Source organism: Oncorhynchus keta, chromosome 25 (assembly GCF_023373465.1).
Source record: "Oncorhynchus keta strain PuntledgeMale-10-30-2019 chromosome 25, Oket_V2, whole genome shotgun sequence".
In the NCBI taxonomy this organism is placed as follows: Eukaryota; Metazoa; Chordata; class Actinopteri; order Salmoniformes; family Salmonidae; genus Oncorhynchus; species Oncorhynchus keta.
The window spans coordinates 11,961,178-12,033,266 of record NC_068445.1 but is presented as its reverse complement, the minus strand read 5'-3'; the positions used below and the strand labels follow the sequence as shown (position 1 = coordinate 12,033,266).

The following is a 72,089-nucleotide window of genomic DNA, read 5'->3' as shown; positions in this document are numbered from 1 at the left end:
TCTGAGTACCCTGACCCCTACACAAGCTCCCCAGAGTCTCTGGTGGGGTACCCCTTACCGGACGGATACCCCTCCGGTGGCTCCCCGCAGCTTCCCAGCCAGCCCCCGCTCGTGCTGGAGCTGCTGCGCTGCGACCCAGATGAGATGCAGGTGCAGAGTAAGATCATGGCCTTCTTGCAGCAGGAGCAGAGTGGCCGGGGCCGGCAGGAAAAGCTCAGCACCTTCAGCCTCATGTGTCGCATGGCCGACCAGACTCTGTTCTCCATAGTGGAGTGGGCCAGGAGCTGCATCTTCTTCAAGGACCTCAAGGTAAGCTCCCAGGCTCCAGTCCACAGGGAAACAATAGGCGAGAGATGCACATTGAGAAATTATCCTTATAATCATGATCGCATTATCATATCTTATCATTGTAATGATCGTACTTCATAGATAAGCAATATCAAGAATATTCAACAAAAAATGATAGAGGTAGAGCTTTATCTTTTGATTACCTGATGTTCTTTCTAAAATGTTGCACCCGTACACAGATATTGGCAGTAAAGAATGAAGGCCTGTGTAAAATGATCTATTTATTATGACAGATAGCTGTCATTGTTTCTGTGTCTCCTTGTTCCTGGTGGAGGCACTCAAACAGCAGCAGTTAAAGAGGTGACGCCATAACCCATTCTGTTTCCCTTTGGGTAATGATTTGAGATGCATCACTGTCCAAGCCAGATAGGCCTTGTACTTTAATTCCCTTTGTCAACTGAATGGTGCATTTGAGTTGTGCCATACGGTACAGCACAAGTTATGGCCCCAGTCAAATGTTACTCCCGGCCCCAAAGGAGAAAGACATCAATACTGTTGTTGGACACTGTGGTGGCTGACCTGGATATGTTACAAAATACTTTTCTATTTACATTTTTTTTTAGAGCGGTTCACCTGCATTGGTATCAGAAGTCTGATGGCACTACGTTGTGATAAGAGCATCTGCTAAATTAAGTAAATATAAATTAAAAAATGACAATTGCAAAGCATGCTGAGAATTATTCTAACGAGCTCCGCCCGACACAAGGCCATTAATAATACCCAGTGTGCTTTGCAGTTAATTTTGGGATGTGTATTTTCATGTATACATTTACATTTTGATCATTTGGTAGACACTCTTATCCAGAGTGACTTACAGTGCGTTCAACTAAGGTAGATAAACAACAACATATCTTGCTATCAGTTATAGCAAGTAAAACGTTTCGGTATCAGTTACTGAGAATATTGTTGTTGTTTTGGGCCAGGTACTTGCAAATTCAATTCTGTACTTTAAAATAGAAAATACATGTATTTTAATTAAATGCATTTGAAAATATAAGTATTTTGTAGTCTATGTTGATACATTGATCTTAATGGTATTTTGTAATTGTATTTTGTACTTTTTGCCCATCCATAATGAATGCTGACCAGTGCTATTGCTCAATGGTCACTGTGCTAATTGTTCATGATGTCTTCAGCCAGAGAATGGTTTGCGACGGGAACTTACTAATGGATTGTTTGTTCTTGTAGCACCAGATCTGAATTGAAGCGTACATTTAGAAGCAACTTTTTGCCACGTTATTGTTATTTCTCTCTCAGTCTTGTCTTCGTGACAGTGAGTCCATTGTGTGGATTATCTGATGGGCCACACTCCCTGAATGAGAAAGGAACATGGTACAGTGCTTTCAGAAAGCATTCATATCCCTTAACATATTTCACACATTGTTGTGTTACAGCCTGAAATCAAAATGGATTAAATATTTTTTTAAATCCTCACCCATTTACACACAAAACCCCATAATGACAAAAACATTTTTTAATAAAAAAATTTTTGCAAATGTATTGAAAATGTAATACAGAAATGTCTATTTTACATAAGTATTCACACCCCTGAGCCAATACTTTTTACAAACACCTTTGCCGGCGATTATAGCTTTGAGTCATAGGTATGTCTGTATCAGCTTTGGATTTTCTCCCATTTCTCCCATTCTTCCGTTCTCAAGCTCTGTTAAGTTAGATGGGGAGCGTCAGTGAACAGCAATCTTCAAGTCTTTCCACAGATTGTCATTGGGATTCAAGCCTGGGCTTGGGTTTGGCCACTCAAGGGCTTTCACATTCTTGTTCTGAAGCCAGTCCAGCGTTACTTTGGCTGTATGCTTGGGGTCATTGTCCTGTTGGAACATAAATCTTCTCCCCAGTCTAAGGTCGTTTTCACTCTGAAGCAGGTTCTCATCAAGGATTGGCCTGTATTTGGCTCCATTCATTATTCCCTCGATCCTTACCAGTTTCCCAGTCCCTGCCGCTGAAAAGCATCTCCACAGCATGATGCTACCATCACCATGTTTCACGGAAGGGATGATGTTAAATGGGTGATGAGCTGTGCCTGGTTTTCTCCAGACATAGCGCTTTGCATTCAGGCCAAATATCTATTTTTATCTCATCAAACCACAGAATCTATTGCTTCAAGCTCTGAGTCTTTCACGTGCCTTTTTTTTATTAAACTCCAGGTGTGCTGTCATGTGACTTTTTCTCGGGAGTGGCTTCAAGGAACTATGTAGTTCTTTCAGAGTGGTCATTGGGATCTTGGTCACCTCCCTGACCACGGTCCATCTTGCCCGGTTGCTCAGTTTGGTCGGACGGCCAGCTCTAGGCAGTCTGGGTAGTTCCATACTTTTTCAATTTCCCAATGATGGAGATGACTGTGCTCTTGGAAACTTTTGACACTCTAGAAATGGTTTGATACCCTTCATCAGATATATGCCGCATCACAATTCAATGGTATAGTTTCTGCTCTGACACACTGTCAACTGTGGGACCTTATATATACAGGTGTGTTTCTTTTTAAATAATGTCCAAACAATTGAAAAGGCCACAGGTGAACTCCAGTCAAGTTGTAGTGACATCTCAAGGATGATCAAAGGAAATTGGATGCACCTGAGGTCAATTTAGAGTGTCATAGCAAAGTGGTTTGAATACTTACGTAAATGATACCCCATTAGACTCAAAAATACCCAAGACAACTCAAAGCTATAATCACCACCAAAGGTGCTTCTACAAATGAGCAAAAATGTCTAAAAACACGTTTTCACTTTGTCATTATGGGGTATTGTGTGTAGATGGGTGAGAACAAAATCTATTTAATCCATTTTGAATTCAGGCTGTAGCACTACATTATGTGAAATGAGTCAAGGGGTATGAATACTTTCTGAAGGCACTGTATCTTTGTATAGGCTGTGTCAGAGGGATACACACATGGGCCCGTGACCCATCACTTGAGGCTTTCAACTGGGTTATTTTAAGGCTGGTAGGCCTATATGCCTCTGAGGACCCATGTTCTGATGTAGTGATCAGTGGTCAGGAGTTACTGCAGTATCATCAGTACTATGGTGTAAGACCTGACTGGGGAGGAGAATTCTGCCCCCGGACTCACAATGGTCTGAGACATAACATCAATGATAGTAATGGGGCTTTTGTTTTGAAATAATATCAGATTAAATGGTCATCATATCTGATTTTATAAAATGTTATGTAATCTCATCTAGCTATGGGATTATGCTTATGGAAAATGTGAGAGCCTGTGTGTATCTGTGTGTATGTGAGTGTGTGTGTGTGAAATGTTGTATCTGTTTCCTCCTTGAGAGAAAGTACAGTAGGTTGCTGTGCCCTTCAGCTTCCTCCCCATGACCCCCCTGATGAATCAAGACGTTTTGTGTTGGTCCTGTAGCTCCAACCGGGAGCAAGATTGGACTTCTCCTCTGGACAGATATATAGTTTCATTCAAGTGGTAGTAATTCTGTCATCCCCGTGCCAGATGAATGTGTGTCCGGGTGCGGGACAACGCTATTAGGGGGCTACAGCAACACTCTGTGTGTCACCAGCTGCAGAGCTGCAGAATTACTGACTGAGGCGTCCTTCGGCTCCCAGAGTCATATGTACTAGCAGTGAGGAGTGTCCAATCACCTCCCCCTGGCCAGCCCCTCACACACCGCACACTACCGTCAGCTTTAATGGGCTAGCTAGGGGGGTGACGGAGGACACGGAGAGGTGAGGAGGTTGGAGAGGTCATCTCTGTGTCTCGTAAATGCAGCGTGATGAGTTGCGAGACACTGACACCAGACCCAGACGCTGGAAATATGGCACAAGGACCCTCATCTTCCTCCCTGGGTTTTATAGTCACCCCATTTATCTGTCCATGTAGCTATGTGTGTTTCAGGTGGAACCACACATTCCCATGTGGATGCTAGCTTTTAAGGGGGTTGATGTTAGATTGATGCCCGCTTGAGTTTGTAATATCAGTGTAGGCTGTTTTATTTGACATTGGGTTTGACATTAGATTGGTTCTCCACTACCACCAAGTTTTGCCGTCTGTGTGGAATGAGTTTAAGCTTTGAGGTGACCTGCTGTTTTCTGTCTCTTCTTTGAGGTGGGGGATCAGATGAAGCTTCTTCACAACTGCTGGTCTGAGCTGCTGGTTCTGGACCATGTCTTCAGACAAGTGCAACACGGGAAGGAGAGCAGCCTGCTGCTGGTTACTGGCCAGGAGGTAAGCAGCCTCACAGTTCCAATATAAAACTAATACAATGCTCATGTATTCATGAATACCAGAAATACATACACAGTCATACACACATGCACATTCATCATGTAGTCATGACAAATATACAACCTCTATGGATAGCAATACATATTTGTGTAGCTAGATATATTTTGCAATAACTTGAATCTATACCGTAATCACTGTCATTACACTGTTCCAATGTAATTACCACACATTATTTCAGTGACACAATATAAAGTGGGACTATATCCACAAGTAGATAGATAGCCTGCTACTGTATGTGGAGACCCTGTGAGTGTAAGGAGTGCCTATCCCTGACCAAATGATGACCCACACAGATGCCTGCTCTTGTTTTTCCACATTTGGTCATGTTTTGGAGATGCGGAACAGAACAGGAAAAAACAACCATCAGCTGACAGGCTTCAGCTTGTATCTGCAGCTTGTAACTGACGCCTGGGTTTGGGGAAGAGAGGGGAAATATTTGTTTTTATATTTCTCTTGTTAAAATGGCATTATTTATTTCTCATAAGACAGCAATGGAAAATGTTTATTATTTCTAGAAGCTACTATGGGAATTGGGAGGATTTGACGTCCAATATGTTACATAACAGATAAATGTCATTAATTTAGAAAGTGGTGAGAAACTACAGCTACGGCCATGATTGGGAATCCCATAGGGCTGCGCACAATTGGCCCAGCGTCATCCGGGTTAGGGTTTGGCCGGGGTAGGCCGTCATTGAAAATAAGAATTTGTTCTTAACTGACTTGCTTAGTTAAATAAAAGCTAAATATTTGTGATTTTTAAATACAGCTGACTCACTGTATGGCATCTATGTATCTGTACTGAAGCTGTACTGTAATTCAGTAAATTTGTATTGTATGTGGTGTGTTTCCGGCACAATTTAAAGCCTGTATACAGCAAAACATCATGTTGTCCTCCGGTGTTGTGTTGCAGATGGATCTGTCATCCATGGGGTCCCAGGCAGGGGTGACTCTTTCAGGACTGGTCCAGAGAGGACAGGTGCTGGCTGGGAGGCTGCTGACCCTGCAGGTGGACAGGAGAGAGGTTGCCTGCCTTAAGTTCCTCCTTCTCTTCAATCCCAGTGAGTAGACCACATGGATACATATATATATATATATACACAGTTCCAGTTAAAAGTTTGGACACCCCTAATCATTCCAAGGTTTATTTATTTTGACTAGTTTCTACATTGTAGAATAATAGTGCAGACATCAACAGTATGAAATAACACATATGGAATCATGTAGTAACCTAAAAAGTGTTAAACAAATAAAAATGTATTTTATATTTGAGATTCTTAAAAGTAGCCACCCTTTGCCTTGATGACAGCTTTACACACTCTTGGCATTCTCTCAACCAGCTTCATGAGGTAGTCACCTGGAATGCATTTCAATTAACAAGTGTTTCTTGTTAAAAGCTCATTTGTGGAATTTATTTCCTGGTATACAGAACATAGCACTATTTGGTAAAATACCAAGTCCATATTATGTCAGGAAACAGCTCAAATAAGCAAAGAGAAATGACAGTCCATCATTACTTTAAGCCATTATGGACAGTCAATCAAAATTTCAAGAGTTTTGAAAGTTTCTTCAAGTGCAGTCGCAAAAACCATCAAGCTCTTTGAATAAACTGGCTTTCATGAGGGCCGTCACAGGAAAGGAAGACCCAGAGTCACCTCTGCTGCAGAAGACAAGTTCATTAGAGTTACCAGCCTCAGAAATTGCAACCCAAATAAATGCTTCACAGAATTCAAGTAACAGACACATCCAAACAGGAACTGTTCAGAGGAGACTGCGTGAGTCAGGCCTTCATGATCTAATTGCTGCAAAGAAACCACTACTAAAGGACACCAATAACAAGAAGAAACTTGCTTGGGTCAAGAAACACGAGCAATAGACAATAGACCGGTGGAAATCTGTCCTTTGGTCTGATGACTCCAAATGTAAGATTTTTGGTTCCAACCGCTGTGTCTTTGTGAGGCGCATAGTAGGTGAACAGATGATCTCCGCATTTGTGTGGTTCCCACTGTGAAACATGGAGGAGGAGGTGTGATGGTGTGGGGTGCTTTGCTGGTGACACTGTCAGTGATTCATTTAGAATTCAAGGCACACTTAACCAGCATGGCTACTACAGCATTCTGCAGCAATACAACATCCCATCTGGTTTGAGCTTAGTGGGACGATCATTTGTTTTTCAACAGGACAATGACCCAACATACCTGGCTGTGTAAGGGCTATTTGAGATGGTTTGGGATGAGTTGGACCACAGAGTGAAGGAAAAGCAGCCAAGAAGTACTCAGCATGTGTGGGAACTCCTTCAAGACTGTTGGAAAAGCATTCCAGGTGAAGCTGGTTGAGAGAATGCCAAGATTGTGCAAAGCTGTCCTCAAAGCAAAGGATGGCTACTTGAAGAATCTGTAATATGAAATATATTTTGAATTGTTTTGAAGTCTTCACTATTATTCTACAATGTAGAAAATAGTAAAAAAGAATGAAAACCCTTGAATGATTTGGTGTATCCAAACTTCTGACTGCTACTGTATATTCACGGTGTACTCTACCAATACTACCAATACTACCATATTAGATTATGATTATTAGTCTTATAAAATATATATTATTAATATACCATTTAGAAGATGCTTTTATCTAATGCGACTTACAGTCATGCATGCATACCAGTGCCGTGCAGTGAGGTTGGTGGCTTGGTAAGCATGGGCTATTATCAAAGCCAGATTTACTCACGAATAAACCTTGAAGCCCAAGTTCACCGTGCAACAGATTACTCCGACAACCAGAGTGACATAGGCTATTAACTGAGATTGACAAACAATTCTCACCAAATGTAAATACCAATGTAGACAAAATACAGAAGCGATAGCCTACGATGGCGACATGTTTGATATGATCTGACAAAATGACACTGAGCTCTGCCATAGACCGATGTAGCATCCACAGTTACAACGAATAGGTGGCACTGAAAGACCAATATATGGACACATTTCATCCGCAAACTCCATAGCCTTTCACAATGGATTTACAAATATTTTTTACACATACATATATACACTCAGGGCCAGTTTATTAGCCACAACCTCATTCCCAAAAATAGTTAGCTCCTACAGACAGTGAGTCATGTGGCGGTGGCTTGCTATATAGAACAGGCAGACAGGTATTGAGACATTCATTTACTGTCCGACTGAACGTTAAATTGGGCAACACAAGTGACCTAATTGACTTTGAGTGTATAATCGACCGTACCAGGCACAGCAGTTCCAGTATCGGCCTGGCTTTTTCACAAATGACAGTGTGCAGGGCTTCTCGAAGATGGTGCGGCAAAAAACAACAACATCCAGTCAGCGGCTGTCCTGTGGGCGAAAACAGCTTGTTGACGAGAGCAGTCGAAGGAGAATGGCAAGAACCGTACAAGCTAATAGGTGGGCCACAAACAGGCAAATAACGGCGCAGTACAACAGTGGTGTGCAGAACGGCATCTTGGAATGCCCAACCTGACGGTCCTTGTCAAGGATGGGCTATTGCAGCAGACAATCACACCGGTTTCCACTACTATCAGCTAAAAACAAGAAGAAGTGGCTCCAGCGGATACGCGATCACCAACCCTGGACAATTGAGGAGTGGAAAAACATTGCCTGGTCCGACAAATCCCGGTTCCTGTTGTGTCATGCTGATGGCAGAGTCAGGATTTGGCTTAAGCAGCATGAGTCCATGGCGAAATCCGGACTGGTGTCAACAGTACAGGCTGGGGGCGGTGGAGTGATGGTGTGGCGAATGCCCCGAAGAATTCCGGCTGTTCTGTATGCAGAAGGGGGGGGATCTGACCCAGTACTAGATGGGTGTAGCTAATAAACTGTAATTAAACAAGTGTAATTAAGTATAATTAATAAGGTTCTAACTAAATTATCATGTCAAGAATCGAAATGACTGAAAAATGCCATGCAGAACGTCAAAAAAGTGTCTCATCGAAACAAAAATGTTGCTTGATAAATCAAATGCATTAAAGGGATGTTGTCCGTAAATCCAAACCATAAACAACTCGTCTACTTTAGGACATGAAATACAAATACAGCACGTGATGCTGAATGGACAGCAGCACTATTCTGATGTTCATTCAACAGTAGCCTAACTCACAAAAAAAAATATTGCATTGAAGTCTACCTTTACTTGTAAATGAAGTACAACAGGGTGAAACTCTTGGTAACAGCGTTGTATAAGTCTTATTTAATCCTTTGGAGTTTGAAAAGTCTCTCAGTCTCAATTGACATGAGGACCAAGGATGCTGCAGTTGTACTTACCCAACACTCCCAATACATGTGGTCCTTTCTTTTTGAGCTCAGTTGGTAGAGCATGGCGCTTGTAACGCCAGGGTAGTGGGTTCGATTCCCGGGACCACCCATACGTAGAATGTATGCACACATGACTGTAAGTCGCTTTGGATAAAAGCGTCTGCTAAATGGCATATATTATCATCAGCTGTAGCTCGTTTGTCATGCTTACATCATCAAATCCCCAAAGTCACATAATGCAACATCACAGAGATCTGGGCTTTGTTTGTAACATCTTTGGTCTCATCTACTTCTACCACATCAAATGGGCCTGTATTAGAAGGATGTCCTTTCGAATCACATCACTGACTGCTTCAATCAAATCATTCTGTATTCTGTTTGATGTACCCAAAAACACTGTGGAAGTCTCCAGGTGTCTAGCTAACCTTTCATCTTTTTCAGGAAAGGTATACAATCACGCCACATAGTTGCTACGATTACATGAGCTTGTACTCTAATCATTACCGTGAAATTCAAACTCTTGTTTCCCTCGGTAGCATGTTGCTCTAATAAGGTCCTTCAAAACGTTTTCCCGCTAATTGATTTCATTTTTGAACATTTGTGCTTATTGCCTTCTGCCATGTGCTAATTGCTGCGCTGATGTGAAAAAATTGCCTAATAGGTTATGAACAGTTTAAGCTAAACGATCAGCCTTGTTGCTTTTAATTTTTTTTATGCTAGTGGTTGTATTAATTTAGGATCTATCGCATCCCACAACTGGCCCAGAGTATGTTTGGAATATTTATTTATTGCACAGAAGGACAAGTTAGCCAACAGAATAGGTCAACTTTTGTACTATGGGGGATAGTAGATTGACATAGGCTAGTGCCTTTGCTGTTCATCAGGCCTACTAGTCTTGTTGGCTGACTAACAGTAGGCTAAATGTGAACAGTTCTAACATCTTCAATATGCGCCTCGGAATTCGATAAGAGGGACCCGCGCAGTTCCATCCCGAATGTGTCTGTCTTCATCCACTTGTAGCCTACTTCTTTGCTAAAATGCCTGTGAGAAAGGACCCGATTACTTGACGGCATTGGCTACATCTGAGGGAGCAATGTGCGTGAGAGGTGCTTCGGAGCACCGCAGCCGGGAGAAGGGGATTATGGGCGGGCCTTAAGGGGCCTGGCCCGCCGTACAGCACCTTCTTGCCCGTCCAAATACAATACTGAAATATACACTACCGTTCAAAAGTTTGGGCTCACTTAGAAATGTCCTTGCTTATTTAAAGAAAAAACAATTTTTTGTTCATTAAAATAACATCAAAGTGATCAGAAATACAGTGTAGACATTGTTAATGTTGTAAATGCTATTGTTGCTGGAAACTGAAGAGTTTTTATGGAATATCTACATAGGTGAACAGAAGCCCATTAAACAGCAACCACCACTTCTGTGTTCCAATGGCATGTTCTGTTAGCTAACCAAAGTTTATCATTTTAAAAGGCTAATTGATCATTAGAAAACCCTTTTATAATTATGTCAGCACAGCTGAAAAATGTTGTCCTGATTAAAGAAGCAATAACACTGGCCTGCTGGAGCATCAGCATTTGTGGGTTCGATTAGAGCCTCAAAAAATGGCAAGAAACAAATACATTTCTCCTGAAACTCGTCAGTCTATTCTTGTTCTGAGAAATGAAGGCTATTCCATGCGAGAAATTGCCAAATAACTGAAGATCTCGTACAATGCTGTGTACTACTCCCTTCACAGAACAGCGCAAACTGGCGCTAACCAGAATAGAAAGAGGAATGGGAGGCCCCAGTGCCCAATTGAGCAAGAAGACAAGTACATTAGAGTGTCTAGTATGAGAAACAGACACCTCACAAGTCCTCAACTGGCAGCTTTATTAAATAGTACCCGCAAAAGAGTTGCAAAGAAAAAGCCATATCTCAGACTGGCCAATAAAAATAAAAGATTAAGATGGGCAAAGAACACAGACACCAGACAGAGGAAGATTGGAAAAAAGTGTTATGGACAGACGAATCTAAGTTTGAGGTGTTCAGATCACAAAGAAGAACATTTGTGAGACGCAGAAAAAAACAAAGATGCTGGAGGAGTGGTTGATGCCATCTGTCAAGCATGGTGGAGTGATTGTCTGGGGGTGCTTTGGTGGTGGTAAAGTGGGAGATTTAAACAGGGTAAAAGGGATATTGAAGAGGAAGGCTATCACTCCATTTTGCAACATCATGCCATACTCTGTGGATGGAGCTTAATTGGAGCCCGTTTCCTCCTACAACAGGACAATGACCCAAAGCACAGCTCCACACTATGCAATAACTATTTAGGGAAGAAGCAGTCAGCTGGTATACTGCCTATAATGGAGTGGCCATCAACCCATTGAGCTGTTGTGGGAGCAGCTTGACCATTTTGTACGTGAGAAGTGCCCATCAAGCTAATCCAATTTGTGGGAGGTGCTTCAGGAAGCATGGGGTGAAATATCTTCAGATTATCTCAACAAATTGACAACTAGAATGCGAAAGGTGTGCAAGGCTGTAATTGCTGTAAATGGAAGATTCTTTGACGAATGCAAAGTTTGAAGGACACAATTATTATTTCAATTAAAAATAATTATTTAAAAACCTTGGCAATATCTTGACTATATTTCCTATTCCATTTCCTAAACATAATTCCATGTATGTTTTCATGGAAAACAAAGACATTTCTAAGTGATCCCAAACTTTTGAATGGCAGTGTATATAATTTATTTCACTGAGACGCGCACCGACAAAAAGGCGCATCAATCTCAGATAAAGTGTCCGTGCGAGCAAAACAGCCACCCCCTGTTTTGCCAGGTGTATAGTCTATGGACAAAAATAGTATTGCAAGCCACATTATTTCTGGCCAGACAGCGTCAGATACATGTGCTACAGATAGCAAGACAGAGGGGCATGTAAAATATGTGTGAAGATAATGTGTCTTGAGTATAATTTAAAATGTTGATACAAGAAGAAGGGGAGGGGTGTGTGGCGAAGATATGCCACGTCTCTCTCCAAAATACATGCACTCAGCACTCCGGAATGTGCTTAGCTGTCCCCCGCCAATTCTTGCGCATAAATGTTTCATTGTGTGAATTGTTGCATATACTGTATTACATATGTCATTACATATGTCACCGGTAGGCCTAGTAAATGTACCGTTAAACCCTGTAATTTGGGTACATTCATTTATGTTAATGAATGTATCAGTTACAGTAATTGACTGTTCTTTAGAGTCCATTAAAAAGGGTTCTTTAGAGTGCTACACTATAAAGAGAAAAGGTTCCTTGAGTATGCTTTAGGGGTTCTTCAAATTGAAACTGTGAGGGTACCCCTCTAAATTCTTCAAAAATCCTTTTGAGCTACCCCCCTATTATTATTCATAATAATAATATGCATAACAATTACACAATATTTTAGTTCTCAGTGTTAATTATGACTTTAGTGGCAAAGCAGAATAAAATATCAAAATATGACGTAAACTCCGAGCAGAGCCCCCAGTTCAATGGGCATATCCTCTGGAGTGTTGATGTTAATGTGTTGATGTTCTCTGTATCTATTGCCAGACTGATTTTACAGTGAATGGTGATCGAACAGGTTTCCTGTTATATTCATCACAGGTGTAGGGAGAGTGAAGTCTGTGAATCCAAAATGTTTTAATTATACAGATGATTAACAAAACGTGTACAGGACAGAATTCATACCTTGGTTTTTGTGGTTAATGTGAATGGAAAAAAAACAGTTTTGATAATGGTTTTAAAACACATACCTTGTCCATAATGTAGAGGCCAATGGATTTTCATTGAAGAGGTAAGGAAGGAGGATGGTAAATGTGATCTGCATAACATACCAATACCAATTGAAATATGGCTCCTCCTCTGTATACCTGCAGACACAGACACAAAAGTGAGCAGTTCAGTCATCTGTACCCAATACAGCGAGCCTTCAACATTCATATCGCCAAGCATCACACAGAACACATCCACAGCCAAACTCATTCCATAAACCAGTCTAAATAACAGGTTGCGCCGACAACGAAACAAAACACAAGTGAGCAACCTAACAGCTAGACTTGTTTACAATGTATCACATCTCTGGTGAGCACAAGAGACTAATGTAATGTTGTTTAGAAAATAAATGCGTGTCAGATAAGCTAACAGCAACTAAATTCTTTATGATGGCAGACATGTTTGTTTATATTTGACTTGGCGAAAACTCCCTAATCCCAGAATGCCATTCACTATAAGATGCAAAGTCACAGATGGCTGCACTCATTGCCTGAAAAAAAAAAAAAATTAGTTGAGCCACTTTTCAGCATATTACAAATCGTCAATGTATTTGTTACAGTGTACAGTATACAAGAACCGGAGCACATTACTTGACAAGTCGTTTACTGTTTTTGACAAATCAAAAAACAAATCAAGTGTTTTCACCTCACAGATCATCGCACCAAATACAAGCCTACTGCCTGACCTAACCGTAGCGAGAACGCTAAACAGGGATAAAAACATTTCAGGGGGATTTGTGGGGGGGTTCGTTTAATTTGTGGGGGTTTTTCAGGTCCTTGGGGTGTAGAAATAGGATAAGGTATCATGGGGGGATATGATGCAGGAAATATTACTTTGATGGGGGATTTATCAATAAATGGGGGACAACCACAAGAGAAGTTTATACGCTAAATAAAATTAAAACCCTTGGAAAGGAGGGTCTGAGCTGACAACCCTGAGGTACCAAAGTTACAATCTGATGCAGTTCAAAACAACTGGGAACTGGGAAATCTCATACTTCTGACTTTAGTGCGTTCAAGACAACTAGGAACTCAGGAAAAAATTAGCGCTGACTGGGAAAAATCCCTTTGACCGGTCATCCAACTCGGAATTCCAACTTGGGAAGTCTTTCTAGAGCTCCGACTTTCTGACCTGAAGGTCATTGATGTTATGATTTTACCTATTATTCACAGTTGTCTTGAAAGCCCCATAAGTCAGTTGAGTGGTCGATCCCTTGTTATAACATCTTTGGTCTGACAGACGCTTACATGACAACCAGAATGGAATGCATTGTATGATGTCAACAAACATGGCACCACACATAGCTGGCAAATAGCTTAGCAGTAGCTCATCATCATCAGTACAACATTCAAAGAAGTATTTTACACACATCATGTGTGTCCATTACAATCGATGCAAGAATCGTAATGCATGATTTGTCACCAGTACTTGAAAACATGTGAATAAAACAGTAAATACATTATGATCCATACATACATATGGTGTGCTACAGCAGAAACAACAACATGATATACAGAAAATAAACAACTTACTATGATAGGATCGCACACATGTCCATAGCCCCATTGTAAGGAAAACAACTACGAAGGCAATGCGGGCGCCAGACAGAAAATGTGCTGGGGGAAAACGTTTGTGCAAGGCCTGTTCTGACTAGAGATGCGTAATGTACTTGATCTTGGGAAACACTAGGGAAGTGATTGGGCTCTTGTTGAAGAGAGAAGTTTGTCCGCTCAGTAAAGCCTCAAACATAAATGGTGCGCAACAGTGAAATTAGTGACTTTTTATGCGAATTAACGAGGAGGCGGGTCACACCTCAAATCAAACTATTGTTAGAAAAATAAACTTGTTTGAAAATAATTTGAAATTTACAAGTTGAAACAGCCTATATATAATTAGCAGGCAGCGTGCCTTGGTTTGAGGGCAGAATGGGTAACTGTCCTGTTGTGTAACAATCACATTTTGGAACAGTGACAGCATTCTGACATCACCTGCATGAAAAAACTCAGGCAGGGGCGACAGTTAGAGATATTTGGAACTCGTGTAATAAGGTTAAATTGAAGAGATCTTTACATTTTTCAGGTAAGTGCCTGCACCCGTTGTCCTTTCAAATTCAAAACTAAATGTTTCAGTTGGGCAACTAATGAAGCTCCTCTGTGAACCCCACCTCCTATGGGGTTCTTGGAACCATTTTCAGTGTCAAGAACCCTAAGGTTCTTTGAAGAACTTTGAGGATCTTAGAATAACCCTTCTTGAACCCCTAATTTTTAGAGTGCTACGTCATACGAGCCGGATTTCTGCTTGCTTGAACGCCAATAACTCAGATACACATGAAAACATGAAATTACCCAAGGAATCGATGGAACATCACTCATAGATGCACAAAAACAATATTACATCCAAAATGGGTGAACCTGTCCTTTAACTCATCACTTCCACCAAGAATAAAGTGAGCTTCTCCTTCATTTTTTCTTCACCTCACACAGTACGTCAACGAAGTCTGTTTTTTAAACATCCATTGAGAATGATAATAGTTCCTCACAGTATTTGAAAAATCTTTCCAACACTCTCCTGGCCTCGATAATCACCAACCCTCGATGTGAAAGAGCAAAATATTGTGGTCTGATGATCCCGTATCCAGTGGAAATTTCACAAAAAACAGCTGTCTGTCCCGAGCTCACTGGTGCAGGAAAGTTTGAGGGCCCAAAATAGGCTAGTTGATACAATGTTGCAATTTTGCTAGTGACAGCGTTGGGTTTGACCCAGTTGAATGATTTGATACATCGCACTTCACCAGCATAGCGAAAGTCAAGACAGATAGAAAGGGAGGCAGACAGGCAGAGAGTAGATAGAGTAACGCCATTGGATCAACAGTGTTTCAATGTGTCAATATAGCAGAGGCTGGTGCTCTCGCATTAGTTACATTTCTGTCATTTTAATTCAGATGTTTATGATTAATCACGTGACAACGATTTTGAGAAATGAGAACATTATTATTGAAATGAAACTGTTCCACGAAAAATCATCGTAACTGGCATGCAGACCGGTAGAAATGGTAGGATAAATTGTAAACTTAAAAACCAACAGGCCGCCGATGGTCTTTACTATAACACCCATTTAAAAAAACGGACTACGGAAATCTGCCTGCCCTGGCACACCCTGACGCCTTTCCTGAGGTTTTAAGGCAGTTTTAGCATTATATTGTTTTTGCACATAAAAAAAAACAACAGAATAGTTTTGAAAAAACATTAAATAACAGAACATAATTACAGTTTTATATAATTTTATTTTCTATTTGTCTTTTCATAACAGCTTTTTAAATTAGATTATCACAGTGTAAGCACTGACTGCACAACATACAGCTCATGTATAGCTCATTACAGCTAGTCTAAGAATGGAATAGATTTGTGATAGACCACATAACAGGACTTTTTTTTCTCATCCTTGAAAATGATCATGGCCTTTCAAGTTCTGAATTTGATTAGGTTTGAAGTACTTCAACACACTTTTTTGTAATGTTGCTGTGGTTTGGGCAAATAACTTTTTCAAAAGCTTTGTTGGAAATAGGTTTTAGTTGACAAGATGGTTCGGATCTATTCAACCCACGCTGTCCCATTTATTTTGAAAGGCAGTAGTGACATTTTAAATGGAAATGTCACAGCCATTGATATATTTTTCCAGAAGGATCCAACTGTTGTCTGAACCAAGCCTTTATTCTCAGGTAAATTCAATTAATTAAATGCAGGGCCTTATCAAAAGGCAACATTAACAAAGAAGACAACTCTACCCATTATTCCTTAATAGCACTCAATGGAACAACAATGGATGGGCCTATCATTGGATAGTCTGACTGACATTCATGCAGTGCCTTCTGCATATGCTGTGTGTGTATAGACAGCAGTTGCCCAGATTCCCTTAAGCGATTGCTATTTAGAGCCAGCGAGCTGGGAACAAAAGGATTTAGAATAATGAGAGCACTCGTCACAGCCAGAAAATATTACCATCTCCGTTGAATGTTTCATTCTCTCGCTCCCTCTCCCTCATCTTTCAATCAATGAGTCAGGTTTATCAGGGAAATGTAGTTGCCCTTAAGCGTTTTGAAAAGATTATTCAAAATATTGAATTACTATATGAATACCTCTCCTGGCAAGACTCATCTGATGCTGAATAGAAGTCCAACAAGATGCTGATGCTAAGACTTAACACTGGGATTTGAGGAGCAGTTTAAAATATATGTATCAATATTCTCCCATTTATGTGATCATCTAGAGCAGTGGTTCGCAAACCTTTTATAGTCCGGTACCCCTTCAAATTTTCAGAAATCTGGCAGTGGCTACCGATTAAATAACATTTTCACAGAACCACTTGTTGCAATTTCGATGAGGCTCTCTTGTTCAGATATCAGTAAGTGGACTGGAGGCAGGGCATGAACGGGATAATGAATCCAGTTATTTGTGTAGTCCATTTCGGGAAAGTACCTGCGTAATTGCGCACCTAGCTCACTCAGGTGGTTTGCTATATAACATTTGACATTGTCCGTAAGCTTGAGTTCATTTGCACACAAAAAAAATCATACAATGATGGAAAGACCTGTGTGTTGTCCTTGTTAATGCAGAGAGAGAAGAGCTCCAACTTCTTAATCATAGCCTCAATTTTGTTCCTCACATTGTATATAGTTACGGAGAGTCCCTGTAATCCTAGATTCAGATCATTCAGGCGAGAAAAAACATCAACCAGATAGGTCAGTCGTGTGAGAAACTCGTCATGCAAGTGGTCAGACAAGTGAAAACGATGGTCAGTAAAGAAAACTTTAAGCTCGTCTCTCAATTAAAAACAACGTGTCAATACTTTGCCCCTTGATAACCAGCGTACTTCTGTATGTTGTAAAAGCGTTACATGGTCGCTGCCAATACCATTGCATAATACAGAAAATACATGAGAGTTCAGGGGCCTTGCTTTAGCAAAGTTAACCATTTTCACTGTAGTGTCCAAAACGTTTTTTTTTCTAGCTGTCAGGCATTCCCCTGGCAGCAAGAGCCTCTCGGTGGATGCTGCAGTGTACCCAAGTGGCGTCGGGAGCAACTGCTTGCACGCGCGTTTTCACTCCACTATGTCTCCCTGTCATGGCTTTTGCGCCATCAGTACAGACACCAACACATATTGACCACCAAAGACCATTTGATGTCACAAAGCTGTCCAGTACTTTAAAAATATCCTCTCCTGTTATCTTGGTTTCCAGTGGTTTGCAGAAGAGGATGTCTTTCTTAATTGACACCCATAAATGTAACGGACATATACCAGGAGCTGTGCCAGGCCCGCCACATCTGACTCATCCACCTGTAACATACAATTCACTGGCTTGTATGCGAAGCAGTCATTGTTTCAAAACATCTCCTGCCATGTCACTGATGCGTCGTGAAACAGTGTTGTTTGATGAAGATATTGTCTGTATAGTTTTTTGGGCCTTTTCCCCCAGCATTGTCCCAGCCATATCCACGGCAGCAGGAAGAATTAAGTCCTCCACAATAGTATGGGACTTGCCTGTCCTAGCCATTCGGTAGCTCATCATATAAGACACATCTAGCCCCTTCTTATTAATAGTATTTGTTGCTTTTACACATTTCTTACGACTTCAAAGTTGTCTTTATTCTCGCTCAAAAAACTCACATGGCTTTTTTTTCAAATGGTCATGTTTAGTTTCTAAATATCTGCACAAGAGTGAAGGTTTCCCGCGAGTGAGTAACGATTAATGTGATTGGATGTTAATTATTTGACGAGGCTACTTGTATTTGAAATTTCGCTGAACACGAGATGGTTTCATTTTATTTTTGGCAGTGAAACGAGGCTACTCAGGCGAGAAAATAACCTCACCCAAATGTATAGCCTCATCGGAAAATCTAAATGTACTGTTTGAAAACGTGAAGAAAAAATCTAGATATTTTAAATGCGAATCACATATTTTTGCCGTACCCCCGATGGTATTGCACGTACCCCAGTTTGAGAATACCTGATCTAGAGAGTAATTAAATCCCCCCTAAAGCTCTTTCCTGTGTCCCTGTCCAGATGTAAAGCTGTTGGAGAATCAAGCATTTGTGGAGAGTGTTCAGGAGCAGGTGAATGGGGCTCTGCTGGAATACACTCTGTGCACCTACCCCCTGTACCTGGACAAGTTCAGCCAGGTGGTGATGCGTCTGCCAGAGCTGCGAGCCCTCAGCACCCAGGCAGAGGACTACCTGTGCTACAAACACCTGAGTGGGGAGGTGCCCTGCAACAACCTGCTCATCGAGATGCTGCATGCCAAGAGGGCCTGTGTATGAGCACCACGCTACCATCACTATATACTAGCAGACTGTCTGTGGGACTGACGCTGTGGAAGCCAGACAGGGTTTACGATTACAGCCCAGAGACAATGATGTGTGTGTTTCTGTGCGTGCGTGTGTGTGTGCATGCGTGTGTGCGTGAGCAGCCCCTCTGTCCTAGGTGTCTGTAAACAGAATATGGACTTGTGTTTTTGGCAGTTCTTTAAATGTACATAGATAACATTTACAAAAGAAGCTTTGTTATGATACTGTACGCAAATGTAACTTTGCCCTTTTCTTGAATTCAGCAGAGTGAGGTGTTATGTGAGAGCTAGTGGAGAAATTTCAGATTCTTCAGATGAAAGAGGCACTATAACACACGTCATTCAGACTTGTCCTAGCCTTTCAAATATAGTGTAAACACTACATTTATTTGAGCACTTGTTCCTTTGTAAATTGTCACCAACTTTACCACAAAGAAATTGTTGTGTGAAAAATAAGTTATGTTCAATATATATTTTTTTCTATTAGATATTGATATTCTAATATATTAACTACACGTGTTTACATGAATCACATAAGCACACTCATATTCAGTTTAACCTTAGAGTCGATGTCTTTGCCCCCGTGGAAATCTAATTAGCATAATACAAAAATCGACATAAATACCTGTCAGTTTAAGCTAGAGATATATTTTTGATGTTGCATTGGATGCGTCTCAATCCACCACATCCCCGATGTCGCAGTTCCGCAACTGCGGTGAAAGGTGACAGAGCTAGAGCGCTGTTTGTCAGACCATGAGACATCCCGAAAATCAGTCTTCTCACAAAATCACCTCCATGGAAAGATGAGACTATCACAAACACAAACATGTCGGTCTGCTCTAGGACACCCACAGGCCTCACATGACATGTCTGAAGGTCCCCCGGTACCAGTTGAAAAAATGTATGGAAGTACACTATCTGTTGTTCCATGTAGTAAATCTGTTATTCAATGCTTTTAAGGCCAAAAATAGCAGTAAAGGCCAAAAATTATTTTTCATCAAATAATTTCTACATATTTTTTTGTGGATACTTCAAGGGGTCTTAAACTTCAAAAATCAAATAGCAAAATTATCCTTGGTATGACCTTCTTAAAACAATTCCATATAGCTTAGAACCCCCCGGGTGGGTTAATGACAGTCTGTTACTCCAATGAGATATTTGCTTAAAGTGATAGAAAGAGAGAGAGTGGAGATGGAAAATGTGGCAGTGATGTGTGGGACAGAATGAAAGGAAGCCATCTTTGTCTGCAGCCATTTCTTATTAACAGATGACTGGAGGTCAAGGATATGGGGTCGTGCACTGTGGATGTTCTCCAGTCCTTTTGTAGTCACATAATGAATGAAAACATGCAATTGGCGATGTATGCAATGTATGCGATGTATGCAATGTCCAAGCTAAACGTGAAGGAGATATAGGGAAATCCAATTGTATTGAAGTGTAAAGAGAATACAGACCAATCGTACTTGAGAAATGGCATATGAAGTGGAAAACAACAAGTATCAGAATTGCAAAGGTATGAGGAACAACATGTAACACGCACATATCTGTCATTTCAGCACATATCTGTCATTTCAGCACATATCTGTCATTTTAGCACATATCTGTCATTTCAGCACATATCTGTCATTTCAGCACATATCTGTCATTTCAGCACATATCTGTCATTTCAGGACATATCTGTCATTTTAGCACATATCTGTCATTTCAGCACATATCTGTCATTTTAGCACATATCTGTCATTTCAGCACATATCTGTCATTTTAGCACATATCTGTCATTTTAGCACATATCTGTCATTTCAGCACATATCTGTCATTTTAGCACATATCTGTCATTTCAGCACATATCTGTCATTTCAGCACATATCTGTCATTTCAGCACATATCTGTCATTTCAGCACATATCTGTCATTTCAGCACATATCTGTCATTTCAGCACATATCTGTCATTTTAGCACATATCTGTCATTTTAGCACATATCTGTCATTTCAGCACATATCTGTCATTTCAGCACATATCTGTCATTTCAGCACATATCTGTCATTTCAGCACATATCTGTCATTTCAGCACATATCTGTCATTTCAGCACATATCTGTCTTTTCAGCACATATCTGTCATTTCAGCACATATCTGTCATTTCAGCACATATCTGTCATTTCAGCACATATCTGTCATTTCAGCACATATCTGTCATTTCAGCACATATTGAAGCAACATGTTTGAATTGGTCACACAGACATGGCAGGGTTGGCTCTACTAACTTCTTCTAGACAATCATAACACTTGCCTTAAGATAACCCTGGCTTGTCTGTCTATGGACCATGGTTTAGTAACCGATGTGAGAGTCATCTGTACCTCTCCGCTGTAGTACATTTCAATTGGGAAACATGAGAAGATTAACACAGTGAGCTGTACCAAGCTCAGATGTTTCAACAAACAGATGTCTCCGTTTGTAATTGGTTCTCTTGATGTTGCTTTTGCTTCTATTGTGTTTTTACCTTATTCCGTGAGGTCCCAGTCTTAGTCGTTTTTGGTGATGAGATCTGTTTATAGTCCTCATTCTCAAGCTGTCTGTGCTGGTCCACATTGTTTCCTCTCTCAGCAATTTGAATGCTTTTCAAACACAAACAATCAAAATGTTTTTTTTCTTTCTTTAAATATATTTTATTGTAATAGCATCAAACCAATAAATGCAATTAAGTAAAGCTCTACTTATGTGTCGTCCATTTCTATTGAACCATCCTGCAATTTATCAATGATATTGGGGTCATATATACCCAATATATTATTTTAAAATACTCTGGAGGCTATCCAGGATAGTGGCAGCAATTTATGAGTCATGATAATGTAATTCCTAGTAACTTGAAAGTCTGTGATTTTTGGCTGATAAGCCAGGGCTACTTCACAAATACATGTGTAAATGTACATTTCAGCCAATGATTACAAAGGGCACAACGATTGGAGGCCATTAACAGTAATTAAACAATACTTTTGAGGAACAAAGTATAAGGGCTTTGGAAAAAATTGTTTTCATACAAATCTTAAAATGTATTGTCACGAAACAGATGAACTAGCATGCTAATACTGTTGCACTCGCTAAGTATAGGGGTCTTAGGTCTAGTCAACTGGTCTCTAACCTAATTTAAGATGTGTATATATGTGAGAAATCAGTGCATGAGGACAGTGTTGTATGTACATGTACCCAGGAGACAGCAACCTTAGATCCAGGGGCAGCTCCTTCATGACCTCTTTGATTGTTCAAAGAGGTGATGAAAATAAATATATACAAAAAGGAAAAAACATGACCAAAAAAATCATTCTAAACAAAGTCAAGGGTGCACATGGCTACCAAGAAAACCCAGCAGCCTCACTGCTCTGCAAGCTGGCTCACTCTTGTTTCCAATCAACACTTAACAAGGATCCACAAGATTTCCTGGCTGAGCTCTTGAGCCAGGGAGCTCCTGCCCCCTGGGCATGAGGTGTGGAAGTGATTGGTAGTGTGCTTATCTGTCCTAACACTAACCCCCCCCATTCATAACAGTATAAAATTACATCAAACGAGAAAGTACAGTATATTCCCCGTGGGATCTAAATCGTTTCATGCAACCATTTGAGCTGTAGTGAATAATGTGTCTCAGTTCAGAGCGCACCTTCCTGTAGTGGAGATAGGGAGAGGCCAGGATTTCTGCTGCTTGTTGTAAGGTAGGGGAGGCCAGGGGAGGGAGGAAAGACTTGGGGAGACAGCCAAGCTGCAACTAGCACAGTCTCAAATACACATAGTGGTTGTCTGGTGATACAGTAGGTGGACAACAGGTGATAGGCTTCATAAAGTCTCTTTATGAGCTGCCCAGTCAGTCCACAGTAAGTCAGCAGCCGATCTCTACTATCTAATACTGTTGATCTATGAGATGATCTGTCATCCTACTATCCACGTTCTCACACTGACAACACAATCTTGTTGTCTGGTCATATGATTTCTTACAGTAGTAAAACCCTTTAATCCTAGATTCAAAGGTTTATATCCAGTTTACAGTGATAACTACTGTCTAGTTATGTCTGTAAAAGCAAAAAGTACACACACACACACACACACACACACACACACACACACACACACACACACACACACACACACACACACACACACACACACACACACACACACACACACACACACACACACACACAAATATTATTGTAAAAAAGCCTGAAGGTGTGATCAGCCATTCTCCAACAGTAAATTAAGCTGAAATCTACATGCACACGACAAACGTTGTGTTCCCTCTGTAAAACAGCCATTTCATAAACAGCAGATGATTCCTGACCCTGGGGCACTGTGGAGGAGGAGCTATCCTCCTAAAATACGCTTCCTGCGTGCTTGCGAGTACATATTTGAGTCTTTAATTCTGTATGTAGGGTGTGTGTGTGTGTGTGTGTGTGTGTGTGTGTGTGTGTGTGTGTGTGTGTGTGTGTGTGTGTGTGTGTGTGTGTGTGTGTGTGTGTGTGCGTGTGTGCGTGTGTGCGAATGTGTGTCTATTTACACTATCTACTACTATATGTGTATGAGAGTAGATGCATCTATTGTGTGTATCTGTTTGTGATATTCACTGTGCAATTCTTCTTTCTTTCCACCAGTTTATATGATACATGTGCCTTGGTGTGCAATTCCATCAGCAGCCTGTAGTAACAGAAGAGTAACAAAACATGTATTATTCTATCATCGTATTATTTATGTCTAATTTAATGCATGTTCCTTTCTTTGCAAAAAGGAAACTACACAGAACATCTATAAATGGTTGAATCCTTACAGATTATACCTCACAAAACCTTCAGTATTGTCCCAACACAGAACCTCTTGGGTGGATTGAATGTGTCTGTCTGTCTGTGTGCGTGTGCGTGCGTGTGAAACAGTCCCTCTGTGGGAGCAGGTGTTTGAGTGGATGATCGGCTGTAGTCTGATTGTCTAACTAATGAGGAAAAGGAGGTTTCCCAATGTTCTGACAAACAAAAGGAACAGAGAAAAAAAAGCATTCAACCTTTCTGATGATCAGACACATGGTGAAGGGACCTGGCCCACTTCAACGAGCCAAAGAGAGCTGCCCATATGTTTACATAACTCACACCTGATGTTATTACATGTAGGGTAACAGTCCAGTCAAAACATACTTTCAATCTGAAGAAAAGATACTAACTGAAGGGAATTCAATTACCACGGAATTGTCAGCAATGTAGCCTGGTTCCTTACTCTATGTGTGTCAGCCACATTATCTTTAATAAACCAAGCTAAATAACCCAAGAGTCAATTGACGCACCGGTGAGTAACATCCCAATCTACTTCTTTTTTTGTTGCATTGGTTGCGTCTCAATGGCAGAGCCAGAGCGGTGTTTCTCACCTGGTTACCGGTACTGGTTTAAATGAATGAATGGAAGTATGACAATTGTTTTGTGACGACCCCAAATAAAAAGGGTTAAATATGAGTAAAAAACAAACTACAAATATTTCCTGACCTTTCTTATATTTCCGAGATATAGGACAAACACATGAAAAGTTTGTTTGTTATGATACAGATTTGTTCTATTATGTATGTGTTATTCAATGCGTTTCTCTGGGCTATAGTATTAAAGGCCAAATTCAATATTTTATCAAATCATTTTTTATATATATTTTTTTAATACCTAAAGGGGTCCTAAAATTCTAAATCAAATACCTAAATGATCCATAGTATGACCATCTTAAAACAATTCCATATGTCAGCTTAGAACCCCCTCCTCCCCCCCCAACAGTTTACATGCTGACGATCAGGACACACAAGTTGAAATTTCAAAACTAACTCTGAACCAACTATATTAATTTGGGGACAGGTTGAAATGCATTAAACATTTATGGCAATTTAGCTAGCTTGCTGTTGCTCGTTAATTTGTCCTGGGATATAAACATTGGGTTGTTATTTTACCTGAAATGCACAAGGTCCTCTACTCAGACAATTAATCCACAGATAAAAGTGTAACCTGATTTTGTTTCTAGTAATCTCTCCTCCTTCAGGATTCTTCTTCTTTGGACTTTATATAGTGGTTGGCAACCAACTTTAAGGTGCATTACCACTACCAACTGGACTGGAGTGTAGACCTCAGTTCATCTTTCAATCACCCACGTGGGTATATGCTCCTAAAAACCAGTGATGAGATGGGAGAGGCGGGACTTGCAGCGGATCAAGCGTCACAAATAGAAACAAGTTATTTTTTAACGCCTGGCTACGCAGACGCTCGTTGACGCATGCGAGCAGTGTGGGTGAAATGACTGAATAACATGTACTGTATGTGTACATTTATTTTGCAAAGCACGCGATGCGAGCGGAGTGGTCAGCATGTTAGATTTTTAAGAATTCACTGTCAAGGAAATTGTGAAATTACCTGAAGGCTTGAAAGCAGTCAGTTGAACCACCTGGGAAAGTAAAACAGACATGTTGATGTCTGGGAGATGGAGCAGCATTCTCAAATACACAATGAACCATTTAGGAGTGATCATAGGCCTAATAGGTGGATATGGGCTCTTTAGATGCATAATACCAAACATACCTGGTTTCCTGATGCTGGTTTCAAGGAGAAGCTCACAAAACAACTTTCTTTTCCATAACTCTCTGAAAGACAAAAGGGCAAAATCCCACCAGTTATTCTCCTGGTATTAATGGAATTCATGTCAGGTGGTGTAGAACACCTGAGTGTAATATCCAGACTGCATGACTCAATTAACCGCCTTGCACCACAACCCACCACTACCCAATCCTAATCCACCACAACCCACCACTACCCAATCCTAACCAACCACAACCCACCACTACCCAATCCTAACCCAACCCACCACTACCCAATCCTAACCCACCACGACCCACCACTACCCAATCCTAACCCAACCCACTACTACCCAATTCTAACCCAACCCAGCCCAGTACTACCCAATCCTAACCCACCCCAACCTGCCACTACCCAATCATTAACCCAACCCAACCCACCACTACCCAATCCTAACCCAATCCACCACTACCCAATCCCAACCCAACCCACCACTACCCAATCCAACCCACCACTACCCAAACCCATCTAACCTGACCCAACCCACTACAGCCCATGCCTCACTCCAGCCCCAGGCCCACCCACCCTATTCTCCCTCTCCTACCGTTCTTGATGACCAGTGAGGTAGAGGTGGTGCTGCCGGGGCCTGAGGTCTCGCTGGTCTCTGGGCTGGAGGGACGGGGCAGACTGTGTGTCCACGACTGGGCCGGACCCCTCTGGGATGGCAGGAAGCTGATTGGCTGGGAACAGTTCTACAACCAATAAAAATGCGTGGAACTGTTTAGATGAAGCTGTCTGATTGTGGATTCAAAGCATGTGCATACTGAATTAGCATAGTGTTTTTCTCCAGTTGGAACATGAAAATGTTAGTAAGGATGTCGCTGTATGCTTTTTGGCTCACCGTGAAAGACAAGGCTTTCCTCTTCTCTTTGATCCTCTTAATGGCATTCCTCACCTTTAAGAAAAGCAGACAATACCATCAATAGCTTGCACACCCACTGACGTATTTGGCAGCGTCAAGTGGTTGGCATGCCACAGATGGACAACTACTTTCGGAGAGAAAGAAGCCTCGCTGAAAGAGTTCTTTGAAAACCTACCTCACTATTGTAAACCGCATACACCAAGAATATGTACAGGCCCTGCAGAAAGGGAAGGACAGACAATAATATATTACCCATGGCTGTAGACTACCTACAATATGTGCTTTATCCTGGCTTTAGTGAGTTAGACAACTTGTTGATGAGGCTGTGTAGGCTGTTCCTGATTGTACGATGATGACCAACTTCTTCCTGCTTGGTGAGAACAGTGGGTTGTTTCTATAAGTATATTTTCCGCTCTGAGGAAGACTGCGGTTTATCTCCTCTCCCCTCTCTTCTGGATGAAACCTCAGTAAATCTAAATTAACTAGCATCTCTTTGAGGGGTACTCCGGGGCCAGCGGCCAGCTCATTCACATTAATTAACAACCGTGCTTGAAGTTCCTGAGAGAAAGAGAAAGAGAGAAAGCCAGGAACACAGAGAGAGAGATATATACAGAGAGAGAGATAGTGAAAGAGAGAGAGGCAGAGAGAGAGAGGAATAGAGGGGAAGTCCAGAGTACCTCCAGCTGATTTACAGGGCTTATCAGGGGTATGATGGGAAGGGAGGTGGAGGTAAATCTGGTGATGGGTCAGCCTGGAGTACCCCGGAGCCCTGCCATGACCTGTCCTTCAAAGGCCCACTCTGAGCCACCCTCTCCCCCACACAAACGCATACGCGCACTCACTCACTCACACACGCACGCCACACCACACCCACCACTCCACTGGACCTGCTGCAGCCCAACTCTGCTTATCTACAGCAAGCCCACCTCCCTCCTCTCTGTGTCTCTCTCACTCTCAGTTTCTCTTGAAACAATTACATACAATGATCTTTCTATGGGTGCTTTGCTCACCTGAAAGGCATTGAGAGCAATGAAGACATACGCCACCACCATGGAGAGGTGCACCAGGACTCCACACAGCCAGGTCAGGCCCAGCACCGGCAGTAGAATGAGGACTGGTCGTGTCACAGCCCTACAGAAGTCATACTGTCAGTATAGTGAAAACACCCACACTCACGCACCAACCCATATGAACACACACACACACACACACTGACGTACGCAAACCTGCACGCTTATATTAAATGAAAATCCTGCATAACTGCACACAATTAAATGGTTTGGAAAACCACAGCTATACTTGATTTGACTGGATTCAATTTAAATTCAGTATAAGTTTTTCAAAATGTCACATTAGTATTATGTACACTGAGTGTATAAAACATTAGGAACAACTGCTCTTTCCATGACATAGACTGACCAGGTGAATCCAGGTGAAAACTATGATCCCTTATTGATGTCACTTGTTCAGTCCACTTCAATCAGTGTAGATGAAGGGGAGGAGACTGGTTAAAGAAGGATTTTGAAGCCTCGCGACAGTTGAGTCATGGATTGTGTCTGTGTGCCATTCAGAGGGTGAAACGGCAAGTCAAAAGATTTAAGTGCCTTTGAACGGGGTCTGGTAGTAGGTGCCAATCGCACCGGTTTGAGTGTGTCAAGAACTGCAATTCTGCTGGGGTTTTCACACTCAACAGTTTCCCGTGTGTATCAAGAATGGTCCACCACCCAAAGGACATCCTGCCAACTTGGCACAGCTGTGGGAAGCATTGGAGTCAACATGGGCCAGCATCCCTTTAGAACTCTTTCGACACGAATTGAGGCTGTTCCGAGGGCAAAAGGGATAGCATCTCAATTTGAGGAGGGTGTTCCTAATGTTTTGTCCACTCACTGTATATGTTCTGATTTGGAAGTTAGGACTTTAAATGTTTTTTTTTCCCTTCTATAAATTCCTCTCAAGGAGTGTAAGAGCCATTTTGTCCTGCTTAAAGGACAGGTAAAACATGTATTTTGGAAGTAAAGGGCATGTTAAAGTGTCCAGATAAATGTTTTGGGTATTTTATTTAAAAAAAATGTATTTGGCTGATTTTCGAGCCTTTGATCATGTTTTCTCTGTGCCCCTGCAACTGCAGAAGGAGCATGAGAAAGTCTATTGCTGGTGTCTGGAAAACGTCACGAAAACGATGTGTGCACTTCAATGGGGCAAAAGGCTGTGTGTTGTTGGGATTTTGCATGGTCAGATAGCTAGCAACAATGACTAGAATCTTCCATGTGGAGAATCGTAGGTGGTTCATTTCAGGTAGATTTATCTTGTTCTTGACACCATGTAATGTTTTGAGGTGTTTTGACTGATGTCATGTCTATGCTAATATGGCTCAAATTCACTAGCTCGCTAACCAACAACTGTAACAATGTATTTGAGAGAAGTGCTCATTGTGCAAATATTTGTATGTTTTGTCAGAGACAAAATATAGTTTACATGTTGTCAACAAACTAATAGTTATTAAACAACCAACCCGTCTATAACATACCATTTATATCCAAAATACAGATTTGGTTAAAAAAAAGTGAACCTGTCCTTTAATATCAAAAGAAATGCAACAAAAAGCATAATACACAGAGGACCTTCGATGGCATTGGAGCACAAACATTACCATCATGTATTCATCCTCACATAGCCAGAAAAGTTCACAGGGCACTGCAGCCGTGCTCTTCGTTCTTTACAATCATCCCTTTAATCTGTTATATGCTTATACGTGAAATAACGTTAATGTTGCCTTGTGAGGTTGTTTGTTCAAAATGCTGGTGCCGTCGTCCTGCTGCACAGGGTCCGGGAGATTGAGTTCACACTGAACTATGTCCACAAGGTCAAAGTGAGCAGTTCCTCTTCTTTTCTTTTTCAATTGAGTCTTCCTTCTAATGTTGTGACATCATCACATTCTTACAGGGAACAGATCGACTGCGGAGGGGGCAGAGATGACTTGCTTACTCCTTCACTCTCTTTACAAGCAAATGAACAGGCGATGAATGAAACAGAAAATAGAATTTCATAAATCTATTATGAAATACGCTCTTGGCGTTCATAGATCAGCAGGGTGTACAAAACACATGTATTTATCTTGTCTCCGCAGGTAGCCAGGACTGAACCCTAGGCCCGGGTCCCTGTTTAGAGTCCACATTAAGCAGACAATGAGCTCAGTGAAAAGCTCTCTCTCTCTCTCTCTCTCTCTCTCTCTCTCTCTCTCTCTCTCTCTCTCTCTCTCTCTCTCTCTCTCTCTCTCTCTCTCTCTCTCTCTCTCTCTCGGACCAGGTGGTAGGCTGATAAGACCCATACAACTCCCACTACTTCAAACTCAAACTACCTCATTCTCACACAGTCACCGTCTCTCTGCTCAGTTTGTCTGTGTGGATCTGTCACTTGTGGATTTGAAAACCTCCTACTGCATTGCGCTTCAAAGGAAACTTATTCTGACTCATCCCTCACTGGAGTTGTCTCATTGTATCTCACACATATAAAGCATACCGTGAAAAGCAACCAAGGGTTGGATGTTGGGGTCGAGTCAGGCTCTAAATACAATTTATGTGTCCTACGTTTTCATGACACGTGTGTTTGTGAGTGAGAGAGCAGGAGAGTCAGGGAAAGAGAGTACAAGTGAGTGGATGAAAGAGATGATAAGATAGAGTATGGGAGAGTGGATGAGAGAGAGAGAACAGAGAGAGAGAGGGGAAGAGATACACTACAAGTATGTGGACACTCCTTCAAATGAGTGGATTAGGCTATTTCCGCCACACCCATTGCTGAAAGGTGCATAGAATATAGCACACAGCCATGCAATCTCCATAGACAAACATTGGCAGTAGAATGCTACCTTTCCAACAAGTCAGTTAGTCAAATATCTGCCCTGCTAGACAACTGTAAGTGCTGTTATTGTGAAGTGGAAATGTCTAGGAGCAACAACAGCTCAGCCGCAAAGTGGTAGGCACCACAAGCTCACAGAACAGGACCGCCGAGTGCTAAAGTGTGTAGGGTGTAAAAATCATCTCTCCTCGGTTGCAACACTCACTACTGAGTTCCAAACTGCCTCTGGAAGCAACGTCAGCACAAGAACTGTTCATCGGGAGCTTCATGAAATGGTTTCCATGGCTGAGCAGCCGCCATGCGTAATGGCTGAGCAGCCTAAGATCACCATGCGTAATGCCAAGCGTCGGCTGGAGTGGTGTAAAGCTTGCCACCATTGGACTCTGAAGCAGTGTTCTCTGGAGTGATGAATCACTCTTCACCATCTGGCAGTCCGACAGACAAAACTGTGTTTGGTGGATGCCAGGATAACGATACCTGCCCCAATGCATAGTGCCAACTGTAAAGTTTGTTGGAGGAGGAATAATGGTCTGGGGCTGTTTTTATGTTTCCAGCTAGGACCTTTAGTCCTAGTGAAAGGAAATCTTAACTCTACAGCATACAGTGATATTCTAGACAATTCTGTGCTTCCAACTTTGTGGTAACAGTTTGGGGGAGGCCCTTTCCTGTTTCAGCATGACAATGCCCCCGTGCACAAAGTGAGGTCCATACAGAAATGGTTTGTCGAGATCGGTGTGGATGAACTTGACTGGCATGCACAGAGCCCTGACCTCAACCCCATCGAACACCTTTGGGATGAATTGGAACGCCAACTGCGAGCCAGGCCTAATTGCCCAACATCAGTGCCTGACCTCACGAATGCTCTTGTGGCTGAATGGAAGCAAGTGTCCACAGCAATGTCTAATGGAAAGCCTTCCCAGAAAAGTGGAGGCTGTTACAGCAGCAAAGCCAACTCCATATTAATGCCCATGATTAAGTATCCACATACTTTTGGCCATGTAGTGTAGTGTACAGTATATACATATATATAGTTGAAGTCGGAAGTTTACATACACTTAGGTTGGAGTCATTAAAACTCGCTTTTTAACCACTCCACAAAGTTCTTTTTAACAAACTAAACTTTTGCAAGTCGGTTAGGACATCTACTTTGTGCATGACACAAATAACTTTTCCAAAAATTGTTTACAGACAGATTATTTCACTTATCATTCACTGTATCACAATTCCAGTGGGTCAGAAGTTTACATACACTAAGTTGACTGTGCCTTTAAACAGCTTGGAAAATTCCAGAAGATGATGTCATGGCTTTAGAAGCATCTGATAGGCTAATTGACATAATTTGAGTCAATTGGAGGTGTACCTGTGGATGTATTTCAAGGCCTACCTTCAAACTCAGTGTCTCTTTGCTTGACATCATGGGAATATCAAAAGAAATCAGCCAAGACCTCAGAAAAAAACTGTAGACCTCCACAAGTCTGGTTCATCCTTGGGAGCAATTTTCAAATGCCTGAAGGTGCCATGTTCATCTGTACAAACAATAGAACGCAAGTATAAACACCATAGGACCAAGCAGCCGTCATTCCACTCAGGATGGAGACACATTCTGTCTCCTAGAGATGAACATACTTTGGTGCGAAAAGTGCAAATCAATCCCAGAACAACAGCAAAGGACCTTGTGAAGATGCTGGAGGTAACAGGTACAAAAGTATCTATAGTAAAACTTGTCCTATATCGACCTAACCTGAAAGGCCGCTCCTCAAGGAAGAAGCCACTGCTCCAAAACCGCCATAAAAAAGTCAGACTACGGTTTGCAACTGCACATGGGGACAAAGATCGTACTTTTGGAGAAATGTCCTCTGGTCTGATGAAACAAAAATAGAAATGTTTGGCCATAATGACCATCATTATGTTTGGATGAAAAAGGGGGAGGCTTGCAAGCCGAAGAACACCATCCCAACCGTGAAGCACGGGGGTGGCAGCATCATGTTGTTGGGGTGCTTTGCTGCAGGAGGGACTGTTGCACTTCCCAAACTAGATGGCATCATGAGGATGGAAAATTATGTGGATATATTGAAGCAACATATCAAGACATCAGTAAGGAAGTTAAAGCTTGGTGGCAAATGAATCTTCCAAATGGACAATGACCCCAAGCATACTTCCAAACTTGTGGCAAAATGGCTTAAGGACAACAAAGTCAAGCTATTGAAAGGGCCATCACAAAGCCCTGACCTCAAACCTACAGAACATTTGTGGGCAGAACTGAAAAAGCGTGTTCGAGGGAGGAAGCCTTACAAACCTGACTCAGTTACACCAGCTCTGTCAGGAGGAATGGGCCAAAATTCACCCAACTTATTGTGAGAAGCTTGTGGAAGGCTACCCGAAACGTTTGATTCAAGATAAACAATTTAAAGGCAATGCTACCAAATACTAATTGAGTGTATGTAAACTTCTGACCCACTGGGAATGTGATGAAATAAATAAAAGCTGAAATAAATCATTCTCTCTACTATTATTGTGACATTTCACATTCTTAAAATGAAGTGGTGATCCTAACTGACCTACGATATGGAATTCTTACGAGGATTAAATATCAGGAATAGTGAAAAACTGAGTTGAAATGTATTTGGCCAAGGTGTATGTCAAATTCCGACTTCAACTGTATATATATATATATTGAGAGAGAGAGAGAGAGAGAGAGAGAGAGAGAGAGAGAGAGAGAGAGAGAGAGAGAGAGAGAGAGAGAGAGAGAGAGAGAGAGAGAGAGAGAGAGAGAGAGAGATATGGGCTATAGCGTGGGGACTCACCAGGTCAGGTCAAAGGTGTGGAGTTTAGATGCTGAACTGGGAGTGTGTTTCTTTACGCGACGACGAGCGCTGGACACCGTCACCATGACAACACGGCACAGCACCACTGCATTTACCTAGGAGTACCCAAAGTCTCAGAACAACCGATGGACATGCCATATTGTTGCCGTATGACACATGTATGACACATTAGTAGACATCACATGCAAGCACACACACACACACACACACACACACACACACACACACACACACACACACACACACACACACACACACACACACACACACACACACACACACACACACACACACACACACACACACACACACACACACACACACACACACACACACACACACACACACACACACACACACACACACACACACACACACACACACACACACACACACACACACACACACACACAGGCACGCACACAGTAAATAAGTGAAGTGAAGCTACATACAGCCAAGATTAAAAGAACAGGTCCCACAAAAGCCCAAATCATATCAGTCTCGACATTGAGCCAACAGTGACTGTCTGCTTTGTACTTGTCCAGGGATATCGTCAAGGTTACACCAACAATCACAACAGGCAGACCTGCAAAAATAACACAATATTTCTTGCTTTTAATTCAACAGGTCTCTTATATTCATACAACACATGCATGTCTTTAGTGAAGAGAGTTTACATTGCTGTGGTACAGGGCCAGGGACTACAGAAGACACCAACTGTCCATTCCCCAGCCCTTCTATTTAGTCTGAACAGGTGAACACCTCAGACAGCTGGCTGGTATATCTGGGCATCTTAGAAAACATCATCATGAGTGTGTTAAGCTTTTTGAATGCACACACTCTTCAATGGGGTCAGTAGGAACACAACCTTTGGTTTAGATGAGTGGTGTTCCAGACAGCACCGTGTTCTTACCAAACAATACTTCTATGTACTATAGCATATAGGCCAAGGTCTTATGTGAGTGGATGAGTCCTGTGTGGAACGTATGGGAACATTGTATAGTATCATTTAATGATGAATATCTTAGCGGAGTGAGGTGTGATTCTGCATGGTGTTTTACCCCAGCCAATGCCGTAGTACATCTTCATCCGGCGGTCTTCGCTGATGTTGACAGACACCACCTTACTCCACAGCAGCAGCCCCTCCACCAGCATCCAGGAGAAGGAGGCCATGAAGAAGAGGTGCAGCAGGGCCGTCACCAGCAGACATGCCCCCTAGTGGACAGGAGGGACATGGCATTGACAGGGTTCCCATCGCCATAGATATCTGTCCACCACTTACTCTTCCATGGTGGCACGGGCTCAAAAACAATAGAAAGTAATGCACATATAGTACTATAATCCAGAAAAGAGAATGGAGTCCTATCATACATTCAACGACAGAAGCAGCTAAAAGCCTACAGACTCCTGGATCACTGACACAACTGACCCTGTGCCCTCTTCTAGTCCATAGTACCCATGACCATATATAGAGAGTGAGATGTTTAAAGACAGACACAGCCATGTAAAGAGTCCCACCTCGTTAGCAGAGGCCCAGTCACTGCACATCAGCAGCAGCTCAGCTATCCCCAGAGCCACGATCAGGTTCTTGTGGACAGTGGTGCGGTCAGACTTAGGAACTCTGCCCCCACACCACACCAGGCCAGACAGTGGAGAGGTACACAGAGAGATGATCAAGGTCAGACCAACATACAGACAAACCGACCGTGAGTCAGTCATTATACAGTCATATGAAACACAGCAGCAGTTTGTCTGCTCAGCATAGTAAAGAGAAGTGATGTACGGGACAGAGTGAATCATTCAAACAGACAGATGTATTGTAGCCTCCACAAGCTAGTAGATTCTTCGCTGGAGCAGGGCACCACTCACCCCACAGCAAAGAAGAGGATGAAGGTGAAGAGTAAGCCACACAGGGACACTCCGCAGCCGATGAACGTCATGACCTGGAGGGCTCTCTCACTCTCTGGACTCCTCTGACACACAGACACACATGGGTAGGTATTTATCAGAGATTAGAAACTGGATGGTTCGAGCCCTGAATACTGATTGGCTGACAGCCGTGGTATATCACATGTATGACGAAACATTTTTTTTTTACTGCTCTGATTACGCTGGTAAACAGCAATGGTAGAAGAAGTGCTGCGTCGTGCGTAACAACAGCCCTTAGCCGTGGTAAATTGGCCATATACCACACCCCCTCGGGCCTTATTGCTTAACTATAAAACAGGTTGTTTGGATCCTGGATGCTGATTGGCTGATATGCGGGAGTTGTGGGACAACAACTCCTGAAAAATACCATAACCTGTTAATGTCATATCTGCACTGTCCACAACACAGGCAGGACATTCATAAACTATTTTTCCATGCTACTATTTGGTTTGAAACAGTCGGGGTTTGTATAAACCTACATGGCTGCCTCCACGACCTGTTCAACAATGTATTATTTTACAAATGCAATCTCTCCCGTGCCAGGAAAGAAGAGGAATGCACTGGCTGTCACCAACCAGCGCCAGGACCATGGACAGTTCTTCCACTCATGTGCCATCAACGGAAATGTCACTATTAACATCCCCAACTATCTTGGTTAGCTCAGCTAGTGGCCTATTGGATATTTATTAAATCATTCTTTATTGAAGTTCTTCCCTCTCATCATCATTGAATCTCTGCTAGCTAGCTACATGCCAATAATTTGTTTAGCATAGCAACATTGAATGAATAGAATGATTAGAATTAACGACTGGGTCAAAACATAAGAAAATACCTAACGACCAGCCCACTTGTGGAGCAACTTCACAATGCAAAAACGAATTTACTCTTTAAAATAATGTTTTTTATTTAATTTATTTTTTACCCCCTTTTCTCCCCAATTTCATGATATCCAATTGCGGCCGCCTCATGGGTCTCCCAGTCGCGGCCAGCTGCGACACAGCCCGGGATCGAACCCGGGTCTGTAGTGATGCCTCTAGCACTGCCTTAGACCACGGTGCCACTCGAGAGGCCTCTATTTAAAACATTTAATTAATAACCATTTTATAACAGCGATAATGCCCTCGAACCCGGGAATTATCGTGTGACAACTCCTTCCAAGACCTGTATTCAACTTATTGGCATGTAGAACGGTTTCCAAATCATTTATCAAAATATGAATTAAATATTTTCATTAATAACATTATTTTGAAGAGTAAATTATATTTTGCATTGTAAAGTTTCTTCTCATGTTTTGACTCACTCAGAACAGCCCGTGTCGGGAGTTGTCACATGATAATTCTCGGGTTCCCAGGCATGACTACTGAACTATACAGACTATAAGTGTCTGTTGACTGTTCTCTATTGTACTATTTCACAATGTGGAATGTGAGGAATTGTGGAGGGTAGAATGGACCTTTACCTCGACTTCATAGACTTGCAGCAGCAGGGCAAAGTTGGTGGTGTGGTTGCAGAAGCAGACAGTGGAGTCGTAGTGTTTAGAGATGACTTCACAGCCTTTAGTAGACCACCACCCACCTGCCTCTGGCCTAGAGGGGCACAACAGTTTCATAACAATGTATGGTAACCATTACACTAATAAATCTGATTTCTATAGATATAAGCGGGTTACTGTTTTTTGTCATGAATGTTGTTCTGGAGGCAGCTCTGCAGAGTGGTCACTAGCAGCCACAGCCACAAAGTCATACAATCTGATTTTAACCCTAACCTTAACCACACTGCTAACCCTAATCTTAAATTAAATCCAAAAAGCACATTTATACAATAAAGCCAATTTTCACTTTGCAGCTGGCCCTCTAGAGGAAATCGCTCAGTTCTGCCTCCAGGACAAGACTCATCCCAATAAACATCAACCTGCTGGACATAATGAGAATTTGCTGTCATTATACTCACATCAGATCAAAGTCCCAGAATGCACAGACTGGGTCATACACGGTCCCTGCAGAATTCTAAAGCAATCGATGGAAAAGGACAATTTCACACTTCACACGGTAAAGGACAGGCTTATGAAGGAGAACAAGGGGGATATTCAGTATCATATTCTCTGTGGAAGAGGCAGAGGTATATAGTGCATAGAGGAATATAGTCCATGTGAGTGTGAGACACTGAGGTCTTTACTTGAGATCTGTGTTGGAGCTGGAAGCGCACAGCCATGCTGACAGGCTGTCCGTCCCCCAGGACTGTAGTAGAGATGACAGAGGAGCCCAGGATGGTGCCCAGGTACCTGACACACAAAGCACAGCACAGGCCATATGGTGGCAGTCACACATAAGACTGGATATCAACACTGGATCATGCTCGGTAGGCACTAATGGAAAAAAATTCTTCATGGAAAATGAAAATGCATGTTCTTAAGGGACTGATTAAAATCTACAGTCATTCATGAACAAAACTACTCGCCCTGTTTCAAATGATTTCTCCTGACTTCGTGCCTACTGAATGTGACCTTGGTCTGAAAGAAGTTCTCATCTTCCATACCTCTGGATGCCATCGGTGACGATGGGAATCATGGTGATGTTCTCCTCCGCGTTGAAAAGAGGCCGCAGGGAACTGTACCACGTGTTGACCACAGTCACCTTCTGGAAGCCTGCTCATACAACATCAACATCAACATCCATATCTCCACTAACCAAACTATGTGTCTCTCTCTTCTAAGAACACTAGACAGCTTAGCAATGCAGCAGTAAGTGGAAACACAGATCAACGTTATGTCTCACAATAGCCCGTTAATATAGATTGTAATGAGTAGTTGACTAAAATCAAGGCCTCGGGAGTGCAAATGGATGAATACATACTGTCTGTATTAGTACATATCCCACTGGGCATGAACTGGGTGAATCGATGTTGTTTCAACGTCATTTGTCAACTTATTGTGACGTGGAATCTTCGTAGAAAATACATTACATTTAAAAAAAGTAATCATCGGAAACTGTTGTTTTGAGGGTGAAATTTCAACCACAGGATTATGTCATCATGGTAACCAAATTTCAGCATAGACAAACCTTGTATAAAATATGCTGAATTTGTACCTTTCAATCAATGTCAGATCTTCAACATTAAATTTGCTATCAAAAAATAAAATAATTGTCTGGGCAGCACCTCCTACTGGAAAATAGATCTATCTACCGATCCAGGGTTTAAACCGGGCCAAGTCCTGCTTAGCTTTCATATTTTGTCACTGACTATTACCAATGTGCTATCGTGAGAATGAATGTTGAGAGATATCCACTTAAAAACTAAATAGATTCATTGTTGCTATGGAAATCATTCGAAAGGGGAGGTTTAACAGAGCAACTGAAATGTAAACATACTTAATCACTCATATATCATTAACAATGCTATTTAGGCCTATATATAATTTTCTATGTTATTTATTTAACTAGGCAAGTCAGTTAAGAACAAATTGTTATTTACAATGATGGCCTAGGAACAGTGGGTTAACTGCCTTATTCTGGGGCAGAACAACAGATTTTTACCTTATCAGCTCAGGGATTTGATCTAGCAGCCTTTCGGTTACTGGCCCAATGCTCTAACCATAACCACTAGGATACCTGCTGTGCCAAATTCATAAACAGCTATTGTTTCAATTCAACACAGAATTCAACTTATACACTAGGCCTAGAGTTTCAGGTTCTGTTTGATTTCAAACATGTCCATTGCTCGTGTTTCTTGGCCCAAGAAAGTCTCTTCTTATTATTGGTGTCCTTTAGTAGTGTTTTCTTTACAGCAATTCGACCGTGAAGGCCTGACTCATGTAGTCTCCTCTGAACAGTTGATGTTGAGATGTGTCTGTTACTTGAACTCTGTGAAGCATTTATTTGGGCTGCAATTTCTGAGGCTGGTAACTCTAATGAACGTCTGCAGCAGAGGTAACTCTGGGTCTTCCTTTCCTGTATCGGTCCTCATGAGAGTCAGTTTCATACAAGCGCTTTATGGTTTTTTCAACTGCACTTTCCGGATTAACTGACCTTCATGTCTTAAAGTAATGATGGACTGTCGTTTCTCTGTGCTTATTTGAGCTGTTCTTGCCATAATATGGACCAAATAGGGCTGTCTTCTGTATACCACCCCAACCTTGTCACAACACAAGTGATTGACTCAAATGCATTAAGAAGGAAATAAATTCCACAAATTAACTTTTAACCAGGCACACCTTTTAATTGAAATGCATTCCAGGTGACTACCTCATGAAGCTGGTTGAGAGAATGCCAAGAGTGTGCAAAGCTGTGATCAAGGCAAAGGGTGGATACTTTGAAGGATCTCAAATATAACATACATTTTGATTTGTTTAACACTTTCTAGGTTAATACATGATTCCATATGTGTTGTTTCATAGATTTGATGTATTCAATATTATTCTACAATGTAGAAAATAGTACAAATAAAGAAAAACTCTTGAATGAGTAGGTGTGTCCAAACTTTTGACTGATACTTGATCTTCTGCTTGGATAGCTCCATCTGTGCCACTGACTTGGTCTGACTTTAATTCCACTTTGTAAACAAATGAATAATTGCTTGGTTGCCTCCATCAAACCTTATTCAAAGTGCATTTAATGTTTGATATGATTTAGTTCTTTAACGATTTTTGGTTGAGATGGAGTCAAATATTCAACATACCCATTATTAATTTGTAGATGAACTGGAATTCAAGCCAGTGACACAGATGGAACTATCCAAGCAGAATATACATATCCTTCAAAATGTTGATATTTGGTTGCGTTGACAACCAAACACAATTCAAAATCACTTTTGATATAAAATAAATTGCCTATTAACTTCCTGACAACCAGTTTTTACATTGACAAAAAGGATCCGAACTTTAAGAGGTTAAATGTTGATATTAGGTTAGGTTGTCGAACCAAACACAATTCAACATTACTTTTGTAATACAGTAAATAGCCTATATTACAAACTAAAATAACATTCAACATTAAAATGAGTAACACCTCCATGGCCACATGTTGAAGTTATTGTAACTATAAATGTCTTCTTATGTCATCATATAAAGTGTGGGTGTTCAAGATAACATGGACAGGTTGTCGCAGGTCTGTGGAGATCTTCACAATTGCTGCAATAATCTGTGCAGAATCTCGAAAGGCATTGATCACTTGCACCATGTACTTTTAGCGTCATCTCAAATGCAATCTCGGTCATTTAGTTGTGCTATTCGATAAAGCACAGTGATAACACATGAATCTGTTAGATGAGTAAACAAAATATCGGACATTGTATTCCCATTTGAACTTTGCTGTGATTTTACATGGTTGAAAGTGCAGTGGGTGACAAGAAACCCAATAACCTGACGCTGTTTTTCCATTGCAATTTGGTTGTGCTTTTAGATGGTTGAAAGCATGGTGACAACACACTGGAAATTGAACTAACTTTACGTTTTAGTTTTGAGTGGGTGAATGTAGGTTGTAATCTCATTGATCAACATCTCAACCAAAAATGACCCAGTTATCCCCATTGAAATGACATGGTGTGCCCAGTGGGATGTGCTGATAAAACACTGCTTGATAAATGTGTGGTATTTCAAATAGAATCCTTCGTCACTAGGTGTTTACTGTTGGAATGCGGAATGCATGGTTGAGACTGTAAAGCACTAGGCCATGGCTGAAGGAGTGCAGATGAGATACGGACACTCTCAGGGTTGTCTCTCACCGTTGTCATGGAGATTCTGCATGTTCTGCGTGGGGACTGAGATACAGTCTATGTTGGTGACGCTCTCTACGTCTGGACCACAGAACTTAGGCCCGCTCGATCCCTCTCCCAGACTCTGCTGCTGAACCTCCAGTTCTGAATCACATAAAGACATATTCTCAGTGGAATGAACAGAATACTTTTGTAAGAGGAATGGTTGTAGTAACAACAGCACATCCTACAAAAAAAGTGCTAATGAGTAAACATGGAAAGGACAGAAAGGCCTGGACACTAAATGTTCCTATTTGCTGTCAACCATCTGAGACCTGATGAAGAGCCACTGTGGATAGGAATGTTGTCATTAAAGGTGTGGTGTATGGCCAATATACCATGGCTACGGCCTGTATCCGTAACAACAGCACTTAGCCGTGGAATACTGGCTACATACCACACCTCCTCGGGCCTTATTGCTTAATTCTATGGTCGGTCCGCTCTTTCAGCCTTTCAGCAGCTCACAGAACACACTAACATACTAGAAAATGCACTGTACTCTACTAAGTGACTCACTGATGTTGGACCTGTGGATAAGTAGATGGTCCGTTTCCGTCATCAGCTGAGTGCTCAGACTGGTCACCATGCGGTCAATGCTCTTGACCACAGCCATCGGTCCACTCACCACCTGGGGCACAGGGTGGGGATAAGGGAATGGGGTTTAATCATGGCGATACACTAGTCATTGGTAGGGCCAGGAGTTTCACCGGACCACGTGACCTAACCAGAATATAAAGCCCATAACTAGGACCCAGAGTTTGGTCAGGTGGTCAGGAGACTCCTGGCTGTGGTTATTGGATAGAGCAGAGACTGTGGGTGAAGCATTGCTATGTGGATTTCAGTCCTCTAGCTGCTCTAATACATTCAGCCTGGCTGTGCTGTACTGCTGTGACCTTGGAGGGTAGAAAGGCCTGGGGGAGGGGAGGTGGGTGAAATGGGGGAGGCAAAATCTCGGCAACAATATGAATGCTTCTCAAATGCCTAGCACTAGGATACATAGACTTGCAATAATTGCGGTTTATATGAAGTACAATGTTAGACATGTCTGAGTAATTGTTTTGGATGTGATATGTTAACCATAATAGCACAACACACTTGTGCTCCTTTAAAGAACATTCAACAAAGACAATAATGGATATTATCTTCAAAATGTTCACACACATTTAAACATGACCAGAGATCATAATAGTCTGTTAAAAAGTGCTGCTTACAATATACAAATTAGACCTGTTTATTGTCATGACAGATGTTGATGCAATCCAGAGCAGATTAAATTGAGTGTATCTGCGATGAAGTTTGATCAAGATTCAACCCTGTGCTCTGTACAAGTACACTTATCTAGCCAAGCTTAAGCATTCATTTGATAGTTTCTCATTCACAGTATCCACTTGATCTTACTGCCCTCTAGTGGAGTTATGCTCAAATAATACTGCCATACTCCGTATGATGTCATGTTTTATGTTTTGTGTGAACCTCAGGAAGAGTAGCTGCTGCTTTTGCAACAGCGAATGGAGATCCTAATAAAATAGCAAATAACAAACACTCCAGTAGTCATGTTTATATTCCCAACACCTTGGCGGCACTACCGCCACCGTATCCCAGACAATGTTTTAGTCTGCCTCTCTGGTACCTGATGTAAGAAGGGCTTTATAAATACATTTGAATAGTTGATTGGTACCTGTTTGATGGCCTGCCACTTGGGGGCGTTGTCCTGGCTGATGAGGCTATCAGCCACAGTGATAAAGGTGTGGCTGAGTTCCCCGGCGCTGATGGTGGCAAGGCTGTCGTTGCCTTCCGCGGCCGTGTCTGTGGGCACGTCTGCAGCCCGCGCTAGCAGCTGGACCAGGGACAGCATGTCCCCTGGCTGCAGCCCCTCCCTGGTGTCCTCCAGGGCCTGCCTGGACATGTTGAGCAGACTGGACGCCTGACCCCAGCTCATCTGGATCCCTGGCTGCCCCCCCAGCACACCCTCCACGCCCTAATACACAGACACAGATAGATGCACGCGGGGACGCACGCATCCACAAATACACAGCAGAGGATGGAGAGGAAATCCCAAACAGGGTTCAAGAATATTGAACTCACTGACAGAACAACGTTTATTACTGTGTCAAGTCGAGTAGGTTAGAGATAAACCGTAAATGTCCTAATCCAGACAGGCAACCAATGATTTATAGTAATGAGTATTTACCTGCGTTCCATTGGAGATCTGCATGAGGTGGTGCATGAAGGGACTAGGATGGGAGCGCTGAGACTCACTCAACTCCTTCATCTTAACATAGCTCTCTGTAAGAAACAGTCGTGTCAAAGACAGTCCCTGGTTCCTCTCTGATGTTTGGTGACGGTAGTTACTAGCATTGTACAAAGTCACAAATATTAATGTTCAGTCAGTTTCCCTCATGTGATGCAAAATGAATTTCACTAGTCTGTTCATAAATAGACAACTTATGGGTGTACAGTAAAGAGCCATGTTCGTTACAGTATGTAAGTAATGGTCTGGTCGTAGGTCGTGGCAGTCTAGGTAGTGGTTGACTCACCCCTGCTGGTCCTGCAGATGAAGGGCAGTGTGGTGGAGCAGTCTGCAGAGTCATACAGGGGGAGCTGTTGGCTAGACCAGCCCTCCAGAGTCCTGCAGCCCTGCATCTCCCTCTGCCTGTGAACCGCTGCTCACACACACACACCCGCACTCACACACACCCGCACACACACACACACCCGCACACACACACACACGTGCACACACACACACACACACACACACACACACACACACACACACACACGCACACACACACACACACACACACGCACACACGCACGCACGCACGCACGCACGCACGCACGCACGCACGCACACACACACACACACACGCGCACACACACACACGCACGCACACACACACACCCACACACACACACATTTTGTGATTTGTGACACCTCTGCTTAATCGGTAGTCCTCTAAGTTTTTGGTTTAATTCAGCATGCTGTAGCCTAACATAACTTTGTTGAAATCGATAGCAATTTACAAGTGCAATACTATTATACTTTCATATTCAACATATTCAACAACCTTTGAAAACGTAGACAATTCCTTCCAATTGATTTGACCGTGTTTTTACTGAGAATGTATGCTGGCAAAAAGCCCCTCCGTTGTGAGTCAATTCCCTTGTTACACACATCAATGAAATCCATTATTTTTCATGACGGTTAAACCTTTGATTGGTTTTCACTATTGAGTAGAGCTCCATTCTCTTCGTAAAGCAGACCTCATACTTGCGCGAATTCCCCTCCCTCTGCCCTCCACATGGCCGTTAGCCAGTGAACCACGCTAAAACAGTTTCCTCTCCCCCATGTATGTCTCTCAGACAGACATCCTGGATGTGTTAAGGCAGACAGCCACTGGGTTAACTGGCCTCTTTCGAGGTAAATCACCCAGAAGGATTCAAACAACCAACTGATGGGAGACTGGGAACAACCACCACTGCCTCAGTATTGGATGAGTAATAGAAACAGATTGGTCTGGAAGAAGGGCTGTAGGTTTGCCATAGAAAGTCCTATAGAGGACGTACCATAAGATCATTGAAAGGCTATGTGAAAGAATCAAAAGACCAACATTCTGATCAAAACCTGCAGGAGGCAACCCAAATAACGCGAGCTGAATTTTATGTGTGAGCACATCCTTCATAAATGGGAAGTACCTCGATAGGAGCAAGAGACCACAAAGGGGCAGGTGAAACAATATGGCTGACGGTAAGTTATGGCAAAGATTCAACTAAGTTGACAATTCAACCAAAACTGAAAATATACCAACCTGGAATCAAAAGATCAACCAATAGAAAAGAGCTGATCAGATTATAGCTAGATTTTATGTAGGGGTATCTCAATGCTGTGTGACTGTAGGTGGAGTCTCACCTGGGCAGAACAGCATGGCTGGCACCTCTCTGACCACTGGGTGACGGGTCATATTATCTATACTCCAGGTAAAGATAGCGTCCTGGGTCAAAGATGAGCAGCCATTCAGGGCATGGAACTGCCTCTGCTCCAAGGCTGTGTCCCAGACATTCAGATCTGTGATATTCCCTACAAAGGGCTCGGTGAAGTTCCCTCCAAACGAGTCCTGATCCTGCCCCAGGATAAGTATGCCATCTCCATGTATGTCCCTGGGGGTGTCAGACCCGGAGCCCATGTCCCCCCTCTCCCCATCCACATAGATGGCCCAGTGGCCGTCAGTCTTGCGCCAGGTGACACAGAGGTGGTGCCAGGCGCCATCGTTGGGGAAGGATGCCTTGTAGGGGCGGTGCTGCCCATGAACAATGAGCGCCAGCAGGATGCGTCCTGCCCCGTCCAACTGCCCGCGCAGCTGGAACTCGTTGGTGAAGACGGCCGCGGCGTAGGAGTACATGGTGGACACCTGGTACCACTTGGGGTCCCACTGCACGCGGACACACACGCTCACAGCTGGCAGGGCCGGGAATGTCATGTTGACACGGCCGTAGCCCTCCTGGGAGTCCCTGGGGAAGTTCAGGGCTTGGAACAACACATCTGAACAGGTAGAGACAGGAGGGGATCACTTTCAACGCTAACCCTAACCATAAGCCTAACCTACAACACCCAAGTACAGATCATCATGCAATATGGCATCAGGACATAAAGATGTAAGATCTTAATTTGAGCCAGTTTTCTACAACAGGAAAACAATCCTGCAGCAATTGGAAATGTGAATTATTATGTGGATTATAATTAATGGACATTTTTGTAGGGTTTGATACATTTTTCCATTAGGGCAAATCAAGTCTGAAATTTCAAAGTGGACATGACAAACTTTAGTAGCCTTTTTAAAAATCAAATACACTACAAGTTTGCGTTTCCTGCTGTGAAGGACAATTATCAGCAACAAAAGAGTGATCAAATTATGATCCTACATCTGTAGGTGTTTAAGTTGCTAAACTTACACTGTTTGGCAAGGGCCAGAGACCTGCTGATTGGCCTGTTGGGGTCTCTGACCCACATGGGTCCTTGCAGGCCTGCCTGCCTGATGAGCTCCAGGGTTCCCTCCTCGTCTTCAGGCTGGCCCAGGGTGGTGAGGGAGCTGAACTGGCCCCTGCAGAAGCTCCCTGCCTGGGAGAGTGCCAGGGACACATTGACCAGCTGGAACACCCAGTCTGATGTTTGATGGACCAGGCGCATACTGCTGCCCTCTGTCAATATGATACCAGGAACACACAACCACAAATAGGCATGGATCAGTCCACATGTGGATATTATACTTTACAGGAACACTTCTGTCATCTCTTTGAGCAAATCTCTATGGAAACAACATGGAATAGCCTTGGCATACAAAAGAGTTTCAAGCATTGTGCATCAGATTGTGATTGGCAGTCCCAGAACTCACCATCTGAGCCCCTCTCTCCTCTGTCTAGCCCTGGCTGAGTTGGCTCACATTCACACAGCACCTACCATGGAGGAAACATTTACTTTGCTTTATTCTGTTGGCTATGGCATAGACATGTAATATCCTTGATGTGTACTTATCCAATAATCTCAAAATAGAAACAAACAGAATAATCAGTCAAATGAATAGCTGTGTTAAGCCTTTGAAACGTATCAGGTCTACCAACAAAAGCATGAATTTCTCAAAAAGAACACTGAAAATGGTGAACTTGTTTCTCTCTCCAGTTGATTTCCTAGTTTACATAAGAAAGGAATAGACATTACCACTATGCAACAGAGCAGAACCAGAGTCAGCAGGGTTCCAGTCATCTCTACGTTCCACAGCTGGAAGAAAACACAATGCTTAACTGGCCTCAGCCTTTCAGGGAACATTTAGGTTTACTTCATACTGTCGTCTCTTTTCATATCAAAGAAATTCAGCTCTGTTCAACAATAAAATGTCTAGCAAAGCGCAAACACATACCGTGTGGTTAAACAATATTTGAAAGATGATAGATACTATACTATATTTTTGGTATATTTCTAAGAGAACTATGTCAAATAAAATAGCTGTATGCTACTCCTTATCTAACACATATGAACGGTACCTCAGACCCAGACTGCAACATGTGATGAGTAACTGGGCTTACTGTAGACTCAGGCTGCTCCCGCTCCAGGTCTTACTGCTCAGTGTTACTCCAAGGCTGCTGTAACTCTCCTTAAGTCCTGATGACCACTACTCCCATGTACTGTGTGTCCTCTGACATATGCTCAGTCCATTCATCCAGTGTCCAGCTCCAGTCTCCATCCAGCATGTGCTGGCTAACTGGCCTCTGTGGAGAAGCCACTGTCATACATGGTGAGGAGCGTCTGTCTGTTGCTGCCAGCCAGGAGGGGCAAAATCACAGCCTTTCTGTCCAACAGTCCACCTCTGCCTCCAGCCAGCCTTCTCCCCCCTCTCCCTCCACCTTCCTCAGCACCCATGAATCAGAAGCACACTTTGTCATGCAAATAGGGCCATAAAAAAAGATCTCTACTAACGCAAGCAGTGTCAAGCGTTTGGCACAGAGAGTTCATCAAGACCAGCAGGGTGGCAGACATTTCAGCACCCCTCCTATTGATGTATTCTACTGCTGCTGAGTTCCTTTATGTTGACTGTATACATACGGTATCAGTACATTAGTCAAGGAGATGCCATTTCACTACAGATGATAATAAATGCAACCAAAGTAAATGATTTGGCATCATCTATTTCAGGTAGTTTATTCCACATGTAGAACATACTTACACATACTTTCTTCTTAGATGTACATAGTGTACAGTATAGATTTGTACACATTTACAGCGAGTATACTGCATTCCTGCACTGTATATTAAATTAACAAAATAGTATGGACTGTCTGTTCAGGACGATCGCACACACACACACACACACACACACACACACACACACACACACACACACACACACACACACACACACACACACACACACACACACACACACACACACACACACACACACACAAGACAAGACAAAGAGCTGCATTATTTATTCCCCCGCGCTCCAACTAACCCACACTCTGAAAGCCACACCACAGACCCAGATCCACAAAGCCTGTTGCTGCTGCATCAAGATGGCCAACACTCCCCTCCCTTTATCTGCTACCTGAACAGAAGCCGGCTGTCTCCCCTCATCCAGACCATACACACTGGTTTGAGCACGTAACCATCTTTTGCGAGTTTGCATTTGGAACAATTTAAATGGATGCATGTCTCTTAGATGTATTGAAGGGTTGAAGATGTGCAACAGGCTACGTCACATTCCTCAGTTCATTGCAGAAAATCTATTGTCTGCATGGCCTATTAATCATCTCAACAGGCTTTATGAAGAGTATAAATTAGGTTCTAAGCACGTGTCTCTGTCCACCTTCTGTGTAAACAGTATAAGCCCAGTGTTGCTGACTCACTGCAGTAAAACACATTAGAGGCTGATGCATAAAACGTAACTGCCACCTGTTCGCTCAAGCTGACAAAAATAATGGGTATAGTTGTTTCCTCTGCTTCAGGATGGCAGCAAAGGACACACAAGCAAATACTTGAAACTCATGATGATGTTTACTGGAGTATTGACGGCTCATGTCATTTGACTTTTCAAAAGGAGTTGTGCGTTTAACATGGGGGTTGAAGTTTATGAATCAAGGGATTTGTCTTGTGTGTTGGTGTGAAAGGGGAATGAATTCAGGAAAGGTCTCTGTATGCATAGGACATTTTAAATTGCCATTGAAAAACATATTGATTTATGGTTTAATTAACTAACTGACAACACTCCGGGTTGCAATCCGGCTTGCAATTAAACAAACTAGTTATTGTCAGGGATTTCTGCCCTAAGTTCATACAAGAGACCACAGGAACCTTCTTTGATCAGAGGTTAGTTTGTTTAATAAGGATTGCAAGTATATACTTACAGTAATTTTCAAGTAACACACTCAGTTCAAAAGATGGTGTTTTCCCTTTTTATCCCCTACTGGGGTTCACCCCGCCCAGGGTGATGTCCCTTAACCTTAATACCATATAAGCTCATAATTAATAGTTGCTAATACAATGATGTTCCTGCTAGGCGGAGTTCAGCTTATTGTTATTTGCAGTTAGTGTCCCAATCCTTCCTCCTATTGCTATCATGTGCCAGCAGAAGTAAAACTGGAACACAGTATCAACAGGAACTGAAAGTATAGTTTTAACAAACAGGCACATGACTTTTGTACAGTTGACCTCTTCATGCACTTACAAAGTGTCTACCACTGATTCTTAATATCAAGATAAAGCAAAACCTTAATCCTTGCATAGGTGTTCCTATAATGTACAGATAAGACAACATTCATTTCACTCACCACTTTGGAGGTACTACCTCCAACACAAACATTTCAATCAATTCATTTGGTTCACAAGGGAGTGTAGCACAAATAGGACAATAATCTCTTTGGCACATAGCATAATGAAATGGTTCCATACGATGGTCATGTCTGGGTATGGCCACAATAATAAGGGTCAGCATGGTGGAAATGACCATCGACTCCGGGACCACGGCTTCCCTTTAAACAACATCTACAGTTGCCCCTCTTAGGACAACGTTTACAAACCAAATGGGCCATCAGATCAATTTGTGCCCTGTGCTCAGGGTTTGGATCAATATCATCACATTTGAATTTGCTAATATAGGTCAAATAGATTAGGATCAGGTTCACTCTCAGGATCAGGGTTCAACCTCTCCATTCACCAGGGCATGCTGAGAATAGTGTCAACATCTTAAGTAAACAACTTCTTTACCCATGTCATACAGTTATTAACATAGTAAGAACATACTCAAATCAATCGAACAGTTTTCAAAAATCTTTCAGTACCCAAATCATAATCAAAACCCAATTAATTATCCAACCCAAAATTAGAATGACAATGCTTTGGTGATTGGTCCTAGTACTCAATGTTAAAAACCCTCAACATAGCACATCGACACTGGCAGAATGTATATTTATATTAATATACAGCATAATTATCCATAATTATAGTATTCACTTTTTATCATGATTATAACCACAGATCAGTATCCCAATGCATCCTTAATCTAAATGATTAAATTTAGCAGTGTGTTAGACCTCTACGATCAACTTGATACCCCAAATTGAAGGCAAGCCTAGGTCAATTTTGGGCACAGTAGACCCCCTTTCAGGCACTCAATCTTCTGGCGTCTCTTCATAGTCTTCTTCAGATAGCTTCATAGTGCAAGTGGATGGCCCATGATAATGTCCCAATTTCAATGTCTCACCCTAGCCAACTAGCATACCAGCAACATGAGAGAAGTTTTGGAACGGATCTCTCTCCATGCTTACTACACGTGTACTCATGTCGCACTCCTGAGAGAAAAGTCATGCGAGAAAAGCAGCTGATAGCTTTGATTGGTTGCTGTACACCGGACAGCGCCAAATTGAACGCCTTTTTTTGGCTCTTCTTCAGTCGGTTACAGGGGGTTTTGAGGTCCACACCGTTCTCGTGGACAAATGATTCCTACCATGCAAATGACTCCAGTCACCCTCATGATAACCTCAAGAGAGGACAGATCAGAAACACAGTTTAGTTCAGTTAATTTCTGATTCAGGAAATCCAGACAAGCATTGACAATATGACCATTAGTACTGTCACCAATTACTCTTAACACAAGTCTCTAAACATATGTCAAAGAGAATTACAACCCAATCTGTTGAAAGCAATTTTTCCCAAATTGGCTTATACCCCCCATCACACTGTCAACTTCACCGCATAGTCACAGGATCAGGAAGTTAGACCTCTAACCCCTCTAACCCAGCAGACCCAATCTGGTGAGATTTGTATTGAAACAGAACAGAACAAGCAACACGACAGTACACTCCACCATTCCCCATTTTTGACACAAGACTCACAATGTGAGGAATGTGTTAAAATAACAAAACACCACTACTGGTTAAAAATGAAACAAAACAATTTCAAATAATAAAATCGAATTAGAATCACTACCCATAATAACTGCAAAAATAAAGAAATTGTACCCATACAGTCATAGGAAAACAGACTGAAGACAGCCTACCCTTATTCAAAGGCAACGCCCTCTTCTTCTTCCCGTTGTTCCGAATCACAAATATGGCCATGACCTATAAACTTCATCATCATTTTCAGTATTATAAACAACCTTGAAATCAGTATTTATTATAAAATGATTTTCACAACACTAATCAAACTTCAGCTTTTCACTTCAGTCCATCTTATCCTTAATGTGATTTGGGCTTACTGCAGGGCTTTCTGAAAAGGTACTGGGATTGAGGCGTAGGGTGACATCGTGACAGCCATGTTGAGGAGTGGGAGGAGTATGTGGTGTGTCGGTCCGAGGGACGAGATGTGGGATGCAGTGGAGACATGACTACCCAAACAGGTATTTCAACTTCAGTGCAATGAATCACAGAGCAATGAAAGCAGTGCTGGTCAACACATGTGGAGGAGGCACCACAACATTGTCAAGGGGCTCCCAGAGAACAGCAGCAGCAAGGAGGTAAAAGTCTGGCTGAAAAAGCACCTATTTAACAGCTGCATGCTCATGGTAAAGAAAGAGGCCAGGACTTTGGGGGAGGCTCTGACCTACTACATAACTTTGTGTGTCCTGGTCTTGATCCTATCCACACAAACAGAAGTAGATTAGCTAAAATTAGTATGTCAGAACATAACAGTCATTGTAGATATGGGGAAGAGAGTGTCAATGGCTTGCTGACATGAGAAGGTCTGAAAATGGTATTGCTGTTTTTGGGATACTGCAAACGGCAAGTGCATGATGACTGCAGTGTTAAACCACTGGAGAAATATCTCTCTGAGTGTGCAAAAATAGTGCGAAGTGTTTGTAAACTGGTTGCGTTGGGGTCACTGTAAACGCCTGCGTGTTCAGACGCCTTGTTTGGCCACAATGGATGTTTCCTCAGAGCAGCCTTGTCAACACCCAAAGTCAACACTCCCTAACAAAGAAAAAATATTAACAAATTTGCAGTTTTCAAATGTTAAGCTTAAATTTCACACATGAAACACGTGTGTTACATTTAGAGTTCACATGTTAACACCACCTCTTCTCATGTGAGAAGAAAAACATGTTTTCACTTTCACACGTGGAATTGCAAGTTCACACGTGAAAGTAATTTACATGTGAAAATCTGATTTGCAGTTTTACATGTAAGAATATGGAATTGCAAGTTTACATGTACTGTGGTGGTGAAATAGTGTTATCCTCATCACATGTGAAAAGGTGGCGCTAACATGTTGCAGTAGCAATATTTCCACATGTGGAATTGCAAATTCTGTAATGCCATAATGTAAAAAGGTAACTTAGTCTACCTGAGTATAATAATTCATGTGTTTGAAAAAGTATTATTTCTTATTTCTGAGACATCCACTCAGAGTGGTACTGCTGCTGGCTCACGCCTCTGTTGGTCAGTGGCCGTTTGAAGGAAACCAGTGAAAAGAACAGAGAATCTAGCGCTCAATTTCTCCTTCTTTATCTTTTTGAACATGTTCAAATTAGGGCTGTCAGAGTTAATCAAGTTAAATTTTTTGTCATTTTTGTGATCTTTTTTGGTTTGTCGCATTGTATGAAAGCGTTCAAAACGGCAATATTCTTGTAATGCTTTTTGTAATGCTTTTTGTAATGCTTTTTGTAATGCTTTTTGTAATGCTTTTTGTAATGCTTTTTGTAATGCTTTTTGTAATGCTTTTTGTAATGCTTTTTGTAATGCTTTTTGTAATGCTTTTTGTAATGCTTTTTGTAATGCTTTTTGTAATGCTTTTTGTAATGCTTTTTGTAATGCTTTTTGTAATGCTTTTTGTAATGCTTTTTGTAATGCTTTTTGTAATGCTTTTTGTAATGCTTTTTTAATGCTTTTGTAATGCTTTTGTAATGCTTTGTTAATGCTTTTTGTAATGCTTTTGTAATGCTTTTGTAATGCTTTTGTAATGCTTTTTTAATGCTTTTGTAATGCTTTTGTAATGCTTTTTGTAATGCTTTTGTAATGCTGTTTGTAATGCTTTTTTAATGCTTTTTTGTAATGCTTTTGTAATGCTTTTTAATGCTTTTGTAATGCTTTTTGTAATGCTTTTGTAATGCTTTTTAATGCTTTTGTAATGCTTTTGTAATGATTTTTGAATGCTTTTTAATGCTTTTTGTAATGCTTTTTAATGCTTTTTTAATGCTTTTTGTAATGCTTTTGTAATGCTTTTTGTAATGCTTTTTGTAATGCCTTTTAATGCTTTTTGTAATGCTTTTTGTAATGCTTTTTAATGCTTTTTGTAATGCTTTTTGTAATGCTTTTTGTAGTGCTTTTTAATGCTTTTTAATGCTTTTGTAATGCTTTTGTAATGACTTTTGTAATGCTTTTTAATGCTTTTTTGTAATGCTTTTGTAATGCCTTTTTAATGCTTTTTGTAATGCTTTTGTAATGCTTTTTTAATGCTTTTGTAATGCTTTTTGTAATGCTTTTTAATGCTTTTTAATGCTTTTGTAATGCTTTTGTAATGCTTTTGTAATGCTTTTGTAATGCTTTTTAATGCTTTTTGTAATGCTTTTGTAATGCTTTTTGTAATGCTTTTTGTAATGCTTTTTGTAATGCTTTTTGTAATGCTTTTTGTAATGCTTTTTGTAATGCTTTTTGTAATGCTTTTTGTAATGCTTTTTGTAATGCTTTTTGTAATGCTTTTTGTAATGCTTTTTTAATGCTTTTTGTAATGCTTTTTGTAATGCTTTTTGTAATGCTTTTTTAATGCTTTTTGTAATGCTTTTTGTAATGCTTTTTGTAATGCTTTTTCTAATGCTTTTTGTAATGCTTTTTGTAATGCTTTTGTAATGCTTTTTAATGCTTTTGTAATGCGTTTTGTAATGCTGTTTGTAATGCTTTTTCTAATGCGTTTTGTAATGCTTTTGTAATGCTTTTTGTAATGCTTTTTCTGTAATGCTTTTGTAATGCTTTTTGTAATGCCTTTTTAATGCTTTTTGTAATGCTTTTTGTAATGCTTTTTAATGCTTTTGTAATGCTTTTGTAATGCTTTTGTAATGCTTTTTTTGTAATGCTTTTTAATGCTTTTTGTAATGCTTTTGTAATGCTTTTTGTAATGCTTTTTGTAATGCTTTTTGTAATGCTTTTTTAATGCTTTTTGTAATGCTTTTTGTAATGCTTTTTAATGCTTTTGTAATGCTTTTGTAATGCTTTTGTAATGCTTTTTAATGCTTTTTGTAATGCTTTTTGTAATGATTTTTGAATGCTTTTTGTAATGCTTTTTGTAATGCTTTTTGTAATGCTTTTTTAATGCTTTTGTAATGCTTTTTGTAATGCTTTTTGTAATGCTTTTTGTAATGCTTTTTTAATGCTTTTGTAATGCTTTTGTAATGCTTTTTTAATGCTTTTTGTAATGCTTTTGTAATGCTTTTTGTAGTGCTTTTTAATGCTTTTTTAATGCTTTTGTAATGCTTTTGTAATGCTTTTTGTAATGCTTTTTAATGCTTTTGTAATGCTTTTTGTAATGCCTTTTTAATGCTTTTTGTAATGCTTTTGTAATGCTTTTTTAATGCTTTTGTAATGCTTTTTGTAATGCTTTTTAATGCTTTTGTAATGCTTTTGTAATGCTTTTGTAATGCTTTTTGTAATGCTTTTTAATGCTTTTGTAATGCTTTTGTAATGCTTTTTAATGCTTTTTGTAATGCTTTTGTAATGCTTTTGTAATGCTTTTGTAATGCTGTTTGTAATGCTTTTTTAATGCTTTTTGTAATGCTTTTTGTAATGCTTTTTGTAATGCTTTTGTAATGCTTTTGTAATGCTTTTTGTAATGCTTTTTGAATGCTTTTTTAATGCTTTTTTAATGCTTTTTGTAATGCTTTTTGTAATGCTTTTTTAATGCTTTTTGTAATGCTTTTTGTAATGCTTTTTTAATGCTTTTTCTAATGCTTTTTGTAATGATTTTGGTAATGCTTTTTTAATGCTTTTTGTAATGCTTTTTGTAATGCTTTTTGTAATGCTTTTTGTAATGATTTTTGTAATGCTTTTTTAATGCTTTTTTAATGCTTTTTGTAATGCTTTTTATAATGCTTTTTTAATGCTTTTTGTAATGCTTTTTGTAATGCTTTTTTAATGCTTTTTGTAATGCTTTTTGTAATGCTTTTGTAATGCTTTTGTAATGGTTTTTTAATGCTTTTTAATGCTTTTTGTAATGCTTTTGTAATGCTTTTGTAATGCTTTTGTAATGCTGTTTGTAATGTTTTTTAATGCTTTTTGTAATGCTTTTTGTAATGCTTTTGTAATGCTTTTTAATGCTTTTTGTAATGCTTTTGTAATGCTTTTGTAATGCTTTTTTAATGCTTTTGTAATGCTTTTGTAATGCTGTTTGTAATGCTTTTTAATGCTTTTGTAATGCTTTTTGTAATGCTTTTTCAATGCTTTTGTAATGCTTTTTCAAATGCTTTTTGTAATGCTTTTGTAATGATTTTTGAATGCTTTTTTAATGCTTTTGTAATGCTTTTGTAATGCTTTTTAATGCTTTTTAATGCTTTTTGTAATGCTTTTGTAATGCTTTTGTAATGCCTTTTTAATGCTTTTTGTAATGCTTTTGTAATGCTTTTTAATAAAAAAATCTTAAATTACAGCTCAATTTGAGCAAATTATGAAATTTGATTAATTGTGTTTAATCACAGCAAATCCTGCAATATATTCCTCTCTAGGTTTCTTCCTAGGTTTTGGCCTTTCTAGGGAGTTTTTATATACCGTGCTTTTACACCTGCATTGTTTGCTGTTTGACAGGACTGGGTTTCATTAAAATGTGAAAATGCAGCTGATGAAAGTATATAAAGACATGATTTGTTTGTTTGATGGTTGCTCATGGTCACGTGATGAGGTAGCCCCGCCTGCGACTTCAAAATTAGTGTTGGCCCTCTTGGTCAAATGGTCAACACGTTAGCTTCTCCTGTGGGAGAATCCCTGCAGTTACAAAAGCACATGTGGAATGTATAATATCACGTCGGAGTTTGTTCGCATATGAAAAAAGTATGTGAAACATCCTAAGTGTCTGAAAACCACGTGTCTGACTCGTGAAAATGTCACAAGTAACATTTTTCACAGCATTTGTTCAAAAAATGCGCAAGTATGTGTCCGAAAACCACATGCTTTTTCACACGTTCTTTTCACATGATTTTGTCATGTGTTTTTTTTTGTAAGGGCTGCTCTACTCAGATGGACAGAGTGAGAGAGGGATATTCATGTTTATTTGTTTTACACAGTCAAGAAGTCCATCTTTTACGAATGTGACTGAATCACATAAAACATTTACAGTCATTAACAAGACATCCATGGACTGTAAAACGAATAAAGTACAACATTTAGGCTTCTGAACTTCCTGACTATGGTCACACCTTCTTTAGCTTGGTGTCAACAAATATCCATGGTAAAGCAGTCAACAGCTTAAATTAATCAACATTTGGCCATGATGTCATACAAATACAAAAGAGCCCAGGAGTAATTGAGCCCCCCCCCCCCTTTCACCCTCTTTTCTCTCCCCTTTCCTCCACTGTAGCTTTGTGGCCTTTGCCAAGCAGTGTATTTCCATGACAACCTGGGGGTTGTAAGAACGGCATGGAAACGTCAAACACTTGCCTCGGCGGGCTCACTTCAGAGGAGACAAAGGGCCAGTGAGCTCCATGTGGGGAGTGGATGAACACTTTTCCCAGAAGCACCAGCCCACTGAAGGCTGCCCATACACCCTGGGATACTGACACCCCCATTGAATTTATCTTGTTCAACAACAAGACTCTACACTATATACAGTATATAAATGTAAGTTCGATTTGGCTATTTCAGCCACACCCGTTGCTGACAGGTGTATGAAATCGAGCACACAGCCATGCAATCTACATACACAAACATTGCCTTACTGAAGAGCTCAGTTACTTTCAACGTGGCACCGTCACAGGACGCCACCTTTCTGCCCTGCTAGAGCTGCCCCGGTCAACTGTAAGTGCTGTTATTGTGAATTGGAAACTTCTAGGAGCAACAACGGCTCAACTGAGAAGTGGTAGGCCACAAAAGCTCACATAACGGGACCGCCGAGTGCTGAAACGTGTGGCGCGTAAAAATCATCTGTCCTCATTTGCAACACTCACTACTGAGTTTCAAACTGCCTTTGGAAGGCACGTCAACACAATAATTGTTTGTCAGGAGTTTCATGAAATGGGTTTCCATGGCCGAGCAGCTGCACACAAGCCTAAGATCACCATGCGCCATAACAAGTGTCGGCTGGAGTGGTGTAAAGTTTTCCACCATTGGACTCTGGAGCAGTGGAAAAGCGTTCTCTGGAGTGATGAATCACGCTTCACCATCTGGCAGTCCAATGGACAAATCTGGGTTTGGCAGATGCCAGGGGAATGCTACCTGTCCGAATGCATAGCGCCAACTGCAAAGTTTGGTGGAGGAAGAATAATGCTCTGGGGTTGTTTTTTTAATGTTTCAGACTAGGCACTTTAGTTCCAGTGATGGGAAATCTGAACGCTACAGCATACAATGACATACCAGATGATTCTGTGCTTCCAACTTTGTGGCAACAGTTTGGGGAAGGCCCTTTCCTGTTTGAGCATGACAATGCCCCCATGCACAATGCGAGGTCCATGCAGTTTGTCGAGATCAGTGTGGAAGAACTCTGCACAGAGCCCTGACCTCAACCCAATCGAACACCTTTGGGATGAATTGGAACGTCGACTGCGGGCCAGGCCTAATCGTCCAACATCAGTGCCCAACCTCACTAATGCTCTTGTGGCTGAATGAAGCAAGTCCCCGCAGCAATGTTCAAACATCAAGTGGAAAGCCTTCCCAGAAGAGTGGAGGCCGTTATAGCAGCAACGGGGGGGACCAACTCCATATTAATGCCCGTGATTTTGGAATGAGATGTTTGACGAGCAGGTATCCACATACTTTTGGTCATGTAGTGTATATGATGACGCTGAATGCTATATTACATACTGTACTACCTTAAGCAATCTGGAGTTGCAGCAAAGTGTCATATGACTACAGTGTAAAATGGGCAACAATGTTCTGAGAGTTGAGGGGATACCTGCACAGTTCTGCTATGTCACTCCATTACAGAGTGATCATTACTACACTGTACTTTGCTCAGTAATGTTTGACTCTGGACTGAACAAATGTAACTATCTAGAGTCCTGAATTCTCTATTACTACGGCTAATTCTAATATGGCAAGACTCATAATTTACTCAAATTTGGTCAACATCATCTGTGATATCGCATGTGACTGACTCTGGACAGAGACAGATCCACAGTCCCTTATTTCCTCGTGGGCACAACAGTCCTCTGACAGACAAGGCTAACCTGTAGTCAGATTAAAAGATGATTCAAAGAGATAAAAATAATATAAGAATACACTCATAGATTTGATTTTATGGAATTATTAAAAGGGCAGGGGGTAAATCTGTAAATCTGGGGTTCAGAAAATGGCGGAATGTAGCATCGTAAACAAACATTCCTGCCTTGCCGGCCATTCGGGGCATGTTTGTCTGGCCTAATCTGGCCAGAGCAGATAATGTTTATGACCGCCCCTTGAACCATCAATCAGCACCTCTGCTGGGGAAAGGGTCACACCGTCGCTACGGAGACCGCCTTTAAAAGCAGCGCCATAAATGTTGTAGGGCCGTTAGGACAATAGAAAAGACAGAAGAGGAGAGCGACCGAGCGAGAGAAAGAAAGAAACAAAAAATAGACCGAGATGGTCTGATGCAGTCACAGCAGAGTGGAGTCTAACATTAGCTGTTAGCTGTATGTCAGAGCACTGTTCCACTGCCAGGTCTGCGTCTGACCTTAGATACCCCATATACATCCTAAAACCACCCCCATATACACCCTAAAACCACCCCCATATACATCCTAAAACCACCTCCATATACATCCTAAAACCACCTCCATATACATCCTAAAACCACCTCCATATACATCCTAAAACCACCCCCATATACATCCTAAAACCACCCCCATATACATCCTAAAACACTTCCATATACATCCTAAAACCACCCCCATATACATCCTAAAACCACCTCCATATACATCCTAAAACCACCCCCATCCTAAAACCACCTCCATCATCCTAAAACCACCCCCATATACATCCTAAAACCACCCCCATATACATCCTAAAACCACCTCCATATACATCCTAAAACCACCCCCATATACATCCTAAAACCACCCCCATATACATCCTAAAACCACCCCATATACATCCTAAAACCACCCCCATATACATCCTAAAACCACCTCCATATACATCCTAAAACCACCCCCATATACATCCTAAAACCACCCCCATATACATCCTAAAACCACCCCCATATACATCCTAAAACCACCTCCATATACATCCTAAAACCACCCCCATATACATCCTAAAACCACCTCCATATACATCCTAAAACCACCTCCATATACATCCTAAAACCACCCCCATATACATCCTAAAACCACCCCCATATACATCCTAAAACCACCTCCATATACATCCTAAAACCACCTCCATATACATCCTAAAACCACCCCCATATACATCCTAAAACCACCTCCATATACATCCTAAAACCACCCCCATATACATCCTAAAACCACCTCCATATACATCCTAAAACCACCTCCATATACATCATAAAACCACCCCCATATACATCCTAAAACCACCTCCATATACATCCTAAAACCACCTCCATATACATCCTAAAACCACCTCCATATACATCCTAAAACCACCCCCATATACATCCTAAAACCACCTCTCATTTCAGACCTCTTTCTCACTGAAAACCACCAATGGATAAAACTGTGCTGGACATCTACTGTGAACTCGCTCTGTCAGTCGTAAAGCTTCCCACGTCTGTTGATGGAGTCTACTGTATATTCTAAACTTAAATGTCCATTGTTCAAGTTTAAAACTGAACTCAAATGTCGGTCCTTCAGCAGTTCCTGAAATCGAAGAAATCATTCACATTTTGTGTGGCCAAAGAAAATGGCGAGCTTGTTCTGGTCCTCAGCAACTAATCATCGAGCACCATCTAGCATTGAAACATTATGTTTAGCCACTTCCTCCCCATGACACTTCAATACCAACCAATTATCATCGGGTTTAATTGGATTTCAAGGCGTAACAGGTGACATGCAGATACACAGTAGAGATGTGTGGTGAAGGGTCTGAAGAGAAGAATCAAAAGCCTGTCATCTGTTCCTCTGTAAGGTCTCTCTCTCCTTATCCCTATCTGAAGGTGAACTATTGCCTCTTTCAGTCCACATCTATCATAGCCTTGGAGCTCTCTGCTGCTACGAATGAAAGGCTTTCCATTGGAAATTGCATTTGTGAAGAAAGTACAATTCCTGCAACGAAGAGGTGACTGTCACTGTGTGGATTCCTGGAGGATAATACGTTGAGTTGCAGTTAGAAAGGACAGATATGTGGATGTTATGTGTGAACGTCTGTCCCCTGATCCCACGTTTGAGGCACCCCAATCCCCCCACTTGAGAGAAACATATGGAACAGTGGATTTTGAATGAGGTTGTCAAGCGCAGGTACACCCATCAAATTGTGGGGATCTCTACAGCGGATAATGGAATTGTTTCGGGGCGTTTTAATAAAAATGATAATGCATCTAAAAATGAGAACATGTGTCACTATAACTGCACCCTCGTTTTGAACTATTCTTCCTATTTATCCAGTTCAGTAATCTCTATTTTCAAATGAACAACATTTTGCTAAATGATTTCTTGTCAAACACATTTAATATGTAAAAAGCATGGTGAGATATAAAAGGCGATAAGGATATTACTAAACTTTGAGCTACAGTCCACTCACCGTCAGCGGCCTTTTTTCAAGGGAAACGGAAAATAACCTGTGACAAGACTTCTGCTTTTCGACGTTAACCAGTGTTTCTGCGTCAACAAGACAACACTCCATCTTAACTCCTCCTCCACATTTAATGGATTGGATTAACAGTGCAGAAGAGAAACTCCCATGACAACAACAAAAAATAGCGTCAGAACCAGAAAGTAGGAAACGCTGCTCAGTTGTTTTTTTTGTGACTGCTAAATTGGGTTACAGTCCATTGCAGAGTCAGAGCATGCCAGCTATTCCCACTGACACACTGACACCAAGTGGCAGGATTCTATATATCCTGCAAGTGACCACAAGACGAGCATCAGCCTCCTACACTACACATGCACAATTCTAACTGAGAAATCCAAGTACACTGATGTGACCGCAATCGGACAGAAATGCCATTACCTTATGAAAGTTATGATTAACTGCACAACATACTTTTCATCAATATAGAACACTACATGTAACTGCCAAAATGAAGGACACAACAACATAAAGTGTCATAATATGGAGTTGGGCCACCAAGAGCCGGAACAGATTTTTTAGATTTTGGCCACTAGATGGCAGCAGTGTATGTGTAAAGTTTTTAGACTGATTCAATGAATCATTGTATTTCTGTTCAAAATGTTGTATCAAGACTGCCCAAATGTGCCTAATTGGTTTATTAATACATTTTCAAGTTCATAACTGTGCACTCTCCTCAAACAATAGCATGGTATTCTTTCACTGTAATAGCTACTGTAAATTGGACAGTGCAGTTAGATTAACAAGAATTTAAGTTTTTTGCACATATCAGATATGTCTATGTCCTGGGAAATGTTCTTGTTACTTACAACCTCATGCTAATCACATTAGCCTACGTTAGCTAAACCATCCTGTGGGCGGGGAACCCAATCCCGTAGAGTCTAATTGAGTTGAGATCTGGGGACTGAGACCAATAAACCATTCAGTGACCACTCGTGCCTTGTGGATGGGGGCATTATCATGGTATCCAAAACAATGTACATGACCTTAAGCATGATGGGATGTTAATTGCTTAATTAATTCAGGACCCATACCCCTGTGTGGAAACACTTGATTTCAATATACACTACATGGACAAAAGAATGTGGACACCCCTTCAAATGAGTGGATTCGGTTATTTCAGCCACACCCGTTGCTGACAGGAGTATACAATCGAACATACAGCCATGAAATCTCCATAGACAAACATTGGCAGTAGAATGGCCTTACTGAGGAGCTCAGTGACTTTCATCGTGGCACCGTCATAGGATGCCATCTTTCCAACAAGTCAGTTCGTAAGATTTCTGCCTTGCTAGAGTTGCCCCGGTCAACTGTAAGTGCTATTATTGTGAAGTGGAAACGTCTAGGAGCAACAACATTGGTAGGCCATTCAAGTTCACAGAACGGGGCCGCAGAGTCCTCGGTTGCAACACTCACTACGAAGTTTCAAACTGCCTCTGGAAGCAACATCAGCACAAGAACTGTTAGTCGGGAGCTTCATGAAATGGGTTTCCATGGCCGAGCAGCCGCACACAAGCCTAAGACCACCATGCACAATGCCAAGCGTCGGCTGGAGAGGTGTAAAGCTCACAGCCATTGGACTCTGGAGCAGTGACAACGCGTTCTCTGGAGTGATGAATCACGCTTCACCATCTGGCAGTCTGACGGACAAATCTGGGTTTGGTGGATGCCAGGAGAACGCTACCAATGCATAGCGCCAACTGTAAAGTTTGGTGGAGGAGGAATAATGGTCTGGGGCTGTTTTTCATGGTTCGGGATAGGCCCATTAGTTCCAGTGAAGGGAAATCTTAACTCTACAGCATACAGTGACATTCTAGACAATTCTGTTCTTCCAACTTTGTTGCAACAGTTTGGGGAAGGCCCTTTCCTGTTTCAGCCTGACCAAGGACCCACATTTATTTAATTAAGCAAGTCAGTTAAGAACAAATTCTTATATACAATGACGGTCTACACCGACAATGCCCCCGTGCACAAAGTGAGGTCCATACAGAAATGGTTTGTCGAGATCGGTGTGGAAGAACTTGACTGGGCTGCACAGAGCCTTAACCTCAACCCCATCAAACACCTTTGTTTAAAAAAAAAATGTTTACCTTTATTTAACCAGGAACTGCTCATTGAGATTTAAAATCTCTTTTTCAAGAGCGTCCTGGTCAAGATAGGCAGCACCAAGTCATTACAAAAATGACAGACATACAGCATGAAAAACTACAAGTAATCTAGTAAAAACCATAGAATTCACAAGAGTATAACAAAAAACATATAAAAAGAAACAGCAAATTAAAAACATTGACAGGTCAGGGAATCAGTCTCAAGATCATTCATCGGTGATTTAAAAATACCAATCGGGACAAATTCTTCCAGTTTAAAAGTGTTTTGTAAGGCGTTCCAAGACAATGGCGCAGAATACATAAAAGCCCTTTTACCAAATTCAGTTTGGACATTGAATTGGAACGTCATCTGCAAGCCAGGCCTAATCGCCCAACATCAGTGCACTAATGCTCTTGTGGCTGAATGGAAGTCCCTGCAACAATGTTCACACATCTAATGGAAAACCTTCCCAGAAGAGTTCAGGCTCTTATGGCAGAAAAAGGGGGACCAACTCCATATTAATGCCCATAATTTTGGGTTGAGATGTTCAACGAGCAGGTGAAGACATACAGTGTACTTTGCATCCCTCATCTACTCAAGTGTTTCCTTTATTTCGGCAGTTACCTGCATGTGGGCTTACTTAAAGCCATCAATTCCCAGCTGAAATTCAAAAATGTCCACTAGGTGCTGCTGTTGGGTAAGGACTCAATGCTCAGTGGCACCAGCTTGTGAGTCAATAATGAGTTATTATTGTTCAGACGTCTCATTCACAGACAATTGTTCATCTGGGCTGCCGTTCTGTTGATTACTGGAGAGACAGGTTTCCCTGTTCTGGTTTACCTGCTCTGACTTTGTCACCTGCAGTCACATACTACGGATATGAATGAGATGGGAAGGCAACAATTACCTCAGCCAACACTGCGAAACAGCTGTGCAATTACGGAGAACAGGGGTTTGCACTTAGCCCGCTCATTGCCCCAGCGACGTGGCTCACCTCACGCTGCAACCCACAGCACAGCAGCCATCACAAACAGCTAATTAAAGGCCTCATCACACCTGGAGAGTAACATGCGGATCTCAATAGAAGACATGTCAGAATGAGAGATTTCAGTTCTGCAAACCTTGACAGGTCTCATGATGCCAAACATCTACCCCTCATTACTGTATACATTACAGAGGAAATCATATAATCTTAATAGCCCAGGTAAGCAATAGAATATGTACTGAGTGTACAAAACTGCTCTTCCGTGACATAGACTGACCAGGTGAATCCAGGTGAAAGCTATGATCCCTTATTGATGTCGTCTTCAATCAGTGTAGATGAAGGGAAGGAGACTGGTTAATTAAAGAATAATTTCAACCTCAAGAAAATTGAGACATGGATTGCGTATGTGTGCCATTCAGAAGGGGAATGGGCAAGACAAACGATTTAAGTGCCTTTGAACGGGGTATGGTCGTAGGTGCCAGGTGCACCGGTTTGTGGCAAGAACTGCAACGCTGCTGGGTTTTTCACGCTGAGCAGTTTCCCGTGTGTATCAAGAATGGTCCACCACCCAAAGGACATCCAGCCAATTTGACACAACTGTGGGAAGCATTGGAGTCAACATGGGCCAGCATCCCTGTGGAACGCTTTCGACACCTTGAGTCCATGCCATGAATTGAGGCTGTTCTGAATGTGAAAAAGGGGGGAGCAACTCAATATTAGGAATGTGTTCCTAATGTTTTGTATGCTCAGTGCATATACATGATGTACTGTATGTGTGATGTAGGCTCTCTACCTCTCAGTGGCCGGTTCAGGTACAGTATAGTACGTTTGCTATTACATAGGAGCTGATTAGTATGTCCCCATCCTCAGTCACTCTCTGTGTGCCTGATATGAATAAAGCAGAGCAAGTGATTGGCTGTGGTTGACAGGCTGTGTGAGCGACGTGTGTGTGTGACGGAGCTGTGTCGGACAGTGGCGCTGGCTATGTTCTGGCTGTGTCTAACAGGGCAGAGGGCCGTCAGTCAGAGGTGTCTGGGGCCTTGTCTGCTCAGTGTGCTGTGACTGAGGTTTATGAGGCACCGTGAGAGGGCTCCACGCCTGACCGACTGGCTGCTCCCCAGAGACTTGACTTCCGGGAGGATTCACTATGTACAGTACCATAAGCCCTCTGTGTGTGGATATACTGTACATGGTCCCAGATCAGTGGGTTAAAGAATGGTTCTGGCAAGTGGCAACACCGAGGCTGTGGGTTTGAATCCCACACGTGCTACACTCTAAATATACTGTCTGGATGGTCTGGATGTGTCAGTGTCTATTGTGGATCAAAGCGTCTGCTGAATGACCGAGTTTCAAAGTCATGAGGTTCCAGTCATCAGTAGAACCACTACAGGGGAAGGAAGGATGGGCAGAGAGCAGCTTCATGAACCAGATGACCTTCACTCTACCTGGGCTCCTCTCTGACTGCAGGTCATGACAGGGATCAACTCAGAGTATGGAGTGGGCTCACAGCTCAGTCATATATTTCCTGTCCTGAGAAAAAAAGAAATGTCTACGGCTCAGTCTTACTGTGATGATGAATGCAATCATTGGTACAATCAGTGCTGCATGTAAATGTATCCTAATCTAATTGTATAATAAATAGAAGGCATGATACAGTACATGATTACTTTCATGCTATCTTACAGTGTAGCATCCTGTATATTTTCAATGTCATTGTACACAGTAAGACTTAGCTATTTTGTGATGTGTGATGGTTTGTAGTTTTGGCCACTTGGAAAACTGACACACCTGCACTTTTCCCCTCTACAGTATTTCCACTTATACATGATTCAAATGATTTATAAAACATGGGGGCCATGTAGTATTAGGTGTGTTGCTGATGAGGTAGAGGAAAGGACCCACATGCATTTCCTGTGTCTCTGAGGGCTTCTGAGGAGATTTGCTGCTTACTCAGGAGTGAAAGCATCAAAAAAGTGTTTGTGCTGACAAAGGACAAATGGGATTTTTTTTCTAGCAAACGGTGCAGGATTGTGTCGAGTTGCTCAAAGTGTCAGGGAAAATGTCTCCTGGTCGACACCTCTAATGAAATGTGTGCATGAAATTAGAGCCCACGTTTGCTCGCTGTGTTTTTGGCTGTGCAAGCTGAGGCAAGAGAGAGAGAAAGTGAAGGGAAAGAGAGACCAAGAGAGGGAGAGAGAGAGGGGGGGGGAGAGGGCGAGAAAGAGAGAGGGATGTCTCTTCGCTCTATTGTGTATAAATATATCTTTTGTACCCTGTAAGTAGGAGCAAATTGAATATTCATGAGTAAGTATGAATAAGTGCTCTGTCAGCCAGTAGTGTCACTGATAGATGAAGGGAGGGCCAGGCTGGGGCTCCAATGGCAAGCCAGGCTTCTCCACAGAGGACCAGGGGGCAGGTAGGTAGGTACCGAGGAGGTTAACTCTGGAGATGGGATAGAGAGGTTAAGTTACTGCAACCCATTCTCCTTGCATACATTTAACTTTAATATAGCTCAGTGAATGGGTACTTGACAGTTTCTAGACTTCCTCTCAATTCGGCTGCAGTCTGCAGGTCTCATGATCAGTGAAGCTGAGAGGACAGGCCAGTGGACCCTGAACTGAAAGGTGTGTTTTTTTCCCCAGCCGGTTGGTCTGGAGTCTGAAGGCTCCTCTCATTCCTATTTTCCGGGCAGTCTGTAGCCCAGAACCTTCTTTAATTCACTCTTACAAGTTCTCACAGTTGCTAGTCAATCCCCAGTGCCCTCTCTCTCAGAGTTAAAGGCCGAGCCAGCTGACATAGATACAGCAACGGATCATTTCCACCACAGTCCATCTCCCGTATTTTTACATGATCATTTTATTAATGAGGATTTTCTTCGGCCTGGCCTGCACAGCTTGTCTGTACAAGTGCAAATGGGGGATGTTCCAAATGTAAAATGTTCTGTTGAGGGGATCAACGGGCTCCCAGGCCAATACAGAGCGATGTGTTTGACACGCTGGCCCAATGGCTCCAGTTACCAGCCAACCAGACAGTTGCTGGGCCAGATGGCCTCCTCGGGCAGGCAGGGAGGGAGGGAGCACTGGTGCTGAACTCACACAGCCCAGGGGACTGAGAGAAAACGCCAGAGTTATTACATCCAAGACATTGCAGATGGGTCTTGATGCGTCTTGATGCATAGACAAACTGGAGGATTTTGCCAGTCATGTCAAGGGTCTTTGTAAAGTACCATGAGATCGAGTCCAGTAGCGTTTAGCTTGCACTCACTCCCATGTGTGGAACTTTGCCAATCCGCCAAACCATCCCTGACTGTCATCCCTAATTTGATATTAGATTAAATACAGTATGATGTCATAGACTCATGCAAATAACATGCTAGAGACATAGTAAAGTATGCCCAAGAACAGCAGGCATTTTGGAACCCTTTAAAGTGAAGGAAATAGAGTTTCTATGCTGCTATCAGGTTCCAAAAGAGCAGTCACAGCCCATAATATAGATGGTCCAGTGCTCCCTTCCTGCCTCCACACTGCTCTTTGTTTTCATTCCTGCCTTTTGGTGATAATGTATTGGATACAGGGTGTGTAATGGTCCTCAAGCTCTGCTATACCCACTAACAGGCATTTCTGTCAAACACATCACCATCACCGTGCTCATTGATTTGTGTTGCCTTTAAAACAGGCCGTTTCCTCCACACGAAGCCCTGCCATAATTGGGTCTTTCTTAAATGATTCAAATAAGGCGGTCCGTTTCTCTCTCTCTCCCTCTCCTCCGTTGCTCCAGCCATCACTGTCATCCACGCTTATTTCATTACAGATTCAGCAGACTTGATAAAACAGCGGGGGTGCCCCATTCCACACCGCTTAACCAGCCAGCCCTCGTCCAGGCCCCAGACAAAGAAGTGGTCAAGCGAGGCAACAAATCACACCAAATGGAGCATTTGCTCTTTGTGCAGTCTAGTTATGGAAACTGATAGCGGTGTGCAGAATACTGAGTAGGTCTAATAAACGCTGCAGTGAGGATATCCTCTCCTAATTGGATAGAGGAACGGAAGCACACGCGTTCCCCCTTTCTGTAGCTGAAATGAGCTCTATGAAATAGCCTAATAGCATACACACATTGGGAGTCTGCTTTGCTGTCACAGATAAATATGTTCTCTCAGGGCTAATTGCTCTACCGATTCCAGCCCAGGCTCTAGGATCCAGTGACAGGACGCTGTTAGCGCCGGGCCTTCCGATCGCTTGGACTCCGTTGTGTTGAGGATGAGCTGTAATGCTGAAATGCACAGCGTGTTCGGCCATAGCCGTACTACTTCAGAGAGAATGGGGAGCTTGATATAACTCCAAACCTACAGTATAAATTCAACAGAGGTTCCTGTTTAGACACTTCTGACAGCTGTCAGGTGGGCTTTGACGGATGAACTAACACATGAACAGACAGACAAGAAAATACGATAACACACACTGCGTGTCAAACATTGAAAAGAAGCCAAGTGCAGCAACACCAAGCAGAGTCCACGATGAGCGACATAATTGAATGAGTGAGGAATGACAGCAATCGTACCATTACGCTAAAGATTTCTGTCTTATTTAAGAAAAGAAAGATGTGCCAATTTCCTTGTCTAAAATCCAAATGCGATGTTAATATGCATGTGACGTGGGTCCCGTAACTATTCCATGGAAGTGTCTTTGTCTGGATTGGCCTCGAGTCGTCATGAAACATTAGGACCCCCTGCTGGACACGGATTCCCTCCTGACCGGTGAATAATGGTACAAAGGGCTACTAAATCATTGAGATGACTGCAACGCTCTGTCCAGTCTGTTCTCCGTTCTCACCAGAGACAATAGATCAACGACGAAGACATAAGAGCACAGCAACAGGCGTTCTCCACTGGGAGACGAGGCCTCAGTCTGCCTGCTAGCTCGCTGAGGGAGCACCACGGCAGGGGGCTTGAGACCTGGGTGCCTGTGGAAAGATGCCTGATTATCAGTGGACCTCATAACCAACCCTGTGGGTGAGAGAAAAGACACGTTTAGCTGATCCAAATGGTCACGTCATTTGAATGAGTTGATAACTCAGCATGAGAAGGTGGAAGGGGTGGCCTCGATGTCTTCTTTACTTCGGACCCCGGTAGCTTTCTGCTAGTCTGGTACTATTCAGGAAATGACCCAAATATGTGCCAAGGTCATCCCCCGGCTCACTTCATTGGAAGATTAGCCTGGGTGGGGGTGGGGGTGGTGGAAGGGGGACAGGGGTGGGTGTAGTTTAAGAAAAACCCTCAAGAACATTATGATTTATTTAAGTGAGGAGAGATAAATATGAATAATGTATTGGCTATAAGGAACATGAATCTCTTTTGTACTAATTGTCAGGAAGGCTCGCATCCAGTGTCTGAGGGTAGAGGGGCTGCAGGACCCACAGATCACAGGGGTGCGGCTCAAAGCCGGCTGTCCTACAGCCATGGCCATCGAATTGCAAATGAGCTCAAGGAGCCTAATTAATGGAGTGCTAATGAAAGAAGTAGCGTTTTGGTGCTGCCGCCCGCCGCCCGACGAGGAAATAATCTCCTCCCTCCCCCCTCTCTCTTTCTCTCTCTCAGCCGAGATGGCTCGTGCCATTGAAGTTGATTGCAGAACGCATCAATATGTGAACAAAGTTTGGAGGAGAGAGAAGGGGAAAAAAAATTTGCATTCATTTGAAGAACAGGCCTGTTATTTATTCTGTAGCTTTTGGCACATTTCTGGTTTTCCGCTCCCAGGAGGAGAGATGGAGTACGATATTTAAGATGTGTGACGGGCGATAATGGCAACTTCTTCAATTCCCTCTCTCTCCCTGTCTCTGTTGTTTGTACTGTAGAGAGGGATGTTGAGGAGAGTAAGGCAGCAGTGAACTGAGAACTTTCTCTTTCTTTCTCTCTGTGTCTCCATCTCTCTGTGCTGCGGTTGGAGGGTGGGGTGTGCGTGGCAGCTAGCAGTACAGATCAGAAGCGCTGCCCCAGATGCGGTGCCCTGCAGTTGTGTCTCCTCTCTTTGAAGCCTCTGTGCACCTCTAAACCCAACCCTGGGGCGCTGCCACCGTCTGCAGGGGCCTGGTGCCCCAGCCTTGAAGACGAGGGGCCCCGGACTCTGCCACCGCCACAGGCATTCACTACATACATACACACACACACACACACACACACACACACACACACACACACACACACACGCACGCACGCACGCACGCACGCACGCACGCACACACACAATCATTTTTTTGCCCTGTAAATTTGTGGTTATACCTCACTATCTAGCTATCTGTTCCCCTCTCATGCCTCAGTAACAGTGATGTGGTTATGCTTTACTGGTATCTTATTCAAATGCACCAGGTAGTGTGATCTGAGCTCCGGTTTTTCCTCAGCCTCTCTCCTGCTGTTCTCTCCTGCTGTTTTCCCATGCTGTTCTCCTCTCCTGTGGTTGTCCTGCCATAGGGTTACCATGTCATCAGGCTAGAAGAGACCCCCTGCCCTCTCCTGCTCCTCAGCTCATCTGAAGATGCCCCTAACCCAGATCCTCCGCCCCCCGCCTCCTCCTTCAGGGAACAGGGCTGAGATGGATGACGGGGTACAGCCGAGTCCCCCAGACAGCCTGATTTATGGAGGCCTCTTTCCTCCTAGGCAGAGTGTCGGCACCTGAGGGCCCGCCTGGGGAGTGCTGTGGGATGCCCGACGTCTCAGGCCTGACGGCCCCCAACTCCCGCTCAGCCGTGATGCCAAGTACCAAACGGCCACTCCAGAACGCTCACCATCCGTCATGTGGGCAGCCAGGGATCTTCCTTGAAGAGATGAAACACAGAGAGCAGGACAAATGAGAGCCGCTCCCACCCTTTCCTTCCCTAGCTCTGTACCCACAGACGCTGATCTCCACTGCAACACTTCATTATATGAGCTCAGCTATCGTCTATTGTCAGGGGGAAGTTATAAGATACCTCCCTGCTTTTGTTTGAAAGCCCCATACTATCTCTAATAATATGTCACCATCACATGTACACAAAGCTACAGCGGTTGAAAGCTTGTGTTATATTGTATTTTCAGCTGAAAAAAAACAGTGGTAATCCAATAGCATAAGAAAGACTATTGGAACATTGTATGCTACTCTAATATTGTATTGCGTCTACATTGAAATGATATGGTATAGTCATGTGCCACTTCAATAGAACACAGACTGTATTCTAATATTGCATCAACGGTTTTGTGTTCTGTTGAATTTGAGACAGGACGTCTCAGCTTGTGGTGGACAACACAGAGTTAGGAATAGGATCTCTGTGGCGGACAACACCACGCTGTCGTAATGACAGGCTGGGACTGGGTAGTAATGTCTTGTCATCAGGACCCACTGTATCCACAGTACAATGTTATTACACTGACTGCTGCTGGTGGTGGGTCCAGCCTGTCTGGCTGGGTTTCAGGACAGTCTGGGAGGACATCTGTTGTCAGGCCAGAACCACACACTAAACACAAGTTTACCACTGAGGGCAATGGAGCCTGCGTAAGTGACTGGGGCAGGAGCCAGAGACTCAGGGCTGGAGGGTTCCACGGGTTAGGGAGGTCCATAATAATTCAGAGTTATAGAGGGGTAGGGGTGAGGGGCAGCAGTTGAAGGGGTTACAAGCCAAGGAAACAGTGCTGCCATCAGCCAATTGCCTCCTGTGGCCTCAGGCATACAAAGGAAATGAAACTATTACTATACAATATCTGATTTCATACACGTATATGATCATAGCAGTGTTTCTGTCCACCATCATGCGATCAGACATCATACTGTAGAGAACGGTAGAAAAACCACATACTCACACACCTACAAAACACAAACAGCTGAACGTATATATATATAAGAAATCCTAGCTATTTCATTGTGCCAACACTATTTTGTGCACAAAGGAAATGCTGTCCCAAAACACAGTCTATTATTTTCCTTTATTAGCTCTAACTGACGTCTAGCGCTAACCTAATGCCATGCTCCTTTGACTCTCAGCAGACCGTTTGCGAGCGCAGATGAAAATGGCAATATGAGGATGACAATATGAGAGGGAACAGTGGTGATGTTCACTGTGTAAGTGCTGTTTTTGAGTGTTATTTCAATTAAAAAGCAGATAAACTGCTGATTAATTCAGCACACTTCCCAATTACAGATCAAACGGGCCTCCTGGGGAAGCACAGACCCAAAGACGGCAGATGCCGAGCACA

General features: G+C 42.1%; 2 protein-coding genes across 7 annotated transcripts in view; one reads left to right on the top strand and one right to left on the bottom strand.

Annotated features, from left to right (window-relative positions):
* LOC118358184 (nuclear receptor subfamily 5 group A member 2-like) overlaps positions 1 to 21,740 on the top strand; it is a 28,898-nt gene extending 7,158 nt beyond the window's left edge. For all 5 annotated transcript variants that reach the window (XM_035735719.2, XM_035735722.2, XM_035735720.2 and 2 more), the window contains 4 exons: positions 1 to 309; positions 4,430 to 4,549; positions 5,520 to 5,667; positions 18,747 to 21,740. The exon at positions 1 to 309 is cut by the window's left edge and continues 350 nt beyond it. In XM_035735719.2, coding sequence (XP_035591612.1) covers positions 1 to 309; positions 4,430 to 4,549; positions 5,520 to 5,667; positions 18,747 to 19,000 — 831 coding nt within the window. In that variant the 3' untranslated portion in view covers positions 19,001 to 21,740. The remainder of the gene's footprint in view (positions 310 to 4,429; positions 4,550 to 5,519; positions 5,668 to 18,746) is intronic.
* A 1,700-nt stretch (positions 21,741 to 23,440) lies between these two features.
* LOC118358183 (adhesion G-protein coupled receptor D2-like) lies at positions 23,441 to 47,251 on the bottom strand. Of its 2 annotated transcripts, none has more exons than XM_035735717.2 (26): positions 46,918 to 47,251; positions 46,595 to 46,654; positions 46,272 to 46,332; positions 45,832 to 46,077; positions 44,792 to 45,421; positions 43,416 to 43,541; positions 43,070 to 43,164; positions 42,557 to 42,856; positions 41,395 to 41,506; positions 40,849 to 40,983; positions 37,666 to 37,774; positions 37,306 to 37,411; positions 37,081 to 37,136; positions 36,590 to 36,716; positions 35,071 to 35,174; positions 34,720 to 34,822; positions 34,263 to 34,416; positions 33,654 to 33,787; positions 33,181 to 33,296; positions 27,532 to 27,652; positions 26,697 to 26,738; positions 26,501 to 26,554; positions 26,204 to 26,351; positions 25,606 to 25,667; positions 25,441 to 25,471; positions 23,441 to 23,707 (listed from the first exon to the last, which is right to left on the bottom strand). In XM_035735717.2, the coding sequence occupies exons 1-26, from the start codon at positions 46,936 to 46,938 to the stop codon at positions 23,700 to 23,702; spliced, it is 3,261 nt and encodes a 1,086-aa protein (XP_035591610.2). In that variant the 5' UTR covers positions 46,939 to 47,251; the 3' UTR covers positions 23,441 to 23,699. The 2 variants fall into 2 exon arrangements, with proteins under 2 accessions (XP_035591610.2, XP_035591611.2); XM_035735718.2 differs by having other exon boundaries at positions 46,960 to 47,251.
* Positions 47,252 to 72,089: the final 24,838 nt, after the last annotated feature.

Coding starts and splice junctions, on each gene's coding strand:
- LOC118358183 (XM_035735717.2), bottom strand. CDS start 46,938: ATGTTGCAGTCTGGGTCTGAG. Junction 42,857..43,069: donor AGATCTCCAATGGAACGCAG/GTAAATACTCAT, acceptor TCTGTGTATTAG/GGCGTGGAGGGTGTGCTGGG. Junction 34,417..34,719: donor ACTGGGCCTCTGCTAACGAG/GTGGGACTCTTT, acceptor CCTGTCCACTAG/GGGGCATGTCTGCTGGTGAC.